Source organism: Mustela nigripes, chromosome 4 (assembly GCF_022355385.1).
Source record: "Mustela nigripes isolate SB6536 chromosome 4, MUSNIG.SB6536, whole genome shotgun sequence".
In the NCBI taxonomy this organism is placed as follows: Eukaryota; Metazoa; Chordata; class Mammalia; order Carnivora; family Mustelidae; genus Mustela; species Mustela nigripes.
In genome coordinates this window covers 117932520-118003852 of record NC_081560.1, presented here as the reverse complement: position 1 = coordinate 118003852, position 71333 = coordinate 117932520, and the positions used below count along the sequence as shown (strand labels likewise).

The window sequence follows — 71333 nt, the reverse complement described above, 5'->3', positions numbered from 1 at the left end:
AAATCGAGCTTGTTTCCTTTGGATTTAGGTTTGGTTTTTCTCCTGTGCTTATTGGCCCTGGAAGTGCCACCCCAAACCTAGAGGGATCGTATCGACAGTGTGGTGCTGTATCGAGAAAAGTGGTCTGAATTCTGGACACTGCTGTGGGCACCTCAGAGTTCAGAGCTCACACCAGCAGTGACGGGTTAGCCACTCCAACCACTCCATGTGAGACTTCTAGTGTTTCCAAATTTCCAGCAGCTCTTAATCATCAGGATGTAGGAATGAGAAATCAGAGCTCCCAGAAATTCTTAGGAATTCCCCCAATCCCAAGCCCTTCTTCAAATATCTCCACATTCTTCATATTCTTATTATGATGATGTCTAAGAAAATGTATTGAATAAATAAGAAACCTTTGACTTAGAGGATTTGCAAGGAGCCGTAACTTATAGTAAATATTCAGAAGTTTGAAAATGCCAGCAAACATTGGGCAGTATTTGAATAACGTCACATTGGATCTCCAAGCAAGGTTGACATCATGACACAGGATATCATGTTGAAACTGCCAATGTAAGAATTCATTTTACTACCGAAATGTTTTATTTGTTGGTGTACTAGTCATTTTTATCAGGATGTAAGCACATATATTTATTAATGTAACCTCCCCCACCCCCCAACTATCCACTGCAGAGGACAAACGGGATCATGAACACACACTCGAAACATGGTGACCTCAGAATATGGCAACAGCTACAAGGATCGACTGAAGGGTGGGGTCAGCATCCCCCTTACATGCCCCGCCCCCCAGGTCCCCGAGATGCTGGCCTAACCCTTGGCTGCATGTGTGCGTCATTCTTCTCTAAATTCCTGCTTAATGTCTGTGGATTCCCTTAAACAGGAATGTCTCTCTGCCCATTGATAGGCTCTGGTTCTCTCAGAGTGATTATAATACTTTCCCCTATTAGCTCAATTTCTTGACCAACTTTTCTTGGAATTTGAGAGTCAGAAAAAAAGCATCTTATAATTTCTAGGGATATGCTGGGAGGGAATTCCCCCATGGAAACACTAAAGTATTCCATCATTAGTTTCTGTATTCTCTCTGCTTCCTTATTACATGTCCAGTCTTGGAAAGGATCCCTCTTTTGGGAGTAATCCAGGACACCGCCATGGAGACTGAGAGGCTGTCAACTAAAAATATCTCCAGTGGCTGATCTTGGACATGCACGACAGTGGTGTTTGTGGGGTCTTTCTCCTGCAGAGGACTGCTGTAAATCTCGTAAAAGCCAAACTACAGCCATCAAGGGCAATTGTTAACTGGAACAGATTGGCATACAGCATCTTTCTGGGAGCCTGTGGGTCTTTGATGAAGATGGCTGTCTTGGGCTCTGTTGGAGGCAGACATCTCAGCCACCTCCTTTTCTCATGGAGTATAGAATAAGCAGGTAGCAAAGGGTAAGGGTGTCAGGCCACCAGAGTCGAAAGCCCGCCACTCACTAGCTGTCAGACACTGAACAAGTCACTTAGCTTCTCTAGATCTCGGGTTTCGTGTGTGTGAACCTCCCAGAGTGGATGTAAGGATTAAACATAATAATGCAGGTGACGGGGCTCTGACCCATGTCGGCTGTGAACTAAAGAGATCCTGCTGTTGTGTGTTTCCTTCTAGAGAATAGCGCATGGGATCAGAGAGAGGGCTTCTTACCAGCACATCCATTCACCGTTGGGTGGTCTAGGAGCCCGAACCTACTCAGGGTTCTGAACCCCTGCCATCTCCATACATTTCTAAAATAGTGTTGCTGTGCTTAGACTGAAGCCCTCATACGAAATCTGAAAAAATGGTTTCAGGAAAGCACCTTGGGTTTGGTAACCCTTTACCTTGACAGAGCTTCAAGGCATAGATGTGGGCTTAGACACTGTATCAAAAGCATTGGCAGAGGACAGGCTGAAGAGGTCAAGGACCAGGGCATGGTGCAGACTCCCTCACCCAGCCCAGGCTGCCGGAGGGCTCTGTCCATTCTAGGTACCTTCTAGGGCATGGTTACAGGTTTTGTAAGAGAAATGACCCCTTGTAAAGAGTTTGTTTTTCTGCACCTGGCTCAGAAAGATAGAAGAACTCTCAGATCTGGTCACGTAATCTGATGTCAGTGCCCCTTGAGTAATTTTGTTACTCAGTAAACAATTTGCATTGGAGTATGGTAGAAGGTTCTAGGTTAAGAGTATTATTGTAGATTTTAGCACATTTAAGTTTAACCACCACTTCTTTTACTAGCTCTGTTGACTTTGGATGAGTTACTTATTATCTCTTGTGTTCTGTTTCCTTGGTTATGATATGAGGATTGTGACTGTACCTACCTCCGAAGGTTAGCTTGAGGGTTAAATGAAATCACATATGTTAAAAGCTCTCCACATAGATCTTGGAACACAGTAAACACTCAAGAATTATTAATTATTATTATAGTTGAGTCAAGGAGGTATACAAATACTCCTGGGCATACTTAAATGTTGCATTCTTGAATAGATCAAAAGGAATGTACTCATACAAAATATAGTATAGAAGGCAGTGAAGTGAGTGCAGTTACCCCAGGGGGCGGGATTTTCTATTATCCTGGCCCATGTTCCCACAGCAGAGTGTTTCTGGACATGGACAGCCGGAGAGGTGGAGTAGGGCAGAACGGGAAGCAGGGAGGAGGTGGTCCAGAGGTGCAGAGGGTGTGGGATGTACAGGAGTGAGCTGTGCATGGCCAGCACTGCTTCCCAGCATCCCCAGAGGACGATGGCTGGACAGGCTTCTTCAGGACTTTCTTAGCAGTTTAACTGATTCCAATCCTGGTTTGGTTTAATCACAAGATTTTAAAAAAGAGACTCTTGAGTAGTGTCCCATGCACAGGGCTTTCAAATCCACCACCTTTAATGCCTTGCTGGCGGAAGACGTCTCTGCAAGGACCAAGTTCACCGGCAGTTGATCAAATAAATACCAGGGCGTGTGAGCAACACCTTTCACAGGGTCCAGATGGAAAAATCTTCAAGGGTGAAACCAACCAACCAGTGTCAGATGTGGGGAGACTTGAAAGACGTCATTTTCTGATCCATTCTTGCATTTCTGATCCATTAACTTTTTTTTTTTAAGATTTTATTTATTTATTTGACACAGAGAGAGAGAAAGAGAGAGAGAGAGCACAAACAGGAGGGAAAGGGAGAAGCAGACTCCCCCTGAGCAGGGATCCTCATGCGGGGCTCGATCCCACAACCCTGGGATTGTGACCTGAGCCGAAGGCAGACACTTAACTGGTTGAGCCACCCAGACGCCCCATCTGATTTGTTAACTTTTACAAAGGAAGTAAGAAATGTGAAACTGGAAGATTCCGGGACCTTCTCCTCGTGAATCCTGTGGAGTTATTCCTGACGGTCATGAAAGCATGTGCACTCAGCTGTCCCTGGCTGTAGGCAACTCTGGGAGTATCTTCCCAGCTCCTGATGGACACTTTTCCCAGAGGGAGGGATGACTTCCCAGCATGCACGTACACCAAGTGACCTCTCCCTTCCTAGATTTCTTCTTCTTTTTTAAAATTCAGACTCAAGTTAGTTAACATACAATGTAGTATCAGTTTCAGGAGTAAAATCTAATGATCCACCACCTTCATACAACAACAAGTGCCCATCACAACATGTGTTGTCCTCAACACTCATCACCTACCTAGCCCATCCCCCAACCCACCTCCCCTCCACCAGCCCTCAGCCTGTTCCCCTATAGTTCAAAGTCCTTTACAGCTTGCTTCCCTCTTTGTTTTTATCTTGTTTTATTTTTCCTTCCCCTCCCATATGTTCATCTGCTCCACTTCTCAAACTGAAACATATGCGTGAGATCATATGATATTCGTCTTTCTCTGACTGACTGATTTTGCTTAGCATAGTACACTTGTTGTGTATTAGGTTGTTGCTGCAAATGGCAAGATTTCATTCCTTTTGATGGCTGCATAATATTCCATTGAATATACATACGCCGTATCTTCTTTATCCATTCATCTGTTGATGGGCATCTGGGCTCCCTCCACAACCTGGCCATTGTTGTTAATGCTGCTATAAACATTGGGGTGGCTGTGCCGCTTCCAAGCAGCATTATTGTATCCTTTGGGTAACTTCCCAGCAGTGCAATTGCTGGGTCGTAGAGCATTTCCATTTCTGACTTTCTGAGGAGACTCCACCATTTTTCAGCATGGCTGCCCCGACCTGCATTCCCACCAACAGTGCACGAGCATTCCCCTTTTCCTGCATCCTGGCCGACACCTGTTGCCTCCCGAGTGGACAATTCTAACCTTCCTTTCTGGAATGATTTCTGACTTGGTGCTTGCGTGATAATAATCAACATCACAGAAGTGAGAGCAGCTGTTTTCAGTGGCTTCTGTAAGTCAGCCATTTAACTCGTATTCTTTCCTTCAATCCTCAAAAACAGTCAAGTGCCATTGTCTCTAGTTTACAGATGAGAATACCGAGGCTTAGACAAGGTCATTTATTTGCTGCTCAGGTGAATGGAATCGAAACTTTATTTATTTATTTAGTGAAGATTTTATTTGTTCATTCATTCATTTATGTAAGCAGGCTCCACGCCTGCTCGGGGCTTGAACTCACAACCCTGAGATCCGGACCCGAGCTAAGATCAAGAGTCTGACACTTGACTGGCTGAGCCCTCCAGGCATCCCAAGATTTTATTCTTGAGTAATCTCTACCCACAACATGGGGCTTGAAGTCCGAGACCAAGAGTCGCATGCTCCACCGACTGAGCCAGCCCCTGGAATTGAAATTTTAAACTAGGACCATGTGATCCCAAGGTCTTTGCCTTCAGCTGCTGAACAGTAGCTTAAATGAGGCGGCCCTGGCACCAGCTCCTTGTTTGGGAGGATGGGAGCTACGCGTAGAGACATATGCCCGGGGACGCTCTCTTCTTGACACCAGCCATGCCCTGACAGTGTCTGCAGATTCCAGATCTCTCTTGGCTCTCTTTCAAGACAGAGGTTATTTTGCCCCTTATTTTTGCCCCGGTGCATGAATTTACCATGCATGTTTTTGGATATTACAGTCCAAAAGACATCACATTACGGTCTCAATAGTTCTCGGTTGTGAACGTGACCCTATAGTCAGATTCCAACCACAGCCCTACAACATACGAGGTCTGTGACTCTGGAAAAGTTGCTTCATTTCTCTCAGTTCTTACATTTATAAAGTGGGGACAGTAGCAGCACCTCATAGGATGATCGGGAAGATTAAAAGCACTTAGAAGAGCCAGTGGTCGGTGTTAACTGCTTAATAGAACGACTCAAGCTTAGGAGAGTTTAAGGGTTAATATACCTGATGACATGCCACAGATTGGCACAGCGCCCATTATAATCTTGAATTTCCCAATTGGTTCGATTCTTTAACAAAGATTTATTGAGTGCTGACTCTGGGTCACACACACTCTGTGACACGAGGGCCATGGATGCAGGGAGGAATAAATGTCCTCGGGAAATGTATGGGTGCGGGGTGTGGGACCGTCATATAAGCAGACACCTTCAGCTCAATGTGCTGAGTTCTGGGTGCATTAGTTGCCTGGTGGAGGGGTACATGTGTCAGCCTGGCTCTGTAGGGAAGGAGGAGAATGAGTTAGCTCCAAGCAGAAGGATGGGAGAGGGTTTCTGTGCAGCGTGAATGTGTAGGAAGGCACAAAGGTGGGGAGCAGCGCTGGGGGTGAGAGGTCCAGGGAGCGACCTGTGGATGCTCAGATCCAGGCTTTAAGCTGGGAAATGAGGCTGGAGACAATCCTAGGGGTGTGGAGCTTGACGTTCACCTGTAGGTCATGGGGGAGCTGTTTCAGTGGGGAGTTGCAGTGTGGTGGGTGGGTTTAAGGAGACCATGGGGTCTGGGGACCAGAGCAGGGAGACAAGGTGGGAGACTGTGGAGAGGCAAAATGACCCCAATCAGAGCAGCTGAGCCAGTTGGAGAGGAAGGGATGCACGTGAGAAATATTGAGGAGGTGAGACTGTGGGACTCGTCATTGAATGGATACGGGCAGCAGGAGGCAAGGGTTGGTGGACTGTCACCCTTTGCTGCTGTGAAGTTTGAGTTAATGCACTTCCTACCCTGGGAGTTCTCACTTGAGAGAATAACTCTTTTTACATGTTTTTGAAAGGATCACTTAGCTAATTGTACAGACTTTTAATGTCCAGTAGAGAAACTATAGCCAATTTTGAGCAGTTGACTTAAATCTTTTTTTTTTTTTTTTAAGATTTATTTATTTATTTATTTGACAGAGAGAGAGAGATCACAAGCAGGCAGAGAGATAGGCGCGGGGTGGGGGAGGGGAAGCAGGCTCCCTGCTGAGCAGGGAGCCCAATGAGGGGCTCGATCCCATGACCCTGGGATCATGACCTGAGCTGAAGGCAGAGGCTTAACCTACTGAGCCACCCAGGCACCCCCTCAACAGTCGACTTAAAAAAGAGCAGTGTTATTATAGTACTTAACATCCCGGCGACTCGGTTTCCCAATCTGTAAAAGTAGTGCAGGCTCCCTTGGATTGACGTAAGGATTAAATGAACCCAAGCTTCTCTAACGGTGTCCACCATCAAGCAGGCACTCAAAATAGGTGAGCTGCAGTTAGTTTCATGAAACCAGATTCATGGGATCAAATCCAAGATCTGTGCAAAACTGGAAAAAAAAAAAAAGGAATTACTTGATCTGTCAGCCTCAGTTTCCCATCTGCAAAATGGGGACAATGATAGATGCTTACTACAAAGCGCCGATCTCCAAGGCTGGCGAGCAGATTGAATGTTGGAATGTGCACTGCAGGAGGGAGTCAGGAAAAGTGAGCTCCCGCTCTGGCCTTTGCTGTGTGCTCGGCATTTTATGTGTGTGAGATAACGGTGTTTTCCTTGCATCCAGTACGGTAGGTGACACAAGGCTTGTCTTATGCATGAGGAGACTGAAGCCTGGGGAGGTGAAATGCTTTGTCTAAAGTCAAAAAAGCTGCAGCTGAGCCCACACCTTTCCTGGAAATCTCCACAAAGCTCTAAGGAACATACTTGGAAAACCACTCATTGGAGAATTCCTTCTGTGACTGATAAGGAACGAAGGGTGGAGGGTTAAAATCGCTCTCCAGGGTCCCAAGCCAGGAGCTCACTGGGACTGAGGTTAACCATTGCTCCTGTGCTTGTGCCAAAGTCTTCATCACGGGCATGGCCGCTCTCTGAGGAAGGGGGCCTCCCCTCTTGGGGAAAGGCTGTATTCATGTTCACAGGATGGATACTTCATTTTCTGTGACTTTTGGGAATTTTCTACAGTAAGCATATATTACTTTTACAATTAAAAATTTCTTTAAAAAATACTGTCTGTGGAAAGAAAGAGGCTATCGGTTAGACTAACATGGAGTAATCCCAAGGAAGTGGACTTTTCTTGCCTTTCGATCCCACTTTGGGGTAGCCAGGCAAGTTATTCCAAAGAGCTGTGGGGCCGGTCCGTGAAGGTGTGTGTGCTTTCCATTTGTTTATTTTTATTGCTACCCCAAGTGAGGCCCAGCTTGGTAAGCCTTCCCTCAACCACCTCCAATGCTCCCCTCACCTCTTCGCAGGAACTCTGGTCCCAGCTTGCCAACTGCCGAGCAAACCAAGTCATTTCTGCCCTTTCTGCTTTTGCCCACGTGGTTCCCTCTGCTTATGAAAGCCTTTTCCCTCTCTCTGCTGGTCTGTTGCTGACATTACTTTCCAAAGGCCCATATCCATCCACGTCACTCGTCCGTTGATTTGCTCATCCATCAGCAAAAATTTATTAAGTGCTTCCGTATGTCTGGCGTTGACTGTTCTAAGCCCTGGGCCTGGAACTGAGAGCAAAGTCGACACATGTCTGCGATGACAGATGTGAACTCTCGGGGACAGAGACCGATCTTAAGAGGTAAGCTCAGGAATTCACATGCCGTCTATGCATCTGTCCAGTTTCAAAATGTTCTAAGTGCTCACAGGGCCTTGTAAAAACCAGGCGGACGAAAGGAAAGATGGTGAGCACACGAATTCCACTGGGTCGAGGTTCTGGTGGCGGGGGTAGCGCGGAATGGAAGGACAATATATAGAAAAAATGAATGAACAAGGTGGTTTTGTGCTATTAAGAGTGGTGAAGGAAGACCAGTTGTGAGGCTGTGTTGTAGCTAGGGCTACAGCGCGTGGTGCCTGGGTCAATGGCATCGTGGTGTCGGCATACCCTTGGCAATGACCTTGTTAAAACGCAGAATCTCAGGAGACCCCTGAATCAGACCCCGCATTTTAACAACGTCCCCCTCACACTCCCCATGATTCCCACCCATGTTCGTGTTTGGGAACACTAGTGAGTGTTTGGAAAGGGGATCTTTCATGTGGGGTTGTTATAGAAAGTCTGTCTGTGGAAGTGACATCCCAGATAAAGCCCGAGTGAAGAGAAGCCGTCCAGTTAGAGATCCACATAAAGCACAGCATTCCAGATGGTGAGGATGGAAATCTCGGGGGGCTGGATGGTAATCAGCTTAGTGTGTTCCAAAAAGAAGATCTGTTTCCACATCATGAACTCTTCTCTTCTCTCCTTACCTGACTAGCCCTTACCCAGCCGTCAGATATCAGTCTGAACCTCACTTCCTTCTGGAGGCTTCCCATGAGTCCCATCCGTACCCTGTTCTAGTTCTGTCAGAGCGGTCCAATTGCTTATCTCCCCAACGTACCTGCCATCTTGGTACTGAATGGGGGCTTTATTTTTATTTTTTTAAGTTTTATTTATTGTTTTTAATTTTTTAAAGCATTTAATTTATTTATATGAAAGAGAAAGAGAGCACGGGGGGGAAGGGCAGAGGGAGAGAGAGACACAGATTTGCCTCTGAACCGGGAGCCCTGGGGCTCGTTCCCAGGACCCTGAGATCATGACCCAGGAGCCACCCAGGCACCCCTATTTTTTATTTTTATTTTTTTGCCCCTATTTATTTCTAATTTTTAAGTAATCTTGACACCCGATGTGGGGCTCAAACCCACAAACCAGAGATCAAGAGTCACACGCTTTACCAACGGAGGAAGCCAGCCGTCCCTGAACAGGAACCTTATGATTTTGTTCAATGAATAGTTGAATGAAAGTGAGAAACCCAGACAGATGGAAGAGGCAGGCTATAAAAGCAGTCATACCGAGGCTTTGCTGAGGGGTGAGGTCTGTAAGCCTTGAAATGCTCTGGTCTTTGCTTGGGCAGATGAATCCCCACTCCGCTCTCTGGGCCACAGTCCCGCTACGTTTCCTTCCTCTTGACCCTTATTGCTCTGCAATCCGTGTTCAGACTCTCCCTAAATATTTCCTCTCAGTCAGGGTTCAGGGTCCGGCAGAGGATATGACCTGCTAGAAAGGATACGCTGTAGAGTAAACTGAAATGCTGTGTGCTAGACGTAGTCACATCTCTGAGAACAAGCAGCCACTGGAGCTCAGAGAGGGGCTTAGCTCCAGATTCTGGAAGGACTGAGGAAGTTCTGTTTGAGCTGGCTCCTAAGTGAGGAAGAATTTCTTTTTCCTTCAGGTTTAAAGGGGGACTGGTGAGGCGGCAGGCCCTGGGTGGTGGAGGTTGTGTATGGCCCGTGCTGGTGGTGGTAGTGATGTTGGTTTTCAGTGGAAATGGTGGTGGGGTTTGCTGGTTTTGGTGATGGCGGTGGTCATGGCAATCACACTGATGGCTTGGCAGTTTTCACACCGAGATCACAGCATATGCCCATGAGCAGGAACTAACGAAAGATCTCACTGAGTCCAAAAACTGGGAGAGGTCCCCCCCGGTAGGGATGCTGCCGATGAGATGGGTAGGTAGGTAAAAAGCCATTTTCATTAAAGGTGTGAGTCAGTGATAGACTTGGGTAGCCTTGGTTTGTGGGACGAGAACTGGCGGCGTTGGTGGGGCGGGGGGTGGGGATACCTCCTGTCCTCACTGCCTCTCTCAGTTTGTAATTGTCCAGAAGGACTCTGAAAGGGAAGGGTCAAAGGCATGTATGGACTATGCACACATCCACTTCTTAAATCCAGAGTCCTAGAGAAGGAAAGAATTTTCCTTTTCAGGCCGGATGATATTGAAATCACTCAAGAATGATATTTACCGGTGCCTGGCAGGTTCAGTCAGAAGAACACGCGACTCTTGACTCAGGGTTGAGAACTCAACCCCCATGTTGGGCATAAAGCTTACTTAAGATGAAATAAAATAGGGGTGCCTGGGTGGCTCAGTGTGTTAAGCATCTGCCTACAGCTCAGGTCATGATCCCAGGGTCCTGGGATCAGGTCCCTCATCAGGCTCCCTGCACAGTGGCGAGCCTGCTTCTCCCTGTGCCTGCTGCTGCCCTCCCTCTCCTTCTCGGACAAATATATAAATAAGATCTTAAAAACAAAAAATGAAATAAGATAAGATAAAATAATGATATTTATAGACCTTTGTTGACTCACGAGGGGGCAACGTCCTGATAAGCGCATTGCAAGTTGATAATATTAAACATTGAATTGCATTTAATGCACTAACCCACTGAACCTCCCAGCTCAGCTAAGCCAGCCTTCACGGTGCTCAGAACACTCACGCTGCCTGCAAGTGGGCTAGAGGGTCTGACACAGAGTCCGTCTGATAACCAAGTGCTGACTCTCCCATGTGATCGACGGAGCCCTGTGCCGAGGTGAGAAACAGGACGTGTGTCGGGGGGCAGATTGGTGGGAAGCATGCAGGTTGCTGACCCTTGTGATGGGGGGGCTGCCTTGAGGCTGTTGCCCGGCGTTCCAGGAGAGGATCACATTGCATTGTCTGGGTAGCTCCGGAACAGATTAAAATTCGAAATTCAAAGGGCGACTTCTACCGAATGCATATTGCCTTCCCACCATCATAAAGTCCCAAAACCCTAAATCGAACCATTATAAGCCGGGGCGACCCTGTGCATTGAGCTTATCCGTGTAACTGCTTCCATGTATTCTTTTACTCATTCAAAATATTTGTATTGGGAGCTTGCAAAGTCCAATGCCTAGCCCAGGGGAATCAAAAACTGGAAAGCACTTCCTCGCAGCTCGCAAGGAGCTTACACAAGAGTTAGCACTGTGGGGATCAGGCAGAACCCAGAGTCAGGAATTCTGATTTTGTAGACTTAGTACAGCTCTTAACCTGCTTGTTCCCGAATCCTTACTCTGTTCATGGTACCGTGTCAGAGATTGCTAGGCTAAGTGCGATAGTTCACAGCGAGGGGTTGACCAGATGGTTTTTAAGGTCCTTTACAAACTTAATGTTTCATGATTTAAAGATCCAAGGAACATCGAGAGCCCTCGGATTAGAAATAAGCCCAGAGTCTATACTAACTCTTCTCATTGCCATAAAAATCACGGAAAGCCCCCTTCCCACCCATATACACTGAAGAAGTTCTCCAGGGTCCTTGTAAAAGGCGAGGGGCTGTCAGTCTGTTTGCAAAGCTGAGCACAGGGCATGGGACCATCCAAGGGAATTCATGTGGGGTGTGGCTGGGGACACGGTCATAGAATGAAAGACCCAGTTGTTCTGTATTCGCACTGGGGAATGTGGTCGGAGCGGCTGTGGGAACTTAAACTTCGTGACTTTCTGCGTAACAGAAATCTCAACCCCCAAGTGTGTAGAAGTGACTTCTCTGACACAGGACATGTAACTTGGCTCCCTCCTGATGTCTGTTGTTCTTGCTCTCAGAAGAAGAAATGGCCTGAGCAATTCTCATGGGCCAGCAGTTGAAAAAATATTTGTTTTGGTTTTGTCGAGTGTGTTCCCTATGAAAATGCAAACCCTCGGAGGGGAAGGGAGATTCTCATTGTGTACATGGGATTCATTGATGCTGAGCCCATCAGTTGTTTTGAGGAGAGACTCTGTGTCCGAGAAGGCTATAGAAAGCTTTACGGCCCCTTTCCTTTTGAACAGGAAGTTGCATTTTGCCAAGAGTAAACACATGTGAACCCGGGAAGGTTTGTTTAGTTTCTAACGCTGACTTCAGGACCCGAGAATGGAGACTGCGCTTGGCAAAAATGCCTTGTGTGGGATCTCTCTGGGCCAAAATGTTCTCTGCTCGGGACCTGGCCTTTAGGCTTTGGTAAACATCCTTCTCCCATCGGCCCCCAGGAGTGCACTGCCAAAGGCCCTCAACAGCTTTGCTCACTTATCAGGAACATTCTGAAGCTGATGGCAACTTGCAAACATGCTTTGAGAGGGACATCACTTTCCGAAGAGTGGCCGCTTTATGGAAATGGCTGGAGGTTTGGAACTCTCAGGGGACATGAGTATAGTGTGGTAGTCTGGCTGAAGAAGCTTTAGGACAGGCAACGCGGAGGTGCCAAGCACGTTGTAGTTTCTAGATCTGCAGATCTTATAAAGCTGCACCCGAGGAGGAAGACACTATCATTGTCTGCAACTCACCCACGAGGAAACCAAGGCTTACGAAGGGTGAGAAACGGCTCAGGGTCACACAGTGGGGTAAGTGAGGGAGAATTCTGGTTTCTCTGCTGTCTGGTTTGGAGATTTTTAACTAGTTCAAGATTAGTATCTGAACTGCAGGAAGTTACAAAACTCTTAGGAGAGACCCACACGATTCAGGGCAAGACCAACCTCAGAGCATTTGCGAGGACGGGCCACAGAACAGAGCAGGATGCTGTTACAGGTTTCCATGAATACGTTGGACAGTAAATCTCTCTCGTTCCAGGACAGGTTTCAGGCAGTGTTGAAAACTGGGGGGGGAATGTCTGCGCAAGTGGAAATGGGGGTGCCAGGGGAAGCTGTGATGATTCTCCGAGGAGGGGCTCTGGTTCACCCTTGGTGAGGAAGGAACATCTCCGATTTGGGAAATTGGAATGGACTCTTTCTGTAGGGGGCTTGTATGAGAAGCCACTTCATGTAAACATTCTTAGGACACTTGGTGACCTTCCCAGGGCCTGTGCTGCACTCTCTAAATTCTCTTATGTCCGAGAGATATTTAACCCACCTAAACATACAAACAAACATAGGGCCTGTGATGCCATTCATTATGGAGAGGCGGTGGCTAAACGAGCCGATTCCAAACTCTGCCACATCCTCATGGCTCTGGTCTTGTCAGGGCTCTGAAACCACACCGTTGCTTGAGGGAGCTTCTCTACTCTACGGATATTCTTGTTAATCCTCACCCCTGCTCTCACAGTGTCCCCGAGATTAGGCCCATTTCACAGCTGATAAAACTGAAACCGAAGGCGATTAAAAATGTTGCCCAGGGTCATAGAACCTCTTGATGGTGGAGCCAACTTTCCGACGGAAGAAACAGGTCTGATGCTGAGATGCTGGTCCTCCCCCCAAAACAAGTGATCTCCTTGGAACTGAATAAAGACTCCCCAGACAGTTTTTAGCCGGTATCCTGGATTTGTTTAAAGTCCTTACGAGATGTTAACAGCTTGAAGTCCTGTAATGGTACAGAAGACCTGAACACCCTGGTGCGTTTTCTTTTATTCAATCTAACAGGGACACAGACCTCTGGCTTCCCTTGTAGAAAACCCTGGTTGAAGTGTCTCTGTTTTCTTCATTCAGGAGAACAGATCAGCATCTCTCATGCAAGGCCTGGCTCGTTGCCCACCTCACTTTTGCAATGAATTTAGCAACATCTGCTTTGCCCATTAAAGTGATTTTTCTCTTCCTGGCCCTGAGCCTGTGTGCTTGCTGCAATTGATTACCAGCAATTTCCTTCCCAAACCAGAGGGTTCAGTGAACTCTCAATTGAATTGTTGCTCACTGGTCTCCTTTGGACCAGTGTGTACAGCTTACGTGCAAAATGGCCAAGCCACTTAGTTCCCAAATCTATAGGCTGATGATTCTGGTCACACACTGGGGGAGGACCGGTGAGTGACATTTCCCATTTCTGCATACAGTGACCCGGGGCTGTGGCCATCTCTGAGTTTCTCAATTTTAAGCCTAAGGTGGGGGGCAGGGGGTGAAGTCACCTTGCATACCGTAAGGCTCTTGCCGTGTTCACACCCACCTTTCTTCTCATCCAATCGTAGCACCAATGGCCTTGGATGTCACTGACTGGAAGGCTTACCTAAGAGACAACCAAGAAAATTTATCTCTTGCTTTAGAAGTAGCGTATAAAGACCTCAGAACGAGGTGTATCACTGCATCATTTCAAAGGCAGCTCTGAGTCCTCCTATGGGTTTTAAGCAGCTTTTCTTTTTTTTTTTAAATTTATTAACAAATAATGTATTATTTGCCCCAGGGGTACAGGTCTGTGAATCATCAGTCTTAACTCAATGCACAGCACTCACCATAGCACACACCCTCTCGAGTGCCTATAACCCAGTCACCCTATCCCGGTCCCCCCACCCCCGAGGCAACCCTCAGTTTGTTTCCTGAGATTAAGAGTCTCTTATAGTTTTTCTCCCTTCCTGGTCCCATCTTGTTTCATTTTTTCCCTGCCTTTCCCCACCCCAACCCTGCCTCTCAAATTCCTCATATCAGGGAGATCATATGATAATTGTCTTTCTCTGATTGACTTATTTCACTCAGCATAATACCCTCTAGTTCCATCCAAGTCATTACAAATGGTAAGATTTCATTTCTTTTGATGGCTGCATAGTATTCCTTTGTATATACACACCACATCTTCTTTAGCCATTCATCTGTCGATGGGCATCTAGGCTCTTCCCATAGTTTGGCTATTATGGACATTGCTGCTTTTCTCTCTTTCTTTCTTCCTTTCTTAAAATATTTTATTTATTTATTTGAGAGGAAGAGAGAGAGATCAGAGAAAGTAGCGGAGGCAGTGGGAGAAGAAGGCTCCCTGCTGAACAGGGAGCCCAATATGGGACTTGATCCCAGGACCCTGGGATCATGACCTGAGCCGAAGGCAGATGCCCAACTGACTGAGCCACCCAGGCACCCCTCATGCAGCTTTTCTTAATCAAGCAATGCCCAGAGAAAGCCGGGCCTGTGGATCTGGCCTACCATTCTGTCATTTCTCTCGTAGGTTCCTAGTTGTCCTGTAAGAGGAGGGCTGAATGTTACCCTCCAGGAAGTGGGCCTACACTCCCTGGCCTCACACTCTTCACATGCTTTGCTTATCACGCTTATTGTATTTTTTTTTTAAGATTTTATTTATTTATCAGAGAGAGAGAAGGGGAGAGAGCGATCACAGGCAGACAGAATGGCAGGCAGAGGCAGAGGGAGAAGCAGGCTCCCCGCTGAGCAAGGAGCCCGATGCGGGACTCGATCCCAGGACGCCGGGATCATGACCTGAGCCGAAGGCAGCTGCTTAACCAACTGAGCCACCCAGGCGTCCCACGCTTATTGTATTTTGTTGCTTACGTCCAGCCCTCTTACACAGTTTCTTCCAGGGCACCACCTCCTCGGGGTGAGGGATCCCTCCCTCATTCACTGCCGCATTCCTACACCTGGAGCAACACAACAGGAGGTGCTCAGGAGGAAGACGGAGCCTGAAGGGTGCTGCCTGCCTCGTGGGAAGGTTTTACACCGGTACTTTGAGCTGTTCCTGAAGAATCCAGGAAACTTCTCCAATGCATGTCCTGAAAAAACATAACCAAAAAAAAAAATCAAAAGATCCCACTACCCATTCCTCGTCACATTGCTACTGTTGATTGGGGTGTTTAACTGGAAGCTAAGTGTCCAAAACAAGAAAAAGGTAGCACACAGGCCTAAACCCAGTGATGGGGATGGCTGCTTGAAATTATTGGAGTCATTGTATTTTCTGTTTCTTTGAGAGACATTCCCCATTTCCACCAGGATTGCCGAAGAAAACCCGCTTATAGCCATAAGCACTTCTATTGAAATGGTTATTGTGCACAAGGTTGCCTGTCTTGTTCATATCTTATGCTCACAGACCTCTTCAGAAAACACCTTTGACCCTGAGCAAGGCTCTTTGCTTTTACGTTATTATTGCAGAGAGAAGTATTAGAGAGAGCATAGGGTTCCCAAAAAACATGGTTCAGCCTGTAGGTGTGAGACCCACATCTCTTCACCAGGGAGATTCGCTGCCGAACCTCCTAAGCTTTGCGTGAATCCTACAGTATTTCACTTCTAGAAAGGCCTTTGGTCTACATTTCACCCCCAAGAGGGGGCCCTTGGACTTGCTGAGGAGGAGGGAATGTGAACTTCAAGTGAGGCTCCGCTGGGGCTTGCATGAACATTTACAGTAAGGGAAAGGACTTTGAGCATTTCTCTCTGTCCAACTTTGGAAACCTAACAGAGAAAAGGCTGGAGAGATATTCCAGTCGCCCCCCTTTGCTCTGATAAATCCATTTGTCAGGTACAGTGGAAGCAGGAGCCCACCGCAGGCCAGCCGCAGAGAGGGAGGGACCTTGGACGAGCGTAATGGGACGACTTGGGCTGTGCTGAGTCATGGTGTTTCGGTTCTGCTGCGAGGCACCCCAGAGGCTGGGATACAGAAGCACCTTCTTCCCCTTTCCAGAGCTTTGGCTTGAGTTAACCAGGACTCTGCTCAGAGAAACGCATCTCGCTGATAGTCAACCCATCAAGCCTCTGCGTAGTCCAAAATTCCAGACTGAACAAAGTGTTAGGGAGACAGGGATGGACCCGAATCCATCCAGAGCTGACCAGACCTCCTCCGAACCCTGGTCACGTTCCAGGCACTGGGTAGGGACTTCGACAGCTGATTTCATGCTATCGTCACACAGCTTCACGGCGTGGGTGTCATGATGGCGAGGCTGAGGATTTGGTTATTTTAGGAAAAGAGTATTTGTTGAGAGGATGGGGCACTGTGCTGAGTGCTTGGGACATGGCAGTAGGTGACGTGAACACAGTCCTTCCTTTAGGTGGTTTATGCTGGTCCGAGGGTGGCAGGCCAAGATTACAGTCTTTGTTGGCCTGTTTCAAGAGCTTGCCACAAGTACCTAGCACACAAGTACTCAGAGTCTACCACATGCCTTGGGGAACCTCTTGGAAATGCCACCTGGTCAGGGTGGATATTGGCCAGGTGGAACATGAACTATATTTGTCCCTCTAATGGTGCACTGCTGTGAAGGGCTAGCTCCCCTGGGCACGGACCATGTCCATCTTCTGCTAGGCACCTCATTGTCCCTGAGTTGGTTAAGTGAGTATCGATGGTTGTATTTTGGCGTTGGGCTTCTGCTTGCGGTGAAGACACAGGGAGACCCATGTGCTGTGACAGGCCACAGAGGAAGTCTTTCAGCCCTTTACATGTAGTGAGTTTAGGTCTTCTGTTCTCTCCCTCTTCACACACCCCCACACTTCCTGTTCTTTCCTGGGCCTGGAAGCGGAAGTACTGAAACACTGAGACAGACTGTTCTTATAGTTTTTAGAGGCTGATCGAAACCAGGAAGACCGGGAAGTCGGAAGGCTGCTGTCTCTGTCCCAGACACAAGGGCTGGGTCTCAAGAGCCTTGACCATGTTTCTCCTTTGGGCTGGCTGGGCTCAGTGAGATTGGTCAAAGACTTGCTCATAGCTGCTCTTTGTGCACTGACAGGGAGGTTACTCTTTGTTTTGGCTTCATTTTCCATTTGTAAGTAGAAGGATGGGTCTTCAGTGGAGACACTGCCAATAGGATTTCCTCATTATAGAGTTGTGTACTGCTGATTTATTCATTCAAACCTACTTCTCAATTACCTATCAGATGTCCTTCATGAAAATCCTTCCAAGAGCTATGTTCCAAGGGAGGAAACAAAGGCAACCAAAGGAAGGAAGTACGTGTTATTTTAGAAGGCTGAACTAACTACGGAGAAACCTGGAGGAGGGCGTGAGAGTGTTTGGTTGGGGTTATTGCCATTGTAAGTTGGGTTATGAGGGAAGGCTCAAGGAGAAGGTAGTATTTGAGTTGTGGGAGAGAGCCACATGGATATGAAGCCAGAGGCTTCCAGACACAGCAAGCGGCACGTGCAAATGCCCTGAGGTTGGAAGCCACTTGGTGTGCCCCGGACACAGCATGGGCGCCGGAATGATGGGAGCAGTATCAGCAAAGGGAAGAATAGAAGGATGTACAGTCAGAGAGGAAATGGGGTCAGATGGTGTCAGAAGGGCCTTGAGAACAGGGGAAGTCTTTAGGTTTTCTGTTAGTAAGAAGGGGAGCATCTGGAAGGTTCTGAGCAGAAAAGGGACATGGTCTGATGAAGTAATGTTGAATTCGCTCCTTTTGCAGAAGCACTGCCACTTCCTACTGACTGGCCTGAGCGTGAGGAGCCAGGGGTCAGGGATCTGAAAGCTGAGGGAGCCTCCTGACTCCCTGATAAGCCATCGCCCCCACTGAAGTGGAGGCCAAGGAGACTCAGATAGCTGGAGTGACATTCTTGGGCCATACAGCCAGGAAGCTGATGAGGTAGGAGAGGCAGGGCATGTAGTCTCGGAGTGACTTCTGGCTGTGTTCCTTCTCGAGGCTCTTCGGGAGAAATTGGTCCCTGGCCTTTTCTGGTTCAGACGCTGCCCATGTTCTTCGGCTTGCATCTCTCTCCTCCATCTCCAAAGCCAGCAATGTCACATCCTTACGACCTCTGACCTCAATCTCTCTCTCTGACCCCAGCTGGAAAAAAACAGCTGTCTCTCCACTTCCAAGGAGTCATGTGGTCATGGTGGGGTCACCTGACTGAGCCAGGATAATCTTCTCTTCTCGTGGTCTGTCCCTTTAATCACACCCACAAAGTTTGTTTGAAGTATATATATTAAAAATATGTAAACAGGGGTGCCTGGGTGGCTCAGTGGGTTAAGACCTCTGCCTTCAGCTCAGGTCATGATCCCAGGGTCCTGGGATCGAGCCCTGCATCGGGCTCTCTGCTTTGGCAGGGAGCCTGCTTCTCCTCTCTCTCGGCCTGCTTCTCTGCCTACTTGTGAGCTCTGTCTGTCAAATAACTAAATAAAATCTTTAAAAAATACGTAAATAGGTAATTCATGTAGTCATATATCATTTATATTTATAGATATTTTATTTGTATTTATGTATTTATTTATTTAGAGAGAGAGCATGTGAGGGGTAGGGAGGGGCAGAGAGCAGAGGGAGGGTCTCAGGCAGGCTCCATGCACAACTCAGAGCCTTATGCAGGGCTCGAGCTCACAACCTTGAGGTCATGACCCGAGCAGAAGTTAAGAGTCAGATGCCTGACCAACTGAGCCACCTGGATGCCTATTTATTTTACATAAATACAGAAAATATTTATGTATTTTTACAACAGATATTTTATGTAGATATATCTTTATATATCTGTATCTGTGGTGTATACACACACACACACACACATACATACACAAATGTTGATGTCCTTGGCCAGGTCAGGCATTTGGAAGTGATGGAATATAAATAGAAATGCGTTAGGGCCCCACAGTAGCCTCTAGCCACACTACAGGACAGCAGTCAGGAGAAAAGACCAAGGGGAGTGAAAAGAACAGAGGACAAAGCAGATGAGCCTTCTTTTGGAAGGGAAAGTGAGTGACCTTCTATCTGCAGATTTATACATGCAAATCTATGTGGAGCAAAAAATTGAGATGAAATAGGTCAAATGGTAATGGTTCATTCTATGTAATATATGTATGTATTATATTATATAACATTTTTATACATTACACATGCACATAATGCACGAATATAATGTTATATACTAATGCAATATAAATATATATGATAACATATTATATTACATAATCACATATCATACTATAATAAATATATATGATAATATTAATTATAATATAATGGACTAATATAGAATATAGTTGTATTGTAACATGCAAGATATAATACAATATAATTAACACATCACTACTGTCTATCAGAGGAACAGGAGAGATCTAGTTACCCGGGGGTCCTTGATCTTCCCCTTTCCTGTCTCCCCTTGAATCACTTTCCAGGTCCTAGAGAGATTCTCCGTAAAGCCAGCGTTTTGATCCCTCAAATCCACACACTTATTACACCGCTTCTAGGAGATCACAGTAACCCAGGGCTGGGGCGACCAGAACCTCTCCTTACAGCCCGCTTCCAGGCTCGGTTTCCTCCAGTGCAGGTAGGATCATGTTTAAAACTGCCCAGTGGCCTCCCCCACACCCCTGTTCCTACTACAGGAAGTATAACGTCTGTAGTCTCTCTTGGAGGCTGAGCCTAATCCTCTGCCTGACTTCCCTTCTACTCAGCTACAGAGAAGGGACTTTCTACCCTCATCCCACTTCCTGCTCTGTGCCAATGTGGGAGTGTTTCTCCCTCTTTGGAATGTCTCCCCCCACCGCCTCCCCCACCTCCATCTCTGCCTTTTGGTCACTGAAATTCCATCAGACTCTCCCGGGCTTATCCCAAATGCCGCCTCCAATCTCCATGAAGTCTCTCTTGACCTCCCCCAGCGGGCATGACTTATCCATCCTTCAAGCACTGTCTACTGGGACTTTGTACCTCCTCTTGGGGGCTTACCCCATTTTACAGTGATTTGCGTGCGAGTCTTCTCTTTCCCCTTCACTGATCTTGTCTTTAGATCAGCCTCAGGGTCGACTCTTGGCCAAGCTCCCTGTGGCCTCATCACACACACGCCTGGAGCCTTCTGAGCGACGGCCGCCGGGCCACGTGTGCTCAGGGCACTTTGTGAGGCCGTTGCTCCATGAGGCATTATTCGGGTGCACGAGCGAGCAAACGCCCACCGAGGCAAGATTAGAACCTCTTCTTTCTCTATGGACCACACGCATTTTTATTGTCACTCTTGTTCCCTCAGTGGTTTAAAAACCTCACTTCTTTGATGGATCTTTCACAGGGTTTGCTGGTTTTTTGTGCCAACTCCGCTGTGGCTGGTTTGCTTTTGGAAAAAAACCTGACCTGTTCTTCTTACCTGGCCTTGTCTTAAGCCATAGCATCCCTGAAAATACCCACATGTGCATTAGAAGTTGCCTTTTGGTTCAGTCCTGACTCTCCTGTGTCCTCAGACATTAGTTAAAGGGGTGAGGTCGGTCCGGCTCCCCTCTGGCCCGTGGCTGCAGCTGGGATCCGCTGGCTGCCCCGCCACGCCATCCCCAGCTCTGGGGCAGCTCTCCGCTGCTTGGCCCGCAACCACCTGCCCCCGCCTGGAAGCACCTCTCAGGATACAGGACGTGACAGAGGCTTCGCCACCCCCCTGGGCCTTTTGGGACTTGGCACAAGAGCTTGTGCCTGAGGCTCCATCAGGTACCTTCCAGAAGACACGGCTCGGAGGCCGTATCTTGGGCAGGACGTGGAGCCTCGGTGGTGACAGTTCGGGGACACTGGAGCAGCTTCACGTTCCCTCTTTTCTCTCAACCCCTGCCTTTTCCTCACAAGGCACCAGGATGCTCGGACGACTGAATGGTCATGTACACCCCGTGGGCCCATCTCATATCAGATCCGGGTGGAGACGAAAATAGATCCTTCTCTTTCTTTGGAGGAAGATCCTGGAGTCTCCTTAGCCCCTCCGTGACAGAAGGCTCCGTTCTGGAATTGCCACATGGCAGGAGAGGCTGCCCAGCAGGAGAGGCTGCCCGGCAGGAGAGGTGAGGGCTGTCCACCTCGAGCACCAGGGGAGAAAGGCCGTGAGGAAGGCATGCAAGCTGCAGGCCATAGGCCCCAGCAGAAGCAGCATGCTGGTTCTGAGAGCCCAGAGTTCAAATCCCGGCCCTGCCGAAGCGAGTTCTTGGGATCCTGAGCCGTTCACTGGACTTTCCTGGGCATCAGCTCTCTCACTGATAAGAGGGGAGGTGGTTCCTGTTTCTCCAAACTGCTGCCCACGCGGATACAGTGGAGGGAAGACATGGGTCATGGTGGATGCTCAAACATTCTGCTCCCCTCCTTCCTGTTGCAAAGTGTCTCCGCCTCCCCTGTGACCGAGGGATTGTGGCAGCATTCTCCCCGTTCACACTGTGAATGCCTTCCAGTGAGACAAACGGACCCACAGGGAGTGACCTCGAAAGCTTTAGGAGGCCGTGGACTGAGTGGGCTGCTTCGCAGAACCTAAATCCTGTTGTGGGGTTTAGAAGGGGATCCCAGGTACCGGAGGGCTGCTCAGTCCGTGGGGCTTTGACTTGGAGAGCCTATGATTTGGTAGACTCTAGTCTCACATTACAGGTAGGGCACACATATCATTTATTGTCCCACTAGGAAACGGTTGAGAATGAAGGAACCTGCCATTGAACATTACAGCGGGAGAGCAGGTGTAAACCAGAACCGTTTCAGGAAAGGGGGTGGGTCTTTCCCTACTCAGGGTGCACATTTTGGTCCCAAGCTTGTGTGAGTTTTCAGCCTTCATGCTTACCTGGTTTCCAGACATCTTGAATCATGTCCGTATTTTCCCTCTTTAGCCAGTGGCTTTGTTTCGCAGGCGAGGGCCTTCTGGAAAGAAGGTTAAAGGCCCATGGCACAGGACACATGTAAATAACATGTCAGACGGACATAAAGAAAATGAAAAGCCAGAGGGCGAGCCGATGCAGGATCCAGAAAATTCTTCAGTCCTCCACGCCAAGACCAGCTGTGGAGGGAAGGGACAGGCCGGGGAAAGGCCAGACAGATGCGGCCCGCAGACAATCCAGACCGAGATTCGTGCTCTCCTGGGCTGGCTCTGATGTTCCAGACCCGCAGGGGAGAAGATGAAAGAGAGGCCTTCATCTCTGCATTCGGCAGGTCCGGAGTGAGCCTCCCGAGTGTCTCTGGGGGACCGGGATGCTCTAGCAGCAAGCTCCAACACACAGAGCACGCTCTGTTGGGGACAGGACCCCCGGAGCCAGGAGCATGAGCACAGACCGTGAACTTGAAAGGGCCCTTAGACATGTTGGGGGCAAAGGCGGAGGAGCTGTGGATGCGAATCAATAGATGTGGGTTTTCCTCTCTGCTACAAAGAACATCAGTGCCCTCACTGGGAAACTGAGGACAGTGTACCTACTACATACTGTCCAGGGTCATTGAGGAGAAAACGATGCAGTGGACATGGCGTAGCTTACAGACTGCACATGCCTGGGGGGGATGTGTGGGGAAGGAGAACTTTTCACATCTTTTCTTCCTCTCCATTGTGGTCACGGACTGGAGTTGATCTCATCTGAGGCTTCCAGGTGAGAGGGGATGAGGCTAGCCATGCAAATTGGCCCTTCTCTTAATAAAGATGCTCCTTTGGCCTGACCGCCCCGTTCGGACACTAGCATAGCTGGTGGGGACCTGGCCGGGTTGGAAAAGAATATGCAGTTCAGAGCAGATGTATCTGAAGTAGGAGAAGGTCGAGGCGGCCTCCAGAGCTGGGCTGCCTGGAGAAAAATCCCCGTTGTGCTGCTGGCAGCTGTGCTGCCTGGCAAGTTCCCCAAGCTTTTTGTACCTTCGCTTTCTCCTCTGCAGAGTGATAGTAGGAACCGCGCCCACACCACAGTGTGATGTGAGGCTCAAGCAGGTTAACACATCGAAGCTGCTTAGAAAAGGACCTGGCATGCCTTCAACTCTCTTCAGCTGTTTCTTAAATAAAAAGACAATGCATAAGAGTGTTAAAGGTGGACATGAGTGAGAGGCAGTTGTGAGGAGTAGTGGGAAGGACGCTGGATTTGTCATTTGACAGACTTGCATTCAGTTCTGATTCCTCAACTTTTTCTATCCAAATTGGTATTTTTTTTGGTTATAAGGGGCATGCGAGTTTATAATAGAACATTTAGAAATCCCAGAAAGCTCCCAGGGAGTAAATAAAGACGAACCCCAATTCCAGCACCTGGAGGGGGTCGCCACGAAGGCCTGCTAGCAACGAGACCCATGGGTTTGGTTCTGATGCTGGTCACTTGCTGGTTTTTTGATTCCTCCTCTGTTTGCGTATCCCTCAGGGAGAGGTCCAGGAACTGGCTGAGGGCAAGGGACTACGAATGCCTACTAAATAAAGCGGTTTTTTTTTTTTTTTTGACAAGGATGAGACCCTTGATAGGCACCTCGGAGCCCTTAACCTACACCCTTTTACAGTTCTCTGTTGAACTGTGGGGAGCTCAGTCCTCCAGCCAGACAGCATGCCAAGCATCTAGACTGAAACCCATAAATTTCTTCTTCCAACCTCCCTGCTGTCATTACTTGGCCGCCCACATCATTGTTGCCAATTGCCAAGTGTGGCCGTGAGTGACAGGTAGCTTATTTGTGCCTGATGTGGGTCACCCTTGTGCTTGGTCTGAGTGCTTTTGTTAAAGCTCCATGAGGAGGTCAGAGCCGCGTAGCAGAGCAGGAGTAACAGGAGAAGTCTGCTGGGTGATGATTTGGCAGCTCCAGGAAAGTTGTAAATTAGGCTGTCAGAAGGGAACTTTCTGGCAAACTCAGTGAACAAACACGAGGTGTGAGGTGGCCAGACCCTGTAATAAGCTAACTTTCTCTCTCACTCGTGGTTTCCTCTTGTTGGTCTTTCGGTGAAGTGGTTAGATGTGTTAACTATCACCCAGACAGAGTCTGAATGGCTTTGGGGCTGGGGGGGATGGAGTTGACCAATGGCGATCAAGAGAAGGGACACGAATGTGCAGGTCCACAGTCAGAGCAGCATCTGTGGCCTTTGAAGGTTGGTTGATGATGTCACCAAATCTCCTTCTGAGCATTATCCATGAGCAATGGCCCACAAGCCAAGTTTCCCTGTCATTTTAGTGACTTTAGTTGGACATTCCCGTAGTAACCATAGGAACCCATTCTCTCTGCTTTTAGTGTCAGAGGAGGAGAGGGCCTATAACTATAGTAAAGTCATGAGATTAATATTATAGAAACTTGAAGAAGGTTTTCTCTCTCTTCTCCCATTCAGTGGACCAGAAACAAACGCCACCCCCTGCCCCACCACCACCAAACAAAGCAAAACAACCTTAGAATCTCTGGTTCTTTTTTTTTTTTTTTTTCTGCTTTCACCAAAGGAGTGGCATTCATGTTGATGTGACAGGTGATTTTTATTTTCTTTGGACTTTTCTCTGTTAGTCATGTTTTCTGTAAGAGTACATTCACACATAGTGGATCCACCCAATAACAACAACAAAAACCCCAAAACCCTTGGTATGTATGGTTACTCCAACTGTCTGAATTAACTTCCCTATTGGAACCATGTTCTTCAGTCGAAGTGACAACAATTCACACCGATGACATTCTTAAAAATAGGTCTATCTTTTGCACCAAGGCCATGGACCCCTGCCTCTTGACACATTGCTTTCCAAACCTTTTTCAGTAGCTGAATCTATTTTTTTTTTTTTTTTTTTTAGAGTGAGAGGTTATACAGGGGGATCACTATTTAAAAGAGATGGAGTGAAGTTTTCCCGGGTAGAGTGAGGGTGAGGACCTCAGATGCCTACCCGCTTGGCCTATCTTTTCTCCTCAGACGGTCTGTACGGAATCTCATGGCTTTGTGGGGCGGTGGTTAAAATCCACGGACAGAGTGTCGACTACCATCTGTTTCGAGTGTAGTCACTTCATAGGGGAAATCCTCTTGTCCCCTAGTCAAGTCAGGTTAGCAAAACAGTATTACTTCAGCTTGGCACAGGTTAGCGATAATCAGACTCTTAAAAAATAGTAGCACAGTACTCAGCCTCAATTCTACAGTGGGCTACACTAGTGCCCTTGAGTCTTCAAACCAACCAAATCTTGACCACCAGCTCTGTGGTCAGGTCACAGAATATGACTGAGGAACGACCATGCCAACCACAGGTCTTCTAGCCTCGTCATGGTGGTTCCCTGACCTCACCTGGCCCCTTCCACTAAATTTTAGCTTTGTGCCTCCTCCCATATAATTGTATCATTTGTCCTGGATTCAAAATGCCATTCCAATAGACTTATTTTCTCTTCGTCCTCTCAAAGCTTGAGCATACCATCTTGGGGGTCCCCTATTTTGTTGAGTTCCCAGCTTATTTTCAAGTTCCTTGGATTTTCAAAAAGGTCAGACCCTATAGTAAGACACGGATGCCTTAAAAGCCTTCGTGTTCAGTCTTCATGGTCAGGCCCTGCTTTGCCAGCTCCATTATGTCCGACATCCTTGCCAAACACAGCTTTCATCAGAAAGAGCCACATATGTGCTATCCCGCACCTATAATTCAAACACAGTTGACTCACTAGCCTGACGACCCCCATCAATTCTCAGTGATTCTGGGGAGTGGGTTATTTTCCTTGGCATGGACCCAAGACATTGAGGCTAGAATTCAATATTAAGCTGGTCTCCCTAGGATGTCATTAAGAGGGTTTAGTTACTGAAACACTAAAGGATATTGTCATAACACAGCAATTGGACCCAAATGGCTTCTTATCCAGAACTGTTGTAACTGTCACATCTTAAAGCCACTGGGGTGGGGGCCCCAATCAGACCTGCACGCCATTGCCTATATGTTTATTTGTTTATCCAAAAATATTTAGAAAGAAGTAGGATTTGCCTGACAGCTCAATTGAGGTACTAGTAATTATTTCTAGATGTACAGAAATCTTCACATGAAGGTTTTCTTCAGTGGACTCTTATTTACTCAGGAGATTGATGGAAAGAGAGATTTATACTCGGAAGAAAGTGTATACTCATGTATCTTGCAGGTTCTATACCGAAAATCGGCTTGGATTTAAAACAGGATACTTTTTCCGTATTTGGATGCATCTTTACCGCACAACTGCTGAGACTCAAGCTTACGCACTCTTACAAGGGGGAAGACTGAACTCACTTCAGTGTAAACCTTAGCACCGGGTTTCTCAGCCTCAGCACTGCTGATGTCGGCCCAGATGATTCTTCGCTGCTGGGCCGAGTCGTGTGCCGTGGGCTTTGGCAGCAGCCTAGTCTTCTCCTCACTTCTGTGCCAGGAACGCTTCCCTCCCCTGCCGCTGTGACAACCCCAAATGTTGTCAGATACTGCCCAATGTCTCCCGTGGAGCAAAATCACCCCTGGTTGAGAACCAGTGCCGTAAACACACGAGAAAAGCCGCAGGAGAAGGGTTGCGGATGGAAGGACCTGTGGCAGGACGGTGGCTGCAGCTCCTGTGCCCGTCCCTCCAGCAACGAGGGTGGGGGTTGTGCACCTTCTCCCACTGGAGCAACAACACGGTTCCTCCCACCTGGCCTCGGGACGTCCCCGGCACTTCTGCTCTTACCAATCCAGCCTCTGGAAAGCAGGCAGAGTCAGAAGTACTAAGCAGCTGGCATCCTTCTCCTCCAGGTCAAACTCCTAATTCGAGGGTGCGATTCTATGGGTTGGTTTTTGCTCTGGAGCCCAGCAAACGTGTCTGCAAATGTGCGCTAAGTGCAGTGAGCTTAGTGTAGCACGCGTGAAGCACGGTTACACTTCTGTGCTTCTAGAGCACGGAAAAGCCTGGGTTTGCCCCACGTGGTGGTAGAGAGGAAGGTATTTGCCAAGATGTTTGTGAGAATAAGATGTAAAAACCCCCATTTTTAAGGATTGGCGGATGGCAGAAGTGTTGGCCAGAGGAAGGCCGAGCGAAAATCTCTGGGATGCTTCAGCAACCTTTTAAATTTATTGCCAGGAAATGGGCCCTGCTCCCTTCTCTGCATCTTTCCAAAAGGTCTCTTGTGAACGCAGTCGAGTTGGGGGGCAGGTGTGGAGGGGTGTGGACCGGGATAAGGGAAGGTGCCCGCCCTCTGGCCGGACCAGACGCCGCTAATAGGTAACCAGAATCAGACTACTTCTTCTGTGTGTACATTGGGCTGTGGTATGATTTTTAAAGAGGGAAAGAGCGATTCAAAGTGGTCTTTCTTGGCACTGGTCCACCATCTCTCAAGGCCGTGAGTCACGTCTGGGGGATTTGAGTCTGGTGCAATTAAAAACCACTTACTCTATTCCACACGAGAAGGTGCTGACGAGGGATGGGTCAGTCTGTGTGAGGATGACACACCGTATCAGAAATGATATTTAGCTGTTTGAGCCGAGACCACAGATTTAGGGGATGAACTACGTGTGTGGTACGCCACACCTCTGAGAAGGGCTAGAACAAAAATGATACGTGGACAAGGACAAGCGCTGGGGAGGATGGACAGCGACGAGAACTCTCCGGTGCGGCTCCCTGGAAAGCCCAGTGGTTCATCCACTTCGGAAAATAGTTGCACGATTTCCTTGGAAACCCCAATGTCTCAGCCACTTTGGAAAACAGTTGTGCAATTTATTATGTTAAGCGTATGCTTACTGTAAGACCTAAAATTCCCAATCCTAGGTAGTTGACCCCAGAGAAATTAAAACTATTTTATCGCTAAAGCCTCTCCATGAATGTTTGCAGGGACCCGAGTCACAATCACCAAATGGCCTTTAATTGGCAAACGGTAAACATGTTTTGGTTCACCCGTGCAACCAAGAATTAGTTGGCAGTAAAAAGAAATGAGCTTCTGATCTATGTAATAACGTGATTAAATCTCTGATGTATTATGTTATATGAAAGAATCCAGACCCAAAAGGTTATATACTGGAGAATGCCACTTATATGACATTCCGAAAAAAAGGCACACCTAGAGGGACAGAGAACAGATCAGTGGTTGCCAGGAGCAGGGGAAGGGGGTTGTCTTTAAAGGGACATGTGGGAAATTTGGGGAGTGATGGAATTGTTCTATGTTGATCGTGGTCGTGACTGCGTGACTGTGTACATAAGTCAAAACTCACAGAACCGTGAGCTGAAAAAGAGTGCGTTTATACCCCAATAAACCTGACTTTTAATAAAGTGTGTAGTTTATTGTCCCCCAGAATCTCCTATTTTTATATCTGACAACGTGGCCTACCTATTGGTCTGGCTACCTAATTCATTCTGCTTCTTTGAAAATGACCCTTTGTTGCTCAGTCCCTGCTGAAAAGGCGGGCATTGTTTCTTCTTCCAGGTGATCCACACTCCGAGCCTTCACTTGAAAGGATCATGGTGGACATCCACCGTGGACAAAACCAGTAACAGGCTCTCTTTTGAGACTCTGCTCTAAGACACATGGAAACCACAGTCCAGAGGGTGTAGATTTTGGCTTGTAGATATGTTTTGTTTGGCCCACATAATGTTTAAAGAAATCGAATTAATTGCCAACATTAAAAAATGGGAGATTTCACATAAAAATCCAGATTTCCGGCTTCTCTTCGAGAAGTGGGAGGATCTGGTAAAATGGACCCAGATTCCCCCCTGGAGACAATGGCTGGAGCCGAGACTCTCTCCCGCTTCCCACCAGTGCACCCCTTCTGTGTGTGCTGCTCTTCCCACTCCCCAGAGAAGCCCCACCGTGGCTGTGTTTCTGCGGTTAGTCGGCCTCTGGAGGAGTGTTCAGGGAAGTATGAAATATTTCTTGCCCCTTCCACTTCTATGAAAAGTGGGAAAGCAAATGGTAAGACCATGTTTTATGAGAAATGAGAATGGGTGTGCTTTTGGAAAGCAAGCTTTCATCTAATGGCATAGGACAAGTAGCCCAAATGTGTGTGTGTTGGAAGAACACAGATTTAGCTCTCTTTCTGACTCGTGTGTGACTGTCTGTGCTCCCCCGTGTTACCTGCCTGGGCTCCAGACTCACCCGGGTTTGCACTAGGCTGCTAGTCTGATGGTGGAGTAGCGGGGGTTGCTGAGGTCCTCTAACATTGGAGGTAAGTAGGCACCAAGAGTGTGCTACGTATGGGCACTCCAGTGTCCAGGGAGGGGGGACTGAAAGCCTTAGAAATAAGAAGCAAGTCTGCCCAAGTTTTACAGTCGTGTGTGTGTGTGTGTGTGTGTGTGTGTGTGTGTGTGTGTGACAGAGAGAGGGAGAGAGAACGGGACAGATGTCCAGAGGAGAGTGTCTGTGGAATCCCTTCGGTCACCTATAGTGAGGAAGCAGGGATCTAACCCTAACCCTACACTTGACACTTGTCAACCTTTAATGTGCACCCAAGTCCCGGGGCAGTTTGTGCAAAGGCCCGATCTGATTCAGTCCATCGGTAGCAGGGCCCGAGATTCTGCCTTCAAAACAAGATCCCAGATGACATCAGTGCCGCTGATCAGCCGATCACATTTTGAACAGCAAAGCTCCAAACCATACCTCCACAGAAACCATCCAAGTTCACCTGCCTGAAGTCTGTTGTGGAGTCATCTGCTCTCGGTGCAAGAAGTACTTGGTAAAACCAGTTTTTGTTTTCCTCACTCACCAAAGAAACTCACTCCTTTTGGACAGGGGTCCAGGGAGCAAGGGAGTGTGGACTGGCAGTCTGGGAAGCAGGAATAATTCTGCAAACAAGTGCCTGGCATTGTCGGAGAAGCAATCTGGGTTAGCCACCCAGTAGAGAGATGGTGCAGCTGGCCTGCCTGGTCTTCGTGGCTCAACTCTGTGGCCTTAGGCACAACACAGCATGTCTGCTTTCTCACCAGTTCAAGGAGGGGAGATTTTGACCTTGGAGGCCATTGTGAAAGATTTAATTAGCATTTGCGAAGGCCTGCAAAATCTATGGAGGAAAGGTTCTTCAGGAGAACAGAGTAATTTATAGTCACTATCTCATTTCATTATGGCTTTCGCTGATATTCCAGGCAGCACGGCCTACGAGAAGTCTCGGCAAGATCTACGGCTCCCTCATGGTCGGAAATGCCACACTGAGGAGGGTTACGGCTCTCTGTGGACCAAGATAAAATGCGCTCCTTCTTCACAACCCTTGATATTACCCAGGTGTCTACGATTTCAGGATTTAATACGATGATTTTTTTTTCATGTAAAGAAGAAGATTCTCCTTTCAGTGGTGTCCTCCTTCCAAACGGGGGGAGGGCGGACAGTGATGTCTGTTTAAAACTGATGGGGGGGCGCCTGGGTGGCTGAGTGGGTTGGGCCTCTGCCTTCGGCTCAGGTCATCATCTCGGGGTCCTGGGATTGAGCCCCACATCGGGCTCTCTGCTCAGCAGAGAGCCTGCTGCCCCCCTCCTCCGCCAACCACCTGCCTCGCTGCCTACTTGTGATCTCGGTGTGTCAAATAAATAAATAATAAAAATCTTAAAAAAAAGAAAACCGATGGGCTCTGATTTGAGAGAAAGATGTTCTTCCGTGTTTCTTTCTTAGAATCAGCAGTCTAGAGAAACCCGGTCCAAAAGAAATACAATGTGGGCCACAGGGACAATATATAAATTTCTCCCAGCCACACTGAAAAGAGAAGAAGAATCAGATTAACTTAATTTTATGAATGCATTTTATTGGATCTAATGTTTCTAAACTCATTTTTCAATAGGTAGAGAATATAACAATTATTAATGAGAAATTCTGTCTTTTGGGGGGCACTGTCTTTGAAATTTGGTATATGCCACGCTTCGAGTGGGATGTTAAATTTTTCTTACATGTGTCGACTTTCTAAGACTCACACTTGAAAAAGGAGTCTTGCCTGTCCAAGCTGTTCCAAAACTTTAATTTTTTCTATTAACTGAATTAAGGATCGTTTTTTAACTTTAAATGTCTATTATAGAATAAAATAACATTTTAAAAAATCAGTTCCTCATTCACAATGGCTGCATTTTAAGGGTTCCGGAGCCACACGTGTCCAGGGACTATCTGCTGTCGGACAGGCCAGGGCTAGTCCCTTGGGAGGGGGCGGCCACCAGGCTGGGGCTCCAGAGGTCCTGCCTTCATCCCCATGGCTGGCAGCATATGTCTGTCCTTTGTCGATGGACTTGCCTGCGAGCTGATGAGTCCTGCGTGGGCAGAAGGCCTTCCCTCTGTCCATACACATTTTTTTTTTTAAGATTTTATTTATTCATTTGACAGACAGAGATCACAAGTAGGCAGAGAGGCAGAAAGAGGAAGGGAAGCAGGCTCCCCGCTGAGCAGAGAGCCCTATGTGGGTCTCTATCTCAGGACCTTGAGATCGTGACCTGAGCTGAAGGCAGAGGCTTTAACCCACTAAGCCATCCAGGCACCCCTGTCCATACACATTATTTGTCCTCTGCGGCTCACAGAGCTGCTGTACGAGGTCCATCTGTCCCTCAGAATGAGCCGCATTCCCCAGAGGGACCTTGCAGAGATCCAAACCGGGCGCCATGAGACTCAAACAGCTTGCATCCACCCCCTACTCCACTTATCCATTCAACAAATATTTATGGAGCAGTTTCTGTGCCTCGCCCGCTAAGCCCCGGGACTGCTTCAGCCATGAGAAAGGACAGCGGGGTCACTGCCCTCATGGAACTTTGTGTCTCCAAGCGGTAGCCACTCGGTGGATTCTCACAAATCATGAGTTGATCACAATACGGTATCTATGAAGAAAAGCAGAGGTCTCCACAAGATCCTTAGGGAACCTAATCCAGTCTGGGGGTTTAGCAAATCTCCCTTTAAAAAAAAAAAAGGATTTTTCCTTTGGGACTGGAAGGGGTTACGCCGTGCAGCACTGGGAGACCGGGGCCTGTTCTTGGCAGAGGAGACCGTGTGCTCCAGAAAGTGCCGGAAGGTCAGGGTGGCTGGGGTGTGGCGCGCCAGGAAGGATGGAGGGATGAGTGGTGGCCAGATCTGAACGGCCTGGAAGGCTTTGGGAAGGAGCTCCGTCTTTGTCCTGAGAGCAACTGGAAGGCCACTGAAAGGTTTCAAGGAGAATGATGGGACCAGGCTTGGATCTCCCTTTTGGCTTTGAGCAGATGCCATGCCATGCAGATGTTCCTTGGGATTATCCTGGTACATTCAGCCCCAGCCGGAAATGACTGTGGGGAAAAAACGAAACGGAACAAAATATGGCGTCCTCCTCTCATTGTCCTGTTCGCCAGCTGTGGACTCCCGGGCTCTCTGAGGAAGAAATCGCTCCAGACAAACTGAGGACAGACGTAGTCTGCAGGCTCCAAAGGGATGAACTAGTGTGACAGAATGACACAAAATACCCCAACACACAAAACCCTGGGTGTCCCAGGTCAAATTTAAATTGACTCTGAAAGGGCTAAGACTCTATGATTATATGATCGTTATGGGCACAACTGCTAATCATGCAGAATGCCTGGGCTCTTCTGTCCAGTAATCTCTAAGGTGGTTCTCTGAGGGCCGGAGGGTGTCTATCACATCCCGACAAAAGGAAATGAGCTTGATCCAACCGTTAAGGATGGAGGTCAGGGGGACTCGTTTAAACTTCATTCATTCCACAAAGCTTCGTTGAGTGCTAAAGGGGGAAGCATTCAGGTAGGCTCTGCCATGAGTTGTCCTAGGTGTTGAGTGGAATTCGTTCCCTTAGCCCATTGCCTTTGGTGCCAATAATTAGGCTTGCTATTGCTCTTTAGGTGGCAAAAGTTCTCGTTTCCATTCACAGGATCTGTAATAGTTATTAAGCATAAGACTAGCACAAGATGGGGTTTTGAAGAGGTGTGAGACACAGTCTGCCCTCAAAAGACCTCTTCACCCAAGAGTTCATGCAAAGGTGAGAAAAATAGTATTACCAGGCAGCAAGTGGTGAGGGCTCTGCGAGCTCGCCATGTGAATGGTGGTCAGTGGACGGAGGGCGGGGAACGCTTCGTGAGAGGAGTAGAAGGTTTGGGGCTTAAACGAGAATGGGGCTAGGAGGGAGGGCAGGCAGAGGAGAGAGCTCACGTCTGGCTCTGGGGGAGGAGGGGAGGTGTAAGAAATCTGAATTGCCAAGCAAGGATCCAAAAAGAGTGAGAGCGTGGGGAAGGGGGGTCGTCCAGAGAGATTACTGGACAAAGGAGCCATTGACTGAAGTGGGGATTTTTCTGGACGGGTGATTACTTTGGGGGAAATGTTGACTCGGGACTTGCTAGCATGAAGGATGAGATACCCAGCAAGGGGGCTGCCTCATTCACGGGGCCAGTCTGAGCTGGAAAGGTGCACTCAGAAGTCACTTCCAAGGCTCCTTAAAACGATAAGACGGGATGAGTTCTCGAGCGCTGGAGCAGGTGCAAAGCCTCGTCAAGTGGAATCAGGCTTACACCTGCCCACGAGGAGGTGGCAGGAGGTGGCAAGCCCCCGGTGGTACAGTGGGGCTAGAAGGCTCTCTGCAGAAAAGGCAGAAGACAATGTCAAGAAAGTGGAGCATGTTCCCTTCTTGGCTGCCACTGAGAAGCCAAGAAAAAGCCTTGAGAGTCAAGACTGAACATGACCCTTGGACGGAAGTCATTGGCCGCCTGGAGAAAGCAGCCGTGAGCCAGTCAGCTTGGCAGGTGTTTGCAGTAGGTGATGATGACGTAAATGGAGGGAGGAAATTTTTGCTGTTGGTGTTTTTTTTTTTTTTTTTTTTTAAAGTAGGCTCTATGCACCTTGAGATCAAGACTGAGCTGAGATCAAGAGTAGGACTCTTAACCAATGGAGCCACCCAGGTGCCCCTAGACCAGAGGTTTTTAAACGAGGTGGAAAGTACTAATCACCTGGAGGAAACCTGAGAAATAATGACTTCCTAGGCCCCACATGAGACCTCTGAGTCAGATCTCTACAGGTGAGCTCCGGAAACAGACTGCTCACGGGTGGCTCTGCAGGAGCCAGTCCCCAGATCAGCGTCTGAGAACCCTGATAGGCAGTAAGAGGTGAACAGTAGCATGTCCTTAAGGGAGAGGGGCTGAGGCCATTGTCTTGGTGGTTTGTTTTTTCTTTAATTTCATTTTTAGAATAGAGGAGGCCTGAGCTCTTTTTCCAGGCCACGGAAGAAATAGTTTGATTGAAGACATAAGACAGAGTGGGACACGGGACATGGTCAGGCATCCCCACAGAGAAGGAGCCAGGTGCAGGAAATGGGAGAGGTTCTCCTTAGCCAGCATGGGGAGCAGCCTGGGAGGAGGTGGCCTGGGGCGGAGGGTTGGATGTGGGACAGACATTCAGGAGAAAATTCGAGTCAGTGAAGGGTAACCCCTGGATTCTCTCTCTCTCTCTCTCTCTTTTTTTTTTTTTTTTTTTTTTTTTTTTTAAGATTTTCTAAATATATTTATTTGACAGAGAGAAAGAGAGACATCAGGAGAGGGAACACAAGTAGGGGGAATGGGAGAGGGAGCCTGATGTGGGGCTCGATCCCAGGACCCCGGGATCCTGACCTGAGCCAAAGGCAGAAGCTGAACCGACTGAGCCACCCAGGCTCCCCTCCCCCTGGATTCTTCAATGGATTCGAAATGCAACTTGGCAGATTTTTGAAAAACAGAGTCAGTGCCCCTAAGCCAGCCTCTTGTTGACTCCTCAGGAGTGTTGAGCAAGTCATATGTCACTTTCGTCACGCCAGCTACACCCGGGAAACACAGGTTATGAAAGTGTAGAATTATGAAACGACACCCGTAGTGTGGTTACACAGGAGCTTTATCTTTCGAAAGTTTCTAATTCGCAGCTTCCGAGGGGATGTGCTCTGCCTGACAGTTGATACCCAGGTTGTGGGAAGACCGGGGCTAAGAGCAGAAATGCCCCCAAGATCCTGTTTTGGACCCTGGCAGCATCACCTGTGAGTCCTGATGTCAGGGCGGAAGGGGACCCCTTGGGCGCTGTGCCCGCGGGCTGTGCTGAAAGTGGGTTCTCAGCTTTGTGGCAGGAAGTATTGGGTCACGGATCACATCTCACACCCTTTTCTCACTGGCGGGCCTGGCTCCGTGTGACATTGGGTCTGTCATCTTTTCCTTCTACCTCTCCTCCATTCTACCCAGCGTCTGCCTCATCCAGCGTCACCGGTGGATTGTCTTTGCTTCCAGAGAAGCATGTCTACTGTGTTCTTACGATAGTCATGAACTTAGTGGTCCAGGGAGTAAAACCACTATGATGCTTTGAGCTCTTCCTGTGTGCGCTTTACCTAGCATGTCCCTTTGAAATGTGCACTGGCCGCATTTCTGCTTTACTATCCTCTGACCATTAAGCAATCTTTTCTTCCTGCAAAAGACAATACACATATTATTACTAATAATACTGCTCACCGTATGCTGGGAGCTGTTCTAAGTATTTTAGTGTCTTGATGCACTTGAAACTCACAAGAACCCTATGAGGTAGTCACTTTTTAAAATTTATTTTATTATTTCTGAGATTTTTATTTATTTATTTGACCAGAAAGAGAAAAATTGGGCAGCAGGGAGAGGGAGAGGGAGAAACAGGCTCTCCACTGAGCAGGTAGCCCCACGTGGGACTCCATCCTGGAACCCTGGAAACATGACCTGAGCCAAAGGCAGCCGCTTCACCAACTGAACTACCCAGGCACCCCTGATGTAGTTATTTTGATCCCCATTTTATAGAGGGGGGCTCGAGGCTTAGAGCAATGAGATGTGTGGCTCTAAAGTCACACCATTACTGTGAGCCAGAGCTCTGCAGCTGTAAATGACACCATTCATGGAAATGTAGTTTCCCAGAAGGGGAAGCCATGCTTGGGGGTTCCAGCTGTTTGTCCTTTTGCTGTCTGATGTCTCAGTACCGTCTCGGATAGGCGTTCTCTGGATAATCTCAGCCGAGATCTCGGCCGGAGGGGTCAGGCTGCCCATCTTCATCACGTGCTGCTGGAATTTGGAAAAACCAGTTGCATTCACCCCCTCAAAGTTTGCAGTTCCTTCCCTGAGGTTGTGTAACAGAAGAGTGAGGCTGAGGCCAGCCCTGATGCATAAATCTCAGAGAGTCGATGGACAGGGAGGCCACTCATTAATTAATTCATTCATTCATTCAAGAAACAGTCCACGCCACCCCGGCGTGCCGTGTTTGCGTTGTGGAGACAGAAGTGTGGGAATATGTAGTCCCTGGAGAAGACATTCACAGGCCACTGCGGTGATCTGCCTGTGGTGGGTGGAGGTTCAGAGGAGGGCCCTAACCCAGACAGCAAGGTGAGTGGGAGGTGTTACTTCCTGTGAACCCAACGTTACCCCATGCATGGTGCAGGGTGAAACCCACAGATGGCGGGCTTTCAGGATTTAGGGTAGGAGGCAGTACATTCCCATGGTGCAAGGCCCATACTTAGGGGATTATCTCTCTCACCCAGAGAGCAAAGTACGACAAAGGCAGTCTTCCCGACAGCCACCTCTCGAGGTAGTGGCCACTGGGCAGCATGCCAACACCAAAAAGCTTCAGACTGAGGGTCCAACTGGGGGTCCTTTCTGTAATCAGCCGGCCGAGTGACTTTAAACAAGGTATCTAGTCCTCTGAACTTCACCTTCTTGAGGTAGAAAGCTGGAGATAAGACCAATCTCTTTGGGTTGTTGGGAGCTTAAGGATCCAATGAATGTCATGTTCAGACTTACTTCTGGCACATTCGCAAGAGCTAGCACTGTTTTGCATAGGTGGTTCTCAGCCAGGGGTGATTTCTCCTTCAGGGGACATCTGGCATGCTCTGGAGACATTCTGACTGTCACTCTGGGGAGGAAGTAGTCTCAGCAATTCGGGGGTAGAGGCCAGGGATGCCGCTAAGTGTCCGAGGACAAGGCACAGGACAACCCTACAGCAGACAGTGACCTAGGCTAAGTGTCCATAGTGACAGAGTCCAGAACGTTTATTCTGTGGATATGTTAATGCACATAATCCCCAAAGGCGCCCCCTGCAGTCGTGCTGTTCCCATTCCCCTGTTTTAGATCAGGACATGCTGGAGGGACTTAAACACTCTGGAATTTAAGTGTCTTCCTCAAGTATCACTAGCTGGGGAGAGCTGGGATTTGCACCCCGGGCTCCCGGGTCCAGAGTGCTCAGTGGAAGGGCTTATCCTAGGACACTTTCCATGGGGCGAGGTGGAAGGGCAGGGCAGGTGGGCTAGCCAGACGCTTCCTTTCCCCCGTGCCAGTGACTCCTGAGCTCCAGTGAGGGTCAGAATGACACGAAGAACAAAGCAACCTTGCAGATCACAGGGCCCCACATCCAGGCCATGGTGCTGTGGCTGCGTTTGGGGCACGAGGCTCTCCCCCCAGTCCTCGGGGAAGCTTTCATGGAGAGCAGCGGTGTGAAACCAGACCTACAGTTGTTTGGTTGTTTTCTGAATCTCAGCTTTTCAGGAGCTACTATGTGAAGAGCTTACCATAATTTCACGACGTTGTCTCAAGGAGAAAAATAAGTGCAAGAGCTTTGGGGCCTGAGGATGACTAGTATCTTCTAAAGGACACCCCATCCGTATGAATCCGTTCCTAGCCTATCTCCAGGTGAGGGCGGGACCCTGGCACTCGGCTGTCTCCCGTCGCCTCGAATGCTCGACACGGAACTCGTGCCTTCCTGTTCCCACCCTCAGCTGTTGCTTCTTAGGACACTGCCCTCCCTGCTGTCTCGGCATCACCCGGGCCCCAGACATCAAGCACCTGGAGTTCGCCTTCCTTCCACGAATGCGGCCAAAATTCTTCTGTCGTTACGTTTCTCCTTTTGTTCTCCTCCTCTTCCCGGCCATCTCCGCTCTCCTACAGGTCAAGCCTTTACCCCCACCCTGGGGAGAGGGGGTAGCAGACTCTGCAGAAACCTTCTATGTGTTCTACCAGCCTCAAATCCTTGTCCTCCGGTGCGCCCAGCCAGAGAAATCTCTGCAAATGCTGCTTTAGGTCCTTTGCGGATCTAGGGATTCATTCACTGGTACTTACTGAGCGCTCCACTGTGCCACGACGTGCAGGGCTGGAGAGACAAAGATGAGCGTGACCCCAGGAGGTCCCGTTCTTCCTCCGTGGTGCCCAGCTCAAGCTCCACCCCTGAACTCATCCCATACTGTATTGCTCTACATAGCCTCTCCGCTCTGTCCCCACTCGCTCATTTCCCACTCTGTGGCTTTGTCACGTTCCTCGAGACCCGAGGCATCTCCTCTCTCATTCACTTACCTAACTCCTATTCATCCCTCAGAACCCTGGTCACATCTTCTTTCCACAGTGAATGCCTCCTTAACCTTCCACTCCAGGACCATCTCTCTCTTTTCATCATCTTTACCATATCCAAAGTCACCGTTATTTTTGGAACTGCTACTTAACATACACATATGGATTCATTTTTATGCATGTCTGGTAGGGGATAAAAGGTTGCAATCTGGAACAGTTTATTGTAAAGGATTTAGTCACTCTGGGCAGCATGGTGGGTACAGACACAAAATAGGCATCAGTCTGCCAATTGTAGTTTTAAATTCCTGTGGATGGACCTTTTCAAGCCCAGGTCTGCAGGCTGCGTGCCTGGCTTCCCCACTTGGACCGAGCGTAGCTGCTCAGAATGGCCCAAACCCACAGAGGCCCCGGTTAGTATCTGCGTCTGGCAATAATTCCAAGAATTTCTGGATTTGTCCTCCCGTGATTCTTCCCGGAGTTCTCTGACGGCTCAAGGGAACGAGGAATACTTCAGCGATGGCTCATGTTTATCGACTGCCTTACTATGGGCCGAGCATTGCGTGACATGCTTTACAGGCACTGCCTTGTCTGACGCTCGGAGTCCCCGCAGAAGTCTGGGACCATCACCTCCATCTTCCATGTGAACAAATCCATGCTAAGGGAGGTTCAGGGGTTTGGACAGCCTGATCGGAGCTGCCATCAGGGAAATCCAGGCCTGTTTGTATTCCTAACTGGTGACACTTCTAGGCAATCTGGGGTTGGTTCTAAAAACTATGAAGACCCCCAAGTCTTTCCAATTTCTACACGGATCCTGGAACTTAGAGCCTTTGTGATCTGCGGTACTCTGTATCAAAATGAGGATTATTTTAGCAATAAGTTCCAGGTGAAAAGACATTGTGTCCTATTTAGTCAGAGAAGATTTTAAAATAATTGCTGCTTGGTCGTAAGCCCGGCTCTGGATGACTGAGAGGGTAGCGGGTAAAAGGGCGCATGCACGAGTTACCATGTTTTCTAGGAAAACCAAGAGATGAAAAGCCTCCCTGGGACATTTCACTCTGGAAATGAATACGCCTGTTGGTTCTGTTTCAAGGCTGCTAATGAAATCTTTTCTTTTGGGCACGGGCTCCTTGTCCCGGGTAGTTTTCTCTCCTGCAGGTGGTCTGGAATGCTTGATGTTGCTGCTTGGGGTTCCCCACTGGCAATGAAGGAAGGTAACATCTCCTAGCCTGATGGAGAACAGAGCTGTGAAGCTTAGAAATGTGGAATTCATACCCAGACCACACGTGCCAATTTTCATGGTTCTTAAGCATCTCTTTGAAGAGGCAAACTTGATGGGGGAGTGGTTGCATCCCTTGAAAAATTCACTTTTGTTGTGTTTTATAAAAACCCAAATTCGGAGAGGAGTGTAGTGGAGATGAAGCGAGCTAACATTTGGGTCCAGAAGGAATGGCAGGCAAGAAAGATGCTCTCAGTAATTCTGAATATTACGGAGACTTCTCTTTGGAGTCAGTTGTACTTTTTGTGTCAGTTCTTATTAAAGTAATAGCAGACCCCTTGATAATAAAACTTCATTAAAGATGGACAGGTTCCTGAGCGAATCTTGAGCACTAAGAATAATAATAAAAAATGTTTCATTGAACCTGCTTTTAAGGTCTCCGATGTTTTAATTCCTCCAGTCTCTCAGAATGCAGCTGCTCGAAGAATGCCTCACATTTACAGTTTTTCTTAATCCTGTGAAACACCAAATCACTTTTACCCTTTTTACCTTTTAGCATTGAATAAGCCTTACCACTCTTGTGTTTTCCCAGTTGAGATACTTAGAATTATGTTGGGAAAATATAACTTAGGTTCTGTTTCTTTCAGAATTTGCTCATGTGAGAAAAGCATTTTTTAGAAAAGATTTCACCAGAGGTCACATGTGTTTCTTCAGTTTCTCAGAAGATCAAAGCAGAATGGAATGGAACACTATTCCTCTCCTGGCCCCTTGTTTCTTTTTTGTTTACTGTCCAGTATGGGGATACTATTTTGGAATCTCCAGCATGAGGTCTGTGCCAATCGAGAATTATATCTGTTTGCTAGTAGAGATCTAGCTACCCTGCTTAAGCAAGTAAGTGTTTAATTCTCTTAACTAAAACCACAAAGACAGAGCAGTCTTTGCTTAGTAAGAAACTTCACGGTGTCATCAGGAAACCAGGTTCATTCTATCTTTCTGCTCCATTAGTTGGAGACGTCTATGGTTAAGGACGCCTCATCAACGAAGGTGGCTGCTGGAGCGCCAGTCATTAAATATGAGTTCTTATCAGGAAAGAGAAGGGAGGACTTCTTGAAAAACTCATATATTAAGTTCTACTTTATCTTGTTGGTCACATGTGGGTGATATGTCATGTCATTTTTTCACCTAGGCACATGTCCAAGATTTTAGTAGTAAGAAAGAAAGGAAGAATGGATTACCACCAGAAATACCTAGCACAAAGTTTGTGTTTTAGTCTGGTGATTCTCTAGTTGGGCTAGATGATGTTGCAGCAACAAATTAACCCCCAAATTTTGGTGACTTGATGTAGCAAAGATATTTCCCTTGCTCGCACAAAGCCCGATGTAAGTCCCGTGGCTCTGAGGTGTTCCTCCTGTCTGTGTGATGACGGCTTCCTTTTACACGCCCCTACACTCAGCATGTGGCGTCTGGGACACTGAGGCAAGGAGAGATAAAATGGGGGTTCTCAGGAGGGCTTTTCACGGTGCCCTCATGAAAGTGACCCACGTCACTTCTGCTACAGTCCTTGGGCCACAACTAGTCGTACAGACCCTTCTTAGCCCAACAGGGCTAGGAAGTACTGTCTTCCTTATGGCAATGAATTTGGCTATGCAATTCAGTTTTATTTCCAAATGAAGCCAATTGGATTCAACAGGTCCCAAAACAGAGTAAAAGCCTGGTTTTCAGCAACCCTATGTCAAGTGTTTACTATGTTCCAAAGCATGGTGTCCAGTGTTCTGGGTACAGATATGAAAAAGACCGGAATTTCCTTTCAATGAACTTACTGTCTAATAAAGAAGACATTAGCACACCTGGAGAGTAATAATGGCAAAAATAAAAGTAAACGTTGGGGGCTCTGGAAATTGAAAGTTGGGAGGATTTCTAGCTGTTGCCCAGGGAAAGTTTTTTGGAGGAGGTGATAGGCAAATGGGTCCTTGGAAGATTAGTGGAATCAAGCTGGGGGAGGTGGTCCAGTCACTCGTGTCTCCCTCCAGAAATTTTCTGAATCAGTAGGAAGGCCAGGTTATAATTTCAAGGCTACCAGCTAGGTGGTCTTAGGAAAGTTTTTTTTTCTGTAAGATGAAAGAGTTGGATAAAGTGATCTCTTTTGGCTCTCCTACTTCGAATAACTCTAATGTGATTCTCCGTTTAGTAAAAAAAAAGTCTTTTATTTATTTAGTTTTACATAATCTCTACACCCAACCTGGGGCTCACACTCATGACCCCGAGATCAAGGGTTGTATACTCCACGGACTGAGACACCCAGGCATCCCCCCGTCATCTGCAGTTCTTAAACCAACATCTCAAAAGCCTAATGATGTGGCCTGAGCACCTACAGACAATAAAGCCTTCCAAACAGCATCATCAATGCTCATGGAAACATACCTGCAAAAGAAAGAAAAAAAAGAAGAAAAATCTAACTGTCAGGCAATATTCACTATTGTTCTCTCATTTTATTGCCATTTCTTCCGGGAGTTTTCATGCCTCGGTTTAAAGATTTGGTTTTGCTTCTTTTTCTTTTGAACGTAGTCGCCAAGTAGAGCATGGGCTCTATTAGAGATATCTTTATCTCTTAGTAGACTACCTTGAGAGTTTTCTTCTATGTTATTTCAAAGTCTTCGGGCACATGAGCAAATACGATAACTGTGACATTCAGATCCATTCCTGTGCCTCCTTCTGACTAGCTATTTAAAGACCAAGTTTCCGTCACATACCAGTGAGGCTTAGTAGAAATGAAATAATACTGTAGGAACTTTAATCTTGCAAGAGTGGGCATCAGGTTGCTTTTATTATAGTTTGGTCGTTAAAAAATTAGAGCTCCAGTCTGCTGGACCCCAACCACACATCAGCAACTTTAACACACGCTTTAGGTAGATTATTGACTCATTGCTCCCAGCAACTGATACTTATTTTGCAGATGATCAAACTGAAACTGAGCTGACATACCTTGGTTAATGTCTCGTATCTAGAGAGTGGCTGAACCAGGAGTCACATTTAGTTTCTGTGAGTTGTGAGTCTTTGTTAACTACCAGGTAGTATGGTCTGTCTGCATGGCCAATAACAGAAAATGAACTGAAGTTCACGTAGGCTTAAAGGTCGGATATAACTAAAGCCCACACAGATCTTGCAAGCTTCAGGTAGGGCAGGATTTAGGTGTCCACCAAGGTTCCCTCTTGCCTCCCTTGCCAGCACCTGCAGTTAGGTTCTCCAGATGGCAACTTCCAGTGGCTATCACAGGGGGTGACTTCCGTGCCCATAGAACTTTCTATTCCAGAATGGCCAGTGGAAGTTCAGTGGTACGATCTCACTGGCTTATTTTTCCTATGTGGCCATCCCGGCCCCAATTACAGTTGTGGGGGTGGACATTTCCGGTTGCTCAAGTCTCAGTCACAGTTGGTGGGGGAGGGGGTGGTAGATTTCAGTCCTGTCCGAATTTCATGGACTGAGAGGGGCTGGTGTTCTCCGAAGGAAAGGTAGCAAAGAAAGGTATCAAAAGAAGGCAAAATGGGTACTGGAAAGGCAAAACCAAGCGCTGTCCTCCACACTGAGTTTCTCTTTAAGGCGTTATTTTTTCCCCCATCTGCCTCCAGTAGAGCGAACACTTTGCCATGTGGTGTTACCTCCCAAGAACACTTCACTTATGTCTTAGAAAAATAAATACACAGCCAATTTGCAGATTATACCTTCCTTAGTTCTGCTATAAATTATATGACTTGTTCTTGGCAAAGCTGGAAGTCAAAGCGGGTTTTTTCTCCTCGCCCTCACCAACTCGAAGAATGAGTGGCATTCACTAGAGTGTGTGTCCAGGGATGAATTTGCCCATCGGAAGGGGAGAGCTAAATTTATGGGAAGACTCACACCTTTGCAGACGGTTCCAAGCATTAGCAAAAGGGTGAGGAGCCTATAGGCAAGCAGGAGATATTTTTCCTGCTGACACTGGGCCAAACCTTAATTTACAGTATTGAAAAAATTCGTGAATCTGGAGGAAACCCATTATGGTCACCTTAGTCACATTAGAATTCCCCAATTTTTTCAGCACGTCCCAGGTGGTTTGAGAAGACCATAATGTGTAGAATTCTAGCCGCAGGAAAAGACAAAACCAGAAGTCCAAAAACCTGGGTTCTCGGCTCGACTTGGACCCTCATCAGCAGGGTGGTCTTGGACTGGTCCCTTTATGTCTCTCAGTCTTGATTTCCTCCTCTATAAATGTAGGATTTGGTTTATATGCGTTATTCAATGCTGGGGGACCCGGGAAGTCCCAGTCAGATATCCATCAGAAACACAATGCATGGGCCATTGGAACTGTTCCTGAGGCTCAGTCCTTTCAATATCGTTATTCCAGATCTTTTAGGAGTTTCTATTCCTGGCTATATAGTTTGCCTGCTTGGCACTGAGCCCTTCTCTACCTAAGTGTGCTGCAGGGACAGATTGGCTTTACCAGCAAGGAAATCTGGTTGATTTTATTTTGAGAACTTTTAGGTTTTAAGACATCCCTTGGTAGAACTGTAGGCATCTCCACATTTAGAAATTACGGATTCAAGTAGTTCATTAAGACACTGTGATATTAGGACTGTAGAAGGCCCTGTCAAGGATGCTGGTGTTTATTTAGTTTTTAGCTGGGCCACTATCCTGATACTTTATGGTTTGGGGAGCAATGTGCACTAGGCTTTTCTGTTATGTCCTAAAATCAAGTATTTTTAAAAACCTCATCTATTGGGAATTTGATTGTGAGGTTCTCATATATACTCATTCATTCTCCGTTTGTTAAGTGCGTATTATCCACCAGGTGCCGTGGAAGAAATGTACTGACACACATTTACATAAGTGGCTCTGGCAGGCAAAAGCTCTTTTTGAAGATGAGGAGGCAAACTGGGAACTCATTTTTTTAAAGGTTGATTCAATAAAATGCAATGCCACTTATCAGTCCTAACTTTCCTGTTTCTTACAGCCTTTTATACTTAAGTTATTTTTTTACATTGATATATAATTCACGTAAAATAAAATTCATGATTTTTAATGTAGGCACATTAGCAGTTTTTCATATATTCAGTGGGTTATGCAATAGTCACTGCTGTCTTATTCCAGACCATTCCGCCACCTTAAAACAAAAACAAAAACAAAAACAAAACCCAAAAAAACCCATATCCATTAACAGTCAGTTCTGATTCCTGTTCTCTTACCCACCCCCCCAACCACTAGTCTACTTATTTTCTTTATGGGTTTGCTTAGTCTGGACATTTCATGTAACAAAATCAGACTGTATGTGACCTGTTGTGTCTGGCTGCTTTCGCATGGTCCATCCATCCACGTCGTGGTGTGAATCAGGCTTCATCTCCTTACACTGCTGAGTGACGTTCTGGTGCATGGACTGACCACGTCTTCCTCATCCACTCACCATCTGATGGGCATTTGGGTTATTTACACTTTTTGTTACAATTTTAAAAGATTTTATTTATTTATTTGAGAGAGAGAGCGCGAGTGAGCACAAGCAGGGGGAGCAGCAGAGGGAGAGGGAGAAGCAGGCTCCCCACTGAGCAGGGAGCCCGATGTGGGGCTCGATTCCAGGACCCTGGGATCCAAGCCAAAGGCAGACGCTTAACCGAATGAGCCCCCGGTGCCCCTACCTACACCTTCTGGTTATTATCTACAATGGCTGCTATGAACATTTGTGCACAGCTTTTTGCGTGAATGGACGTTTCAACTCTTTTGGGTCTATATCTAGGAGGGCACTGTAGGGCTCTGTGGGGATCCTGTTTCCCTTTTAAAGGAACTGCCAGACCATTTTCCCGAAGTGGATTCACTTGGATGTTCCCTAACCATCCCAGGAATTAGTTTTCCTCCCAGTTTCCCGGTGAGGGCGCTAAGGCTGTGAGCTGACAGATGCTTCCCCAGGGCCCCCAGTGTGGGGTTTATGTATGTAGTTGGCTTTCCCCAAACCCCCGTTCCATCCCCGGCGTGGTTCCCAATGAGGGTCCACAGAGGAGTCAAATACGGGGTCCATGCGGTGTTGGCCCTCGAGTCTGCGGGACTTCTCCGGGAATCCTTACCCGTGGTCGTGAAGGCACATCCAGCCATGTGCGTTGGTTCAGATGCAACCAGCCCGAATCAAAGGACAGACGGAAACAGACATGCCTCCGTTCCCGAGGAATTTCGGGGGATGTGCCTCCACTGGGGATGCAGCTTCCTAGTCTCCACGCTGCCCCATCAGTTCGGGTTTGATTTTCTTAAAGGAGACAATGTCTGAGCAGCTGGCATTGGCCGTGTCTCTGAAATGAATGATTTTATAGTGAAATCATGTCATCGTGGGAGTTTGGGACTATGTTGAGAAAGAATAACAATCCTGAACATATCTATTATTCTTCCCCTTTTCCTGCACTGGAGTGTGTGTGTGTGTGTGTGTGTGTGTGTGTGTGTGTGTTACCGCGTCTCCGACCACGGTCCCATGGGCTGGGCCCAGAGAGTGCACGCTCTTCCCCTTCCAGGGACAGTAACTGCACCTCGAGGAGGTGGAGTGATCGGCTCTGGGTCACATGGGAGAGCCAGAAGAAGCCTTTCCCAAATCCTGTCCCTTGGACTTTTGCCTGGACAGGACCGTGTTTCCACAGAGGCAGGAGGAAATGAGACCAGGAAGGGCAAGGTAGTGAGGTTTTCACATCACTAAACTTATTCCATTTGAAGAACTGTCTTTCATTCTAAAATCAAGTACCTCTTATTGTGATGTTGGTAAACTCTCTCTCTCTCTCTCTCTTTTTGTTTTTGCTATTCCCTGAAATCTGCCTGAGCGGGGTCAGGCTGGCTTCCAGCCTTTCTGATTAATCACGTTGCTGTTTTCCCCTGAGCACCTCATCCTGGGTAAAGCAAGATACCTTCTTACAGATCTGGCCATTTTTCCCACCTGCAGGTGTCCCGTGCAATTTTGGTAGCTGGCCTCCCGGTTTTCTGCTGCATTTCGGGGATTCACAGACTGGCGGGCTCACCACGCAGGCAGAAATGACTTGTTCGGTCCTCTGGTTTCTTATGGTGAGTAAATACGTCTAACTGTTGGATTTGCTAATTATTGTGATTTTTCGGGGTGGGGGGAGGAGGTTGGAACTGATGTTTCTAGCAAACTGTTATGGGCTATATTTGAAGGGCTGTAACAAGTACTCATTTTCTGCCTGATTCTCCATCTGGTGAAAAGCAAGGCTCAACCCAGACAGGTTAATTAACTTGCCCACATCCCATTCCAGTGAGAGGAACTGGAAGTGGAGAGCCTTCTACTTCTAAATATTACTCATCAACTTTAAGCTGTAATCGTGGGAACAATGTGCAAGTTACCAGTGGAAAAATCCACTCGACTTTCTGGAAACCCTGAGCAAAAAGACACGGCAGGATCAGAGCAATGTCAAGTCGCTGAGTGCCAGCTGCCCCTCCCCTAAAGCAGCCTTCCCCCAACTTTTCCAACCAGAATCCACCCTGCTCCCCTTGCCGCTTTTTCCTGCTGCCTTCGGGATCTCCTGAGAAGAATTAGTCTTCTCTCGAAGGTGGTGTTTCATGTGTCTTCCAGCTACTTCTCATTCCCTTCTCCTCTATAGGTAACCATGTTCTCATCCCCACTTTACAGATGGAAAGCCCAAGGCACAGAGACGTTAAGACACTCACCCAAGGTCACACAGGGCTGGGGTCTGTGCGTCAATCTGGCTCCGAGTCCTCTGTGCTGTGCTGCCCCCTCTGGTTCTGTGGCTTTCCTCCTTTTACCTACATACAGTGTATTTCTTTACCTAAGTGAAGTCAGTCACCTAAGCTATATAATACACTGGAATTTCGCTGGGGAGACCATTGCAAATGTCCAGGAAAGACCACGGGCTCTGGAGTCAAACAGCTGTACTCCCTTGTTTCTGCAGACATTTCCTAGCGGTGTGACCTTGACGGGTCGGTGAGCGGAGACAGCCTCGACCAACTCATCTGTGTGATTGAGAGAATGCTGGGATGTGTCCTGCCAAGGAGTCTGGCTGAGAGTGTGAGCTCCGGCTCAGGACGGCCTAGGGCCCCCGTTTTGGGGTCAACAGGTGCATGCCCGTTTGCCTCCCTTCATTCCCTCTTCCACCTTTCTCCTTTCTTCTACTGAAACACTCACTTAGGCTTGGTGTTTTCTCCTGACTCCAACCACCTGCTCCTTTGCTGGAAGAGGGCAAGGGCGCATCCCCTGAGAGGTCCATGGCATGGAGTGATACATTCAGAAAGGGTGTGAGTGTCAAATGTGTCAAATGGCGTGCTTTCTCGTGGGAAATTAGAAACGCCATCTGAGAGAGAGAGAGAGAGTGAGAGAGAGAGAGAGTGTGTGTGTGTCAGTCTACGGAACCCTGAATTGTCCCGCATGAGCATTTGCACCACGGGGAAGTGAGAAATGGAGTTGACGGGATGGGCGTGGAACACCAGCCCCATTTCTCACATGTTGATTGATTGGGAGGAGGCCTGCGGGCTGGGGAGGCCGCCCCTGTGGTGTGGGCTCACCGCCCAGGGAGTCCAGGCCTGCCCGCTGCCCGTCTACCCAGAGCCCTCCCCAGAAAACCTGAGGAATTTACCAAACTCAACCAGATGTTCTCGCTTCTCCGCTTTTGTTTTGAGAAATGACTCTAGGTCATAATTCTTCCTGTTACTAAAACTACATCATAGGCGGAGATGGCCTGGTATGCTCTATGCCTATAGATCCTTCTGTCCCCTGGGCCAACATGAGTATGTTTAACGGAAAAACAAAGGTGCTGCTGTGGAATGCCCAGCATTGAAAACACGCTTTTTCATCCTTTCATCTAAAGGACAAAGCTACAGTATTGAAGACAATTTTGACAATAGGCTTAAAAAATCAGCCACGATTCGGCCAGCTTCAATTTCTACGATTATTTGCGTGCATTAGATTTTAACCTTCTCCCCCAACTGCAGACATTCTGCACGAGCAGAAGCATCGTGTGGGGGAAACTAGGTGTGTCTGGGGCCTAGATTTTGCAGCCGTGTTCTTTGTAATTGTCACTTTAATGGCTTTCGTGGGAGAGGGGAGCATAGGCTCCTCTTGGGAATGAAGAGAGTGACTCCTGGGCACAATGACAGTGACGTGACATCATGTGCTAACCCATGTCCCTGTTGGTGAGTATTGCCAGTTTTGTGCAATTCTAGGTGGTGCTGGCAAGCAGCTAAGAACAGCTTACCAGACACAGAGACCTAAGTCTAGTATCTTCAGCACATGAAAAGAACAAAATGAAACCAAAGGTGGGCTGCTCAGAGCTGGTCTGTTGTCGCATGAAGACATCAGTGGCCTGGGCTGTTCTTGTTTTTCTGCTTTGCCATCCTTCCCGCCTTGCTTCCAAGTTCAAGGTTACAAGATGCCTGGTACACTGAGGCCCCAGGGTCTGCATTCCAGGTGAGAAGTGGGAAGAAGAGAGCAAGGCACTTCCCCACTTCTGCTGTCTGTTCTGTTTTGTTTCTTTTCTTTCTTTCTTTTTTTTTTAAAGATTTTATTTATTTGAGAGAGAGAGCGAGCCCACACAAGCAGGGGAGGGGCAGACAGGCAGAAAGTGAAGCAGACTCCCCACTGAGTAGGGAGGCTGACATGGGACTCCATCCCAGGGCCCCAAGATCATGCTCTGAGCGGAAAGCAGGTGGGCTGAGCCACCCAGGCAGGGGCTCCTGTCTATTCCCTTTTAAAGAGCCTCCCCAGAAGTTCAGTGTCAGAGCTCCTCGGCTGTGTGACCTTGGGCAAATTAGACAGACTCTCTGAGGCTCATTTCCTCATCTGTAGGCTGACAGTAGCAGCTCCCGCCTCCCCGCGTGTGTGGGAAAGAACGCGCAGATCCAGCCCCGGCTGGGTTGTGTGAAAATCGCGCTTGCAGTCGGGTGCGGGCCGCACGAGCTCAGTGCTCCTGCTGCAGAAGATCGTGGCCCGAGAATGCAGAACCACCCCCTTTCCTCGTCCCGAAGTGCTGCTGGGAGGCACGGAAAGCGGAACTGGACCCTGTAAGGTTCGTGTCAAAGGGAAGTTCGGGAATGGCGAGATTCTGGCCGGCGCTGGGAGCCATCCAGGCTGTCACCCTCCAGGCCTTCGCTGTCTGGGAGGGAGACCTCGTGTGCGAAAACGGGCCACCGCTAAAATCAGGCTGGAAAATCCTAATGCAGGCAGTTCCTCAAAAACTCACGGGCCTCCAGGCCAGTGGACAACCCCCTGCCCGTGGATGGAATGGTCCATAACTCAGCAATCAAAATAGTAAATCACATGAACACTGAGGCCAGGATCCGTATCTGTTTACTTCTGCATTCCAGGGCCTCACACTTGGAGGTGCCTGAGCAAAGATCTATTTATTAATTCTAGCCCCTAAGACCTAGGGCCAGTCTCCCGTGTGTCCTCCTGTATGTCTATGTCCCAGATGTGCTGCTCAGCCCCCATGGGTGCCTGGAGCAAAGGACTGCCCTTGTTTGAGGCACATATTTGAACAAAGGTAGTTACCGTGGTATTACAGATAACCTGAGCACGCACTCTGTGCAGGCCCTTTGTTTTCTCCACGACTTTGTTCTTTTAATCTCCCTGCAGTAGCGGGTATTGTAGAAGAAACAGAAGCTCAGAGAGGGTGAGTGATTTTCCCAAGGTCACAAAGCTAGGGAAAAGCAGAAACTGGCCCAGAGTTACTAAATCAGAACATAGATTTTTTTTTTTCCAGGAAAATCACTGTGAAATCCCACACACGGATTGTTAAGTGTCCTTTAGGGAACTTTATTTCAGCTGATTCACTGATTTTTAAATGGCCCACTGTAGGCAAATGATTTAGCATCTTCAATTCTTGGTTTCCTCATCTGAAGAAAGGGAAAACAACGGCGTCTACCTCCTAGGGTTTCTGGGAGGATGCAATGAGGTGAGTGCGTACGCCATGCCTGGTGCACAGTGAATGTTCGGTGCATCTCAACCGTCATTAGTACTGCCAGTTTTGTTAATTGGACGAGTAGTTCTTCATTTGTGATGTATATCACAATCATCAGTGGATGGTTCCTTTTCACAACGTAGAAGTCTAGGTCTCAAGCGGGGTATTTTGAAAAAGTTCCCCAAGTGATTCTGATTCATGTTCCCGCACGACAATCACTGTTGAGTGTGGCCCCAATATCATTAAATTTCGTTCATGATGCCAGGCTATGTGCTAAGATGCCTCCTGAAAAGGTCGTGTGAAATGAGCACATTCCTATAGGAGCTGAGAGGCAGGGGCAGTCAGGAAGGCTTCGTGGAGATGGCCATGACAGGTCTGGGCTCAAGGCTTTGCAGGGTTAGCTCTAAGATTGGTATCAGGGTGGTGATAGAGACAAGGGACAGAGGGTGTCGGTGGTGACACTTGTGACCTTACACTTAGGTAAGGTCTGTTCTGGGGGTACTTGGGAGGTGAGTCCAGTTGGTTGGTTGGAGTCAGAGGGCAGATGGGCTTGAATTCCTGACCAAGAGGGTCTGTCCTCTGATTGGAGAAGCAGGACCAACCACTGAGTGTTTCCAAGCCAGAGAGCCAAATGCTCAGAATCTTCCCTCGGCAGACAGATCTGGTGCACTAACAAATCAGAATGTGCAGGCAAGAAGCACACAAGACCAGAGCCGACTCCTGCCCTGCACCTGCTAGGTCTGGAAGGATACCCATGGCCTGTCAGGGTGAAGGGACAATTACACAACCCGGAGACTCATGGTTTGGTGGGGGAGGGGTGGTGAGGGGAAGAAGAAGTGAAGATGATTTTGAGATTTGAGCCTGGGTGATGGGAAGAGCCGTGCAGTGACCAGAGAAAGGGAAGTTGGGGTATGAGCTGGGTTGGGGGTGGTAATATGACGAGTTGATGTGCTGAGTTTGAATGTCCAGGAAGTACGTACACGTATTTGGGAGTTTGGTGGAAACATGCAAGTCAAAGGAGAGACTGGAGCTACACAAAAGCAAATAAACAAAACAATACTGTGGGGTGTTGCCTGGAGTCTCCTCAGTAGGAGAACTCCGAGGGAGGGAGAGTAGAGCAAGGACTCTTAGCCTAGGGTCCATGGACGGGCTTCTTGCATGGAGAGATGCCTGTAAACCTCTCAGCATTTTGAGCAGAACATTATGTCTAGGAAAGAGTCCACAATTTCATTGGCTTATTTACGCTAAACAAGATTAAGAACCACTGCTATATATAGAAAGAGGGGAACTGGCATGGTGCTCATGGAACTTTCACATAATGGGTACCGGGAGAAAAAGCCCGGCCAATCTTGGCATCGCTGGCGTCCATAGCTCGGACCCTGTCCTGGTTGCCCTCACCGTGGTGGAGTTGTCCATCAGAGTTGTTTCAGAAATGTTTCTTCTTGCTAAGACAATTCGGCAGGGGGTCGGGGGGGTCATCTTTTTAGTACATGGTCTTGAGAAACTGAATATCCACCCGTAGAAGAATGAATTTGGACCTCTACCTCACACTGTATACAAAGTTAACTCAAAATTAGTTAAAGATGGGAGCGCCCGGGGGGTCAGTCCTGTGAAGCATACAACTCTTGATTTCCGTTCAGGTCATGATCTCTGGGTCGTGAGATTGAGCCCCGTGTCATGCTCTGCACTCATCACGGAGTCTGCTCAGAGTCTCCCTTTCCTTCTCCTTCCTTCCCTACCCTGACTCATGCACTCTGTAAACAAACAAACAAACAAATAAATAAAATCTTTTAAAAAATTGGTTAAAGATATAAATATAACATTAAAATGATTACACTCTCAAACACTTTTAGCATGTAGATCTTTGTGACTTTGGATTAGGCAATGATTTCCTAGATGTGGCCCATTAAAGCACAAGAACCAAAGAGTGAATTGGATTTCATCAAACTTTAAGTTTCGTGCTTTAAGGACACTATCAAGCAAGCAAAAAGAGGGGCGCCTGGGCGGCTCAGTTGGTTAAGCGTCTGCCCTCGGCTCAGGTCACGAACCCAAGGTCCTGGGATTGAGCCCGCATCAGGTTCCAGGCTCAGAGGGGAGCCTGCTCCTCCTTTTGCCTCCCTCCCCTCCCCACTTGTGCTCTCTTTCTCTTTTTACTCACTGTCTCTCAAATAAATAAGTAAATGAAAATCTTTAAGAAAGCAAAAAGACAACCCATGGGATGGTAGAAGATATTTGCAAACCATATATCTAAAAAGGACCTACTGTCTAGAATATATGTAAAGAATTCTTACAACTCAACAAGAGAAAGACAACCCAAATAAAAATGGCAGAAGACTTGAATAAACATATCTCCAAACGAAATACAAAAGTAGCCAAGAAGCACATGAAAAAAAACTGCTCAGTATGATTAGTCATCAGGAGATTGCAAATAAAAGCACCATGAGATACACTTTATATTTACTAGGATGGCAATAACAACAATAATAATAACGACAGACAATAGCATGCATGCGTTGGCAAGGACGTAACGAAATTGGAATCCTTATACGTGGCAGGCGGGCACCTTGAATGGTACGGCCATTTTGGAAAACCAATTTGGCAGTTACTGAGAAGGTGAAATATGGAGTTAGCACATGACCCAACCTTTCTACTTCTATGTATATACACAGGAGAATTGAAAACAGACGATCACCCCAAAGCTTGAACACAAACAATCGTAGCAGCATTATTCATAACAGCCAAAAAATAGGAACAAGCCAAATGGCCATCAACTGATGAACGAAGAAATGAAAAGTGTGATATCCATACCGTGAAGTATTTATTCCGCCGTCAAGAGGAATGGAGTATTGATACCTGCTCCCATGTCAATGACCCTTGACATTGTTAAGTAAAAGATGCCAGACACTAGAGGCCACATGTATGAGTCCATTTAAATGAAATATCGCGGGGTGTCTGGTGGTGCTGTCAGTTAAGCGTCTGACTCTTGATTTTGACTTAGGTCATGATCTTGGGGTTGTGAGATCAAGTCCTGCACCCAGGCTCTGCTCCCAGTGGCAGGGAGGTCTGCTTGGGATTCTCTCTCTCTCTCCTTCTCCCTCTCCCCCTCCCCCCACACTCATGTGTACACACTTTCTATCTCTCTAAATAAATAAATAAATGAAATATCTGGAATAGGCAAATTCATGGAAACAAAAAAGTGGACTAGTGATTGCCAGGAGTTGGAGGAGGAGAGGAATGGGGAATGACGGCTAATGGGTAGGGGGTTTACTTGGAGGTGATGGAAATGTTCTGAAATTCGATAGTGGAGACAGTTGCATAGCCTTGTGAATATACCAAATATCACTGATGAGTTTTACAATATGTGAAATTGTATGTCAAAGAGATATTCTTCTGCCTTCTCTAGTTCTGATTGTCCTTCAACAGGGTGGAAACACTATACATATTCCAAGAAGAAGGAATCACATGAACAAAGTCACAGAGATGGGGCAGACAGGTGTCAGGGAGGGCTAGATGTGGATGGAACACAGGTGTGTGTACAGAGCAATCAGGGGATGAGGCTGAAAAGATCAGTTGGGATCAGAATGTCAAGCCAGTCAGTCATTGAGTAAGTCGTGTGTGTGTGTGTGTGTGTGTGTGTGTGTGTGTGTGTATTTAAAAACACTACTTTGAGCATTTGAACAAAAAGACCTGCCTCTCCCCATGCACTGCCCAGCAGTCTAGCTCTGGTGGCATTAAACAAATACTTAATTCAAACTCAGTTAACCAGTTATCGAGTGAAGGACCGCAATCTCGGGAGCTTGGGAAACAGGGGATGGGGGATCCCTGCTGTGAAGGGGTTCAGGGAAGCATTCTGGGGAAAGAGGAGGTCCAAGGCCAGTGGCTTGGGGCTGACTGTGAGGGCAGCTGGGAGCCATTTAAAGGGTTGGCCTGGAGGGTGAAGGGCCTTAGGAAGACTTAGCCAGTGGTCTCCTCAACACCCAAGGCTCTTGGCAGTGCGGATCTTGCCAGACACCTGAGTTGTATCCTTCAGACACTCCGGGGGACAGGTTACCCTGGAGCTCCACACCAGCCTCGATCAGAGCTACACACTTGGGGTGGAGACGCCCACTTCAGGAAACCCTGCCCTGGTTCCCCACCACTGGGTGAGCCTGACCTTGGGGTTGGGTCTGGACTCAGATCCTGGGTTAGCAACTTACAAACTGTGGGACACAAGGCGAGGGTTACTCAGCCTCTCGGAGCCATTGAGGAAAGGCTTTTAAATGGCGTATGACACTGTTTACCTGAACATTGAATATAGGCCTTTCACTGCCTTCTCTCACTCATGTGACTTAGAGATTAGAGACAACGAAGGGGGAGGGATTTGAGGGCAAAGGAGCCTTTAAAATTTTGTTTCTGAGCATCTTCACTCCTACCCCGTAGGAAGAAAAGAAGGAAGAACACCATGACTGCTTGGGGCCGTGGCTGGGCCTCCATGTCCACGTGAATTTGAAGCCTAACTCACTTCACAGACGCCCTTGGTTTCTGTGGCTTTGCCTCCTGCTTCTGGACCAAAATTTAGTTTGGCAAGCATTGGCCAAGGGCCGGCCAGGGGCCAGGCTCTGGGAAGTTCTGAGGGACACAGATGCAGCTCACAGGTGGACCTGGACTCGGTACGTGCCCCCTCTACTGAGGGACACGTTTGGATGCTGTTATGACATGACGTGAGGGCTATGGCGACTCAAGGGAGGGAAAGGCTAGTTCCAACCGATGGAAAGGAGAAGAACAGGTCCACACCGACTTACAAGTTTCTTCAAGGGGAAAACTCCCCTTCCCACATCAGAGCTGCAGAGATGTGCTTGGGGCCTGTCGCTCCATGACGAATTCAGCTGACTCACTGACAAGTCCTGTAGCTCTCGGTTTCCTGGTGCCACCTGCACGTCAGTCCTGGAAACCCCTTCTTTGTGGCCAGGGCTTGTGAGACAGTCTATAGCAATTCTTGCCTTTATTTAACAAACAAACCAACATACCATGGCAAGGAAATCTCATGAAAACAGCCAGCACCTTCCTGCCTCTTTCTACCTGCTCGTCTTGCTCCCCTGTGCCCCTGGAGGATTGTAAGCGCCTTGAAGCCATGACTTCCTCGGTGGAGAGCTGGAGTTTGGCCTGTGGCTTGGGCTCCTGGCACCTATTTTTCCCTAGGATTGTCTTTCTGGAAAGGAGGGTGGCCAAGCCAGCTGGGTTGAGCACTGGGCTTTGAAAAAGTGGGAGCTTGGGAACGGAGCCCCTAGCTGGGAGGAGTTGCCTCTGTTAGCCATTAGGGTGAAGGGGTCAGTCACCTGGACTGCCCCCATTGTACTGGTTGCTATGGGCTCCTATTGTTAAAAAAAAAACCAAAAAACAGCAAAGTGGAGGTTTGCTTAAGGAGCTTTTGTTCAGTGGGGAAAAGTGCTACTACCTTGGAACAGGAAAGGCGTCAGCAGTGGTGGGAGAAAGGGTGGACTGTCTTCTTCACAGAGAGCCACCTGCTGGCCCTTCCCTGTAAGCACGGCTCCTGGAGCTGCCTCCCTGGGGGAAGAGTTCGCTTCTGGTTCTGGGCAGGGGGAAATGGCTCCTTGGCGCAAAGGTAAGTCTCCTCTCCACCACAGTGTCCTAAGCGGCTGCCCACTTTGGTCTACCTCACTGTGGCTTTCAGGGACCTATGGGTCCTGGCTGTGGGCTTCCTGACCACCCCCTCCCCCATCCCAGTCCCATGAGCCCTGCTGCCCTCCCCAGGGCCTTTGCGCTTCCTTTCCTAGGCTCAGAGTTCCTCTCTCCAGGATCTTCCCAGGCTGGCTCCTTCTCATGGCTCCTGTGTCAGCTCAAATAAACGTCTCTCAGAAAGGCCCATCTGGACTCCTCCGTCTCAAGCAGTCCCCAAATCAAGGTATTCTGCACCACACTCCTTGGCTTCATTTTACTCATGTGCTGTTTCATGGCACCTAAAATGATCTCATTCATTCACCTCCTTTCACCCCTGTGTGTCATCTGTGTTAGGTCTCAGAGAGCAAGGCCTTGTCTGTCTGTTCCATCTCTGTTTCTCTGGCATCAAAGACCGTACCTGGCTTATGTTCGGTGTCCAGTAGGCATAGGCGGAAAAACATGGATAGAACTGAAAGCATAGAACTCGGAAAGGTAGACGCTTTGGAGCCCAGACTGGTCTGTCTGAGGCTGTGCTGGATTCCTCCTCATTCCCTTGAAAAGTCTATCGAAGGGCCTCTTTCTGTGTCTGGCAGCCGTGTTCCTCTGGGACTGTATCTTCGTTGTCAGGAATTTGGTTCTGTCTACCTCCTGATGTTGCTCTGTCTCTTTCTTGGTTCAGTTTGTCCCACATGCTTTAATGGCTCGAGCGGGGCTGTGTGGATAGGGGAAGCCACCTTCCATCTTTGAGGAGCCAGCCACCGAGACTCCCCCTGCCCAGCTTCCTCAAGGAGGCTCCCTCAGATTCCGGGGAGCACCTGCTCGTTGGCCCAGACTCAGCCAAACGTGTTCCCTTATTCCTTGCTTTAGTTTCTTCCGTGTGTGTGTGTGCGTGTGTGTGTGTGTACCAGGGCTGTACACACACACATACACCCATACATGCATGGAGTCTTTGCTCCCACTGACATCTAGAAAAAAGCAGCTTCAGCCATCAATTCAACGTACTGTGAATGTCCAGCAACTTCTCCACATTCTTTGGGGGTTATTTTCTTGTAATCGCCCCTGGCTCCCAATTCCTGCTTTCTTCTTTTGTGGCTCGGCTCTTTCTGTTTTTCTCTTCAGCACTGGACTCATCCTTGAAATGGAGCCCATCCTTGGGTTCCGCCAACACAAACAAAAACAAGCAAACAAACAGTCCCATTCATGCATGAGAATTTGTAGGGAAGATTTCGGAGCAGAATCCAGAGGAATATGGAGGGCCTGTGAGTGCAATGGGATGTAGCTGTCCGTGGAGAATCATGGTTGTGGGGTGCCTGGGTGGTACAGTTGACCATTGGTTCCAGCTCAGGTCATGATCTCAAGGTCTTGAGATCCAACTCCCTGTTGGGCTCCCCATTTTCCTGGTCCCTCTTTCATCCATATTTCTTTTTCTCACCCTTTCCTTCTGGGTTTCTCCCCACTAATTCCAGTTCTTGGGATGAGTTGTGCAAGTTGTCCAATGCCACGCCAGCCTCTCTTCCCACACTCTCCATATCCCAACCAGTCAAGGTGTTCAGCAGATCCTGACGGTTTCCTGTTTGCTCAGAGCCCTTCTCCTCAGAAGGCAACTGTGGTCTAAACACATTTTCCATTCTGCAAGTGAGTTCTCCTAGCGAAGGCCAGTGGGAATCTGACGGCCTGGGTATCATCCAGAGAATGACCCCGAAAAGTACTCTTCAGGGGCTGGCTCGTTGCCTACTTCCTGATTGATTCTGAGATGCTAATTGGCTTGAGGAAGCTGAGGAGGGGCTGAAACCCAACTGTTGAAGTTTCTAGAACAGCTTTATCTCCACAGGCCAGCCGGGAGTCCCTGAGACCCGTTTACCCTTTTCCTGGGAGTGCTCCCCCTTACCCCCACCTAGGGTGAACCAGCAGTTTTCACGATCTTTTCTTAGCCTGGGACTTAATACAAAGAAACATGAAAGAATCTTTCCACTTTCCATCCCGGCAGAGGCCAAGCTGGGCGGGAGGCCGAGTGTTCCTTGTTTCTCGAGAGGACCGCTCTGTGCAGCGAGCCCAGGAATAAGAAGAGGATCAGAGAGGCATAGAGTGTGTGAGCTCGGTGGCCTTTGGAAACCTGCAGAGACGCACCCCCTTCTCTGTAGCTGTGGGACTCCAAGTCCAGAGCTGTGAAACCATGAACTCCCTCAGGGTCACACATTAAGGCTACGTGATTTATAGTCCACTGTTCAGTTTGAGGAGGAAGCAGGAGTCCCCTTGGGTGGCCTTGGCTCTTGGACAGGCCCACTTAAGGGATGTCGAGGCTGCTGGAGGGAACTCGCAGCTCTTCGAAGCAAGGAAAAATGAGTCAATGGCTCGTGGTTTTGAGCTGTCAAACTTGAAACGTCTCAGCGGTGGTTCCGTACTTGAGGTGGTAGGCGCTTTTGGTGAGATAGGTGTCAGGAAGGATCCAGAAGATGGCGATTAGGTTCTTTGAGCCATCTGTGGGGAGGAGGAGGACAAGGGCAGGAGGTGGGTTCCTCTCCAGTGGTGAAATGGAGACTCATAGATGGGTCAATCCACTGTCCTCTCCTTCCCGCCTGGACTGCTGTGCCAATGGCATCCAGTTGACTTTTTCTTCCATGGAACAGCTGCTGGGTCAACGGGAATCGGAGGAAACAATTGGTGCAAAAGATTGTTTGTGACAGAGACCGTTGTGGCCAGTTCAATTCTGCTCAACAAGGAGTTCTCAGGCACCCAGGGGGTGTCGCGTGCAAAGCCAGGTGTGTTGTGGGGAACAGGAGAAAGTGTTTCCAGTCCTGTTACACCCAGCACCGGACAATCTTAGGAGGAAGCTGAGACCCATCTCGGTGGCGAAGAACAGGGCATGAGACTGACGAGCTCCACTGCCACCTGTCGCAGTGCAGACAATATGTGTTCTGGAAAGGGGTTAGGGGAAGGGACCACGAGGCCACGGCACCTCAGCTTGAGTGAAAGCATGTGAATCCCCTCTCCTGAGGCTCTGCCACAGCAGGTGCTCCGCAGGGACCTCAGTGACGGAGGAGAGGAAGGCAGACGGAACAGCGGAGCGCATGCGGAGGAGAGCAGACGTCCCCAAGAACCAGCCGGACCTGGAAGAGCAGAGAAGGCTTGTGGCCAAACTGCTGGCAGGGCAGGAGGGCTGGACTGTCTCTAGGCAGAGTCTGGACTTGCTCTGAGGTCCAGGGAACCACAGGAGAGGCAAGGGGTGGTGTTGTTTTTTTTTTGTTTTTTTGTTTTTAATTTATTTATTTAACAGAGAGAGAGAGAGAGATATCACAAGTAGGCAGAGAAGCAGGCAGAGAGGGGGAAACGGGCTCCCCGCCGAGCAGAGAGCCCGATGTGGGGCTCGATCCCAGGACCCTGAGATCATGACCTGAGCCGAAGACAGAGGCTTAACCCACTGAGCCACCCAGGCACCCCCTGTTTTCTTGTTTTAATGGAAGTGTAGTTGGCACACGTTACGTTAGTTTCAGGTGGATGAGATAGGGATTGGACAGCTCTGCATTATGCTGTGTTTGCCACAAGTGCAGCTGCCATCTGTCACCAAACAATTCTAATTCTATCAGCTTTACTCCCTGGGCTGCACCTTTCATCCCCATGACTTACTCATTCCATAACTGGAAGCCTGTACCTCCCGTTCCCCTTCCCCCATTTTGCGTCTCCCCCCACCCCTCTGGCCACCATCAGTTTGTTCTCTGTTTATGGGTCTGTTTTTGCTTTTTTTGTTTATCCACTCTTTTTTTTTTTCCCCCAGATTCCACATATGAGTGATATCATGCGTTTTTCCTCTTTCTCTGACTTGTTTCCATTAGCATCACACTCCAGGTCCATCCATGGTGTTGCAAATGGCAAGAGCTCATTCTTTTTAATGGTTGAGTAATATTCCATTGTCTGTCTGTCTGTCTCTCTCTCTATCTGTGTCTGTGTCGCATCTTCTTCATCCATTCACCTGTTGATGGTCACTTTGGCCACTTCCATATCGACTATTGTAATTAATGTTCCAATAAATACAGGGGTGCACATATCTTTTCAAATTAGTGTTTTTATTTTCTTTAGGGTAAATGCCCAGGAGTGCAATTGCTGAGTCATAGGGTAATTCTATTTTTACCTTTTTTTTTTTTAAGATTTTATTTATTTGTCAGAGAGAGAGCGGGGGAGAGAGCGAGCACAGGCAGACAGAGTGGCAGGCAGAGGCAGAGGGAGAAGCAGGCTCCCTGCCGAGCAAGGAGCCTGATGTGGGACTCGATCCCAGGACGCTGGGATCATGACCTGAGCCGAAGGCAGCCGCCCAACCAACTGAGCCACCCAGGCGTCCCTATTTTTACCTTTTTGAAGAACCTCCATACTCTTTTCCACAGTGGCTGCACCAGCTGACATTCCCACCAACAGTACATGAAGGCTCCTTTTCTCCACATTTTTGCCAGCACTTGTTATTTCTTGGCTTTTTGAACCTTCTGACAGGTGCAAGGTGATAGCTCATGGTGGTTTTGAGCTGCATTTCCCTGATGATGAGTCATGTTGAGCATCTTTTCATGTGTCTGTTGGCCACCTGGGTGTCTCCTTTGGGGAAATGTCCATTCAGGTCCTCTCAGGGGACGATGGTCTGGACAGCCTGCTGGCCTGTAGGTTAGGGAGATGTGGTGCTAGACTGGGCTCTGCCTTTTTGATCTCTTTGCCTCAGCTTTGTGACAAGCCAGATGCAAGGTTGTACTGTGAATTCTCTACATTCTAGAGGATATACCTTAGGGCAGCGTGCAGGGTGAGCACTTGGAAGAAGAGAACTCTTTGGTTTCAGGAAGTCAGGCCTGAGGACCTGGAACCAGGCTGGTGGTTAAAGGGGATATCAGGAAGAGAAGTTTTCTATAGATTTGGAAGTGGCTCTCAGAACGCTTCTGGGATACACTCTGTGGAGACGGAGGAAATGTAGGAAAAGAGATGTCTTGAGGGCTGCTATTTGTAGCATGAGGTGACTAGGAGATCTTGGAAGGACCCAAAAATATAGGATTAGAGGTTGCGTGGGCAAAGCAGGGCTGGAAAAAGAGGGCCCTTGGTGTCAGACAAGGGGTGGTTTTGAATCCCACCTTTAAGATCCACCAGCTGTGTGACTAGGGTCGGTGACCCATTCTTCTGGTTTGCCTGGGACTTTTCCAGTTTCAGCCCTGAAAATCCCATGTCCTGGGAAACTTCCCAGTCCCAAGTGAACTGGGACAGACTGGTAGGAAAGCTGCAAGTCACATGTCCTGGGAAGTCCCTCAGAGATGGCAAGTGGAGATGATTGAATCTACTCGACCAAGGTTAGCCTCAGACTCCTTGTCCGCGAGGTGCAGAGAACAACGGCGCCTTCTTCTGAGCGTCGCACGGAGGCAGTGACAAAGTACATGGAAAGTACTCGGCAGAAGGATTGGCACAAAAAGGTGATAAAACAAATATTTGTTGAAAAGGATGAGTTCAGGGAATCCAGCCGATGAAGCAGCTGGAGGCAGAGGGGACGGATAAAATAACCTGGGGTGGCCATGGGCATTTGCAGACCTGGGCTGCTTTGTGTGCAGAACCCGTGAGTTGGGATTCTACCTGTATTTGTAAAAGAGGGTCTGCCAGAAAATTTGCACTGTAAACAAGGGAAATGTTAGCCCCCTGGAGGCAAACCGTAGCAGTAGCATTTGCCTTTCGGTAATGCTCATGTTAATTTTAAGTGAACGTGTTCCTTCATGAGAGAGGGTTCCTGAGGCTCCCGAAAGACATGCATCCCTGCTCTCTGACCCAGTTGGTGCTGCGGCTGTGGGCGCACATGAAATAAAACTACATTATTTCTTCAGTATTCATCCATTCATTTATTCCCTTGTTCAGCAAGTAGTTATTTAGTATTTTTCATGTCTTGGGCTCAAAGCCAGGCTCTATGGAAGCTATGAAGAGACATGAGAAGTAGCCTGTGTTCTCAGAAAATTTACAATCAAACTGTTCTATCATTATGCTTCTTTCCCTTGTTTAAGCTTGAACTGTAATTCCTTCTTTCTTTTTCTTTCCCTACCAGCTTCAGGGCCTTCTGATAGGCATGTATATGATTTTTAAAAATTTTTAAAGATTTTTAAAAAGATTTATTTATTTGACACAGAGAGATCACAAGTAGGCAGAGAGAGAGAGGAGGAAGCAGGCTCCCTGCTGAGCAGAGAGCCTGATGCAGGCTCGATGGAGGCTCGATCCTGATCCCAGGACCTTGAGATTATGAGCCGAAGGCAGAGTCTTAAACCACTGAACCACCCAGGTGCCCCAGGCATGTATATGATTTTACACTGCCTCTGAAGTCCTAGAATCCAGAAAAAGAGAAATCGGAAAGTCTTCATTAGGACATCTTGAAGAGATGGTCTGGGGACAAGAAAAGTAGATTCAAGGAGCAGGAGAGAAGGTGCGGGAACTGAGAGGAAGGGGAGCAGGGGGAGGAAGCAGGGGGGAAGGAAGCAAGGGGGAGGGAGAGTGGGGAAGGATGAGGACGGGGAAGGGAGCACGGGGGACTAGGTGGGAGGGAGAGCAGAGGAGAGCAGAACAGAGGGGAGGGTGAGCCAGGGAGAGAGGAGGGGAGAGGAAGGGAGAGGAGGGAAAGCCAGGGGAGGGGAGAGGGGAGGAGAGAGAACAGGGGGAGAGGAAGTGGGGGAGGGGAGAGGCAGGGAGAGCAGAGGGGAGGAAGAGTGGAGGGGAGGGGTTGGAGGGGAAAGGAGGAAGCAGGGGGTAGGCAAACGGCAGGGAGGGGTTCTCGGGGCTGGAGTGCAGGGTGCGCAGAGGGGAAGCGGGACAAGCCGCAGGACGACAAGGTCGGAAAGGAGGAAGGACGTCGGCTGCAGGAGCAGGTGGGAAGGAGAACCCGAGGGGAGAACCCCTGAGCCCAGGAGGAGGCTTAGGCGATGTGCTCGCTTAGCTCACCACCCCAGCCCCCCACCAACTGAACAACATGTTGAAATTACACACGTGAGGGTTTTTTTGTTTTGTTTTGTTTTGTTTTAATCATGATTTTTTTTTTTCTTTAACCACAACTGAGAGGAAACCAGAGTATAGACCAGAGCAAGGTGATGAGGGTGGGGTCCACAGCCCCCGGGGCCGGGTCTGCCTGGGCTCCCCTCAGCCAGGGCTGTGTCTCCTGCTCCCGGGGTCACTAGCTGTAGCCCAGGCAGGGCAGGAGCAAGACACAGTTGTCCCCACCTGCAGCCCAGGCTCCCTCCTGACAGAGGCCACCCCCTCCAGGGGGAGGCAGCTTCCTCTGAGCTTTGCAGGCCACGGCTTCCCCAAACTGCTTCCTCCTCAGAACCGCTCTGGTGCAACCCTGACCCTCCCTTCCTCCCTGTTCACCTGGAGAGGCAAAGCAGGGTCAGGCAAGAGCACTCGTGTCCTCCCCTGGCCTTCCGTTTCTCTTCAGAACTCCTTCTCCCTGCCTCTTCTCCTGGGTTCTAGATCCCTGAGGCTTGCCTCAGGCAGGAGATTTGGGACCAGAAGGCCTAACACACCCTGGGCCCGAGAGTCCAAGAAGGAAAAGTCGTGGTAAATAATCAGTTCCCTTTGCCTTGGACAAGGACCAGGATGGAAGGGCTTGCAGAGCGTAACTGTTAGCCACGAGCTGTGGACCAAAAGGTTGAAACATTCCGTGATCCCAGCCAAGTGGTCAGATGGCTGGCTGCCTCAGTCAGCAAAACACCAAGGCTGGGTCTGGCCAGCCCAAGACTGGGCCGCCATTTTGGTGCATCTTGGCACCCCCATGCTGGTTTATCTCTTGGATTATGGTGTCAAGGGGCAACACCATTGTGGATGGTGAGCTTGAAAGGAAGCCGTGCTATCACATATCAATTTGAGGAGTTAAAAGAAAAAAAATTTATATATATGTATACACACACACACACATACACACACATATATACCCAATCTGTTTGAAAGATGCTAAGCTAGCAAGTACAATTATCCCGGCAATTCTTTTCTGAACTTGGCTCTGCTCTACATCTCAGACCCCTTGCAATTCAGGTTCTCACATTCCCGTGCCTCATTTTTGCTACGCATCACGAGACCCCCGGGATGGTTTTAGGTGTGATTCAAGTGACCGGACAGTCTGTCTTCGGATTGAACTCACGTAGATGGCATCTGCCCAGCGTTTCCAGAGGCTCAGGGAGAGCTGGAGACGATTACAGTCAATTATGCTTTGTACATCATGTAATGGTTTGCAAGCACTTTCCCCACGCAGTAGTTCACCTAAGCCTGGAACAGCTCTGCCAGATGGATGGACTGACTGACCCCAAGTCTTAGGGCTAGCAGCAGATCCAGATTTCCTGTCCTAAATTATATGCTTTTCCATTAAACCCATTGCCTGTCAAGAATGCAAAAATAATCACGAACACGGACCGAGTTTTTGCTGGTTACCAGACACCACGTGAAATACACTAACACGCATCATCTCATTTACTTTTTCCAACAGGTACACGGAGAGCATATGATAGTCCCCATTTTACAGATGAGAAAATGAGGGCCTAGAGGGGTTGAATGCATTGCTCGCAGTAGAGTAGGGACCTGGATCCAGTCAGTTTGATCCCAGAGCTGGCCTTCTTTATGCCCCCACCTCAGGCAGCAGGTCAGCGTGTTTCACCGTCTAACCAGTTTCTTTGGCTCTTTGTTTATAACGTCCGTGCGCTGGGATAACAGAAGTCGTCCTAAGTCCTCTGCAGGCAAACACAAAGCCTTCCGGGTTGGGGGGACAGGAGAACGGGAGGCTCCAGGGGCCATCGGGGAGCAGGGGGCTGGAATGGAGGCGGGGGAGGGGCTTTCCCATTCCAATATGGCCACGGTGACAAGGACAGAAGGGCAGGACGGTGTCATGCTTTGTGCAGGGACACAGGGCCACCGCCATCCCTTTCCAGCCATATGGGCCATTGTGGTCCTTTTTATAGCGCCACATATGGTCCTTTCTTAATTGAATTTTTCATAATAATTGATCTGACCTGTATCATTCTGTTAGCTTTAGCAAAACAAATTCTGACAGGTTTTGATATTAGAACTAAAAATATGTTTCCAACTAGCTGAGGAGCCATAAAGCAGGCTGAAATCATACTAATGATAATGTACAATCTGCTTGCTACCATAAAGTTCTATTATTTACATGTAGCAAACCATCCAGAGATAATGTGAGCCTTGAGTCTCCTTCCAGCTTTGGCTGATCTTCTCTAATTTACTGAATGGGGGCCAGGGGGAGGGCTGAAAAAAAGGCTCCCCAGGTCACCTTCCTGCGGGGCAATGATTCTGGAAGGGCTGAGGCTCTGTGTCTACTCGGAGCCCATGCCCCTCCCCACAGCAGGCTCCAGGAACTCCAGGTTCTATCCAGACACTCAGGTCTCTCTTCTGGGTCTGACTCCTTGACTCTAGCACACTCCTGTGCTCTGAGCTCTGAGGGGACATGAAGAGGAGCTACCACAGCAGGGGGCCGTGGAGGAAGCCTGGACCCATGGCCACAAGAGTCTCCATACCTGTGAATAAGGCTCCTAAGAGTGTGGGACAGAGCCAGGGCTGGGAGGCAATGGGAAGCAACCTAGCACAAGGGGTCCCCTTTTCCTCATGTGTCATGTTCACAGAGGGACTCTGAAGAGTTTGAGATGTGAGCTTGGTCTTCCAGTCATTATGAAAGTTTATTTGCCAAGGCAGGAAGTTAGAACATATTGCCTTCAGCAGTGCATTAGCTGGACTTATCCCTGTTATGTGCTTAGCTATATTTCATGTGCCCCTTGGGGCGCGGACAGAGGCTGATGAGTTGCATAGGTGGAGGGCTGGGAGAGCAGATCGTAGGGTCTCTCCTTAAAGTCCCCGTGCCCATAGTGGTAAGGTCATGGAAAGAGCTCACTAAAGAAGGGGGGAGTGGGGAACTTGGCTTCTCCTTTGGATTTGACTGAGTAACTGAATGTCCTGGGTTAGATCTTGGTAGGTTGATGGATTTCAAAGTGTGTTCTAGACCCTGTGGCTGCCGAACAACCTCAAAAAAGGGGTTCCATGGTCAATTTGGGAAACAAAGTCTTTCTGTTTTGAGAGTCATAATGCACATTTGCATAATCAAGCCTTCCAGAAATCCCAGAGTTTAAAAATAAGCCTGATTAATTTTAATTTACCTAGTTCCTGCACCAAGAATTTACTGGGTGTCTATTGGGGCTGTGCTGTGTGCTTTATATAGGTGCATTTTATTTAATTATCACACCAGCCCTACAATATAGGCCTTGTTAGTGTCCCATTTTACAGATGTGGAAACCAGGAGTTAGAGAAGCCAAGTAACCTGCTCAGAATCAGAACGGAAGCCTTGTCACCTGACTCTGGAGCCTCGTTACCTGTCTCCTGGGCTGAAGCCCACACTCATCTTCCAAAGCAGGCTCCCGATCTCTTTTTTTCTTGTAGGTCATTAAGACACCTTTTCTGTACTTTTCCCTTTTGGTGGTTATTACCACAGGCTCAGTGGGTTCAATTTACTTCATATTTATTAGAAAGAAACTATTTTGAGGACGCCTGAGTGGCTCAGTGGATTGGGGCCTCTGCCTTTGGCTCAGGTCATGATCTCAGGATCCTGGGATCGAGTCCCACATCGGGCTCCCTGCTCAGCGGGGAGCCTCCGTCCCTTTCTCTCTCTCTGCCTGCCTCTGAGCCTACTTGTGATCTCTCTCTGTCAAATAAATAAATTAAATCTTAAAAAAAAAAAAAAAGAAGAAGAAGAAGAAAAAGAAAGAGACTATTTCGGTGCACCTGGGTGGCTCAGTTGGTTGGGCAGCCAACTCTTGATTTCAGCTCAGGTCTTGATCTCAGGGTCCTGGGATGGAGCCCCGCTCTCCCCGGAGATCTGTTTTTTCCTTTGTCTCTCTTCCTCTGGCCCTCCCCCTGTTCGCACACATGCTTTCTCTCAAATAAATAAATAAAGATCTTTAAAAAGGACACTATTTCTGTTTCCCATTATCAATATCCTTCTAAATTACAAAAGAAGATTTAAAAACAATATCAAATATACAAATGGCCAACAAACATTAAAAAAAAGATGTTTGATGTCATTTGTCATCAGGGAAACACAAATTAAAACTTCAATATCATTTCATATCTGCTAGGATGGATATAATCCCAAAGCCCCCCAAACAGTACACATTGGCAAGGATGTGAAGGAATGGGAACGTTCCTACACCACTGGTAGGAGTGGGAAGTGGGGCAGCCACTTTGGAAAACAACCTTGCAGTTCCTCAAGAAGTTAAACACGGAATTGCCAGATGACCCAGCAATTCCACTCCTAGGTGTGTGCCCAGAGGAAACGCAAATACTGCCTCTGCACACAAGCTAGTACATTGATGTTCATAGCAGCATTAGTCTTAATAGCCAAAACTACCCAAATGCCCATCAATTTTGTGGGATATCATTCAGCCATAGAAGGAACAGAGCACTATTATCCGCTACAAAATGGGTGACCCTTGAAATCATGATGTTAACTGAAAGAAACTGAACACCGAAGAACAAATATTATATCATTTCATTTATATGAAAGGGCCAGATTAGATGAATCTATAAAAACAAAGAGAAGATTAGGGGTTGCCTAATGATGGTTACCCATTCATCTATTGATGGACATCTGAGCTTTTTCCATAGTTTGACTATTGTGAACATTGCTGCTATAAACATTGAGGTGCACGTGTCCCCTCGGATCACTACATTTGTATCTTTAGGGTAAATACCCAGTAGCACAATTGCTGGGTCATAGAGTAGCTCTATTCTCAGCTTTTTGAGGAAGCACCATGCTGTTTTCCAGAGTGGCTGCACCAGCTTGCATTCCCTCCAACAGTGTAGGATGATTCCCCATGTTAGGGGCGTAGATATTTAAAATTGTCAAATCTTCTTGTGGGACAGACTCTTTAAGCATAAGCATAAGATATAAGATATAGCATCCTTCCTCCTCTCTTATTATAGTTTTTGGCTTAAAATCTAACTTGTCTGAGATAAGGATTGCCACCCCAGCTTGCTGTCCATTAGCATGGTAAATTTTTTTCCACCCCCTCACATTAATCTGGAGGTATCTTTGGGTCTAAAAGGAGTTTCTTGCAGACAGCATATCGATGGGTCTTGTTGTTTTATCCATTCTGATACCCTGTGCCTTTTGACTGGGGCCTTTAGCCTATTTACATGCGGGGTAACTATTGAAAGATATGAATTTAGTGCCATTGTATTGCCTGTAAGGAGACTGTTACTATATATTGTTTGTTTCTTTCTGGTCTGTTACTTTAGGGAACAGACTTTAGGCTCTCTCTTTGTTTAGAGGACCCCTTTCAATATTTCCTGTAGGGCTGGTTTGGTGTTTGCAAATTCTTTTAGTTTTTGTTTGTCCTGGAAGCATTTTAATCTCTCCTTCTATTTTCCTTGACAGCCTAGCTGGATTCAGTATTCTTGGCTGCATAATTTTAAAGAAAGAAAAACTTATATGTGTACAAGAAATAAGATTAAATACAATGAAGGGATTGAATATGACTATAAAAATGAAAATAAAAATATTTTTAAAGAGGTATTGATAAGATAAAATAGTTAGAAACCTTAAAATAGGAAAGAGGGAAAATTAAAAAATAGAGTAAGAAAAAATGAAATCTAAAAAATTTAACTTTGAAACACTAAAGAATCATGGGGGAAAAAAAACATGAATTCTATGTGTTGCTTTCCCCTACTCTGGAGTTCCGCCTCTTGTTGATCAATGAACTTGGTCTTGGCTGGATGTTCTTGCTGATTTTCTGTTAGGTGATTCTCAAATGTCTTTGCCTGAGGTGGAATTGTCCCTCCCTTGCTAAGCAATCTGCTCAGTTTTGCACTTGGGAGCCTTTGTTCCCTGAACGCTTTCCATAGAGCTCTGGAGGACAGGAATGAAAATGGCGGCCTCCCAATCTCTAGCCAGAGGAGCTGAGAGCTTGGCCCTCCAAGAAAAGCAGTCAGTCCCTCCCATCTCCCTGGTCTCCGGCTGCACTCCAAGCTCACCCAGCCCGTGATGAAACGTATCTGTCTCTGGTGCTTGGCCCTGTTTGGAGTCTCCAGACCTAGCCAATTCCTGCTGCGCTCCTGTGCCACCACTGCACCCCCCCCAGGGGGGATGAAGGTGTGTCTCCCCTGATCTGCCACTTGTGGAGTCCTGGCTCAAAGAGCGGTGGTCTGACTGTGCCTTGGATCATGGTTTAAGGTAACCCCGAGCTGAGAACCCCTCCTCAGTTCTGTCTCTACTGCCTGCTTCCCCGCTCTAATACCTAGGAGCTCTGCCACCCTCCAACACTCCTGATACTTCTGTGTCCCCCAGGGACCTGAGACCACACTATCCCTGTGGGGGCTCCACCCACTACTTAGCCTCTGGAGCCACGTCTCTCCACGGAGCCAACTTCTAAAACTTCCGATTTTGTGCTTCATGGCTCTACCGCTTGCCGGGAGCCGGCCCCTGAAGCTAGCTATGGTCTAGCTTCCCATCTATCACCTTGGATTCACTTCTCTGCACGTCTTACCTTCCGGAAAGTGGTTGCTTTTCTGTTCCTAGAATTGTTCTCCTTTTGAGTTTGATCTCCTTTTGAGTTTGTAAGTGTTCAGAATGGTTTGATAACTATCTAGCTGAATCCCTGGGACCAGAAGAAATTTAGTTCTCCTACTCCTCTACCATCTTGTTCCTCCAGCCCGAGATCTCGGTTCAAAAGGAGCTCTTAGTTGGCTTAGGGCAGTGCAAAAATGCACAGGCAATTGCAGTGCAGGGAAAATGCTGAGACACAGAGATTTGTTGCAAGGAAGATCATGAAGTGATCTTGAAAAAGTGATGTCTCAGCTCATTGCCAAAGGGTGATGTGTTGGGCAATTTCTAAGGTCGCTAAATACTCAGAGCTGGGGCAGTCAGGGAATGGGATGAGTTAAGGCTGGAGGTGCAGGTAGAGACCAAAGAAGGGCCCAATGGTCATGTTAAGAAAACTGCGTTAAAACCCAATGGAAGCCAGTGAAGGCTTTAGAGTAGGGCAGTGGAATATTTTCAAATTATTGTAATGGAAATAGCCATACTTAATATGGTCCCAATATTTCTGTCCTCCCCCAAACTCATATGTTGAAATCCTAATGCTTGATGTGATGGTATTAGGAGGTGGGGGCACCTGGGTGGCTCAGTCTTCTGAGCGTCTGATTGAGCATCATGGTTTCAGCTTGGGTCATGAGATCAAGCCCCATGTGTGGCTCTCTGTTCCCATGGAGTTTGCTAGAGATTCTCTCCCTCTCCCTCTGCCCTTCTCACTCTTGCTCTCTCTGTCTCTAAAATAAATAAACAAAACTAAAAAAAGAAAAAAGAAAGGTCTTATAAAAGAGATTCTCAGATCCTCCAAAGGGATTCTGAGTGCCTGGGAAGACACAAGCTCCCAAATCTGGGCTCTTTTGTTACAGAAACCAAACAGACTGAGATGATGCTGTTTTTGAGTCTCTAATATTTCATTCAAGGTATTTTTTATGTTGAGACTGACACTGTTTTACTATAGTGCAGCTCAGTTGTTGGGTGTGGAGGTTTCTATTTCCAATTTTGCCCCCGTAACCCTTCCCTTATCTTAGTGAACAAAGCACTGGGTGTCCTCATCTCTTATGCATTAACCCCCCCCATCCTGCTCTCCCTTCTGGTTAGCATTGCCATGGACATGGTTTCTTTGATGAGTTGTTTCTGGGAATACCTGTCAAAGGGCTTGAGAGTCTTTCAGCGCTGACTTGGTTCTGCCATTGCACTTGCTAACCGAGCTGTCAGCTGACACCTGTCACCAGCACAAGAAGAGAGGGATCATTTCTTCATTTTTCTCTTTCCCTTTTTTGGTGCAGGGGCCTTTCTTTCTGTGCATACCATTTGCTTGCATCTGTGGGCTAATCGCCCTAAAGGCCAAACCAGTCATCATAGCTTAGGCATGACATGTCAAAAAAGTGACCAAACCATAAAGAATTTGAGACTATTAGTCAGGGATGGAGTCCCTGGAGAAGCAAGGTGTCAG

General features: G+C 48.0%; 3 long non-coding RNA genes across 3 annotated transcripts; all 3 read left to right on the top strand.

Moving 5' to 3' along the window:
- Positions 1-11976: 11976 nt before the first annotated feature.
- Positions 11977-30768, top strand: LOC132015184 (uncharacterized). Its single transcript, XR_009403576.1, has 3 exons — positions 11977-12442; positions 29788-29957; positions 30364-30768. It is a non-coding gene; the product is annotated as an uncharacterized LOC132015184 (long non-coding RNA).
- A 15570-nt stretch (positions 30769-46338) lies between these two features.
- Positions 46339-48981, top strand: LOC132015182 (uncharacterized). The gene is made up of 4 exons (XR_009403575.1): positions 46339-46406; positions 46671-46789; positions 47653-47817; positions 48920-48981. It is a non-coding gene; the product is annotated as an uncharacterized LOC132015182 (long non-coding RNA).
- A 342-nt stretch (positions 48982-49323) lies between these two features.
- LOC132015181 (uncharacterized) lies at positions 49324-52391 on the top strand. The gene is made up of 3 exons (XR_009403574.1): positions 49324-49761; positions 50455-50646; positions 52293-52391. It is a non-coding gene; the product is annotated as an uncharacterized LOC132015181 (long non-coding RNA).
- Positions 52392-71333: the final 18942 nt, after the last annotated feature.